This window comes from Lepisma saccharinum, chromosome 13, assembly GCF_977018435.1.
Source record: "Lepisma saccharinum chromosome 13, izLepSacc3.1, whole genome shotgun sequence".
In the NCBI taxonomy this organism is placed as follows: domain Eukaryota; kingdom Metazoa; phylum Arthropoda; class Insecta; order Zygentoma; family Lepismatidae; genus Lepisma; species Lepisma saccharinum.
This window is the reverse complement of record NC_139241.1, coordinates 82,026,593-82,098,681: the sequence shown is the minus strand read 5'-3', so window position 1 is coordinate 82,098,681 and position 72,089 is coordinate 82,026,593. Positions and strand designations below refer to the sequence as shown.

At 37.9% G+C, this 72,089-nt stretch overlaps 4 protein-coding genes and 1 long non-coding RNA gene across 8 annotated transcripts in view; 1 reads left to right on the top strand and 4 right to left on the bottom strand.

Moving 5' to 3' along the window:
* The first annotated feature begins 5,292 nt into the window (after positions 1-5,292).
* LOC145996834 (uncharacterized) lies at positions 5,293-6,573 on the top strand. Its single transcript, XM_083133366.1, has one exon. It carries the CDS (start codon positions 5,293-5,295, stop codon positions 6,571-6,573), a length of 1,281 nt encoding a protein of 426 aa, XP_082989492.1.
* A 19,159-nt stretch (positions 6,574-25,732) lies between these two features.
* On the bottom strand, positions 25,733-34,045 carry LOC145997086 (uncharacterized). The gene is made up of 6 exons (XR_014442866.1): positions 33,940-34,045; positions 30,977-31,093; positions 30,197-30,215; positions 29,824-29,856; positions 28,994-29,034; positions 25,733-25,884 (listed from the first exon to the last, which is right to left on the bottom strand). It is a non-coding gene; the product is annotated as an uncharacterized LOC145997086 (long non-coding RNA).
* A 3,257-nt stretch (positions 34,046-37,302) lies between these two features.
* On the bottom strand, positions 37,303-55,800 carry LOC145997085 (2-acylglycerol O-acyltransferase 2-like). The gene is made up of 6 exons (XM_083133704.1): positions 55,646-55,800; positions 49,015-49,245; positions 47,592-47,857; positions 42,456-42,630; positions 40,015-40,214; positions 37,303-37,607 (listed from the first exon to the last, which is right to left on the bottom strand). The coding sequence occupies exons 2-6, from the start codon at positions 49,233-49,235 to the stop codon at positions 37,456-37,458; spliced, it is 1,014 nt and encodes a 337-aa protein (XP_082989830.1). The 5' UTR covers positions 49,236-49,245; positions 55,646-55,800; the 3' UTR covers positions 37,303-37,455.
* Positions 55,801-57,034: 1,234 nt separating this feature from the next.
* On the bottom strand, positions 57,035-70,764 carry LOC145997466 (uncharacterized). 4 transcript variants are annotated; one of them, XM_083134542.1, is made up of 10 exons: positions 70,631-70,764; positions 69,779-69,845; positions 67,266-67,379; positions 66,422-66,523; positions 62,869-62,952; positions 61,778-61,867; positions 60,250-61,245; positions 59,335-59,484; positions 57,950-58,433; positions 57,049-57,224 (listed from the first exon to the last, which is right to left on the bottom strand). In XM_083134542.1, the coding sequence occupies exons 1-9, from the start codon at positions 70,673-70,675 to the stop codon at positions 57,964-57,966; spliced, it is 2,118 nt and encodes a 705-aa protein (XP_082990668.1). In that variant the 5' UTR covers positions 70,676-70,764; the 3' UTR covers positions 57,049-57,224; positions 57,950-57,963. The 4 variants fall into 4 exon arrangements, with proteins under 4 accessions (XP_082990671.1, XP_082990672.1, XP_082990668.1 ...); XM_083134543.1 differs by having other exon boundaries at positions 59,341-59,484; XM_083134545.1 differs by lacking the exon at positions 57,950-58,433 and having other exon boundaries at positions 57,035-57,224.
* A 1,203-nt stretch (positions 70,765-71,967) lies between these two features.
* Positions 71,968-72,089, bottom strand: part of LOC145997465 (uncharacterized) — a 6,310-nt gene continuing 6,188 nt past the window's right edge. Inside the window, exon 3 of the mRNA XM_083134541.1 lies at positions 71,968-72,089. This exon is cut by the window's right edge and continues 2,490 nt beyond it. The gene's annotated coding sequence lies outside the window, so the exon portion shown is untranslated.

Sequence of the window (72,089 nt, the reverse complement as noted above, 5' to 3'; positions counted from 1 at the left end):
TATGTGTAAGAGGGGATGTGAACTTTAGCAACCTGTCTTTGATTATTTTCTCACAGACAAAAGAGAGATTGGTCTGCAAGATTTTGTGGAATTTTTGTCTCCATATTTATAGATCGGTATGTGGCACCAGTGTGCAAATTAACAGGTGGGATTCCCCCCCACAAAAAATTTTATCCCCGGCAAAATAAATTTCTTTTTATCCCTGCCATTGATGTTTTTATCCTTCTCACAGAGAATGGGATTGAAAGCACACTGTATACAATTCCTTAACTGCAACAAACACATCATTTGTGTCCATTAATAGTCTAGTCATCAAAGATTTCCCTATCAAAAAGCGTGCAGCCTTGTGGATTAAGGAGGACCACAAGTATTGAATTTGTAAGATCCTATCACATTGTATGGAAAAGTATTCGCAACATAATGTATACCTATGTGCAGTTAGTACGTACCGTGTACTCGTGCGATACAACTTAGTCCCGTTGCGTTGCAGTAATTGTATGGACCTGAAACATGAAGGAATGAAAGGTTAATCTAGTTGTTACGCACCTAAAAATTTATTTACATGCAGAGTTAATTGCACATAATTATTATGCTAGATATGATTTTTGAAAAATAACAATTTTCAAAATCCCATGTATTAGTTATGGATAAAAAAAAATAGAATTTTCGACTTTTCCATCTGCAAATCAAATCTATCATCTGTCCTCCTTCTGTTCCTGTGTTTTTCTGTGCCATCCGAAGTTTGATATTCCCAAAGAACAAGTAAAATGGTACTCCCATAATGCTAAGTTTTCTCCTCCTCCTACAACCATCCAGCGCACGGACCTCTCTTTCCCCAGTTCACTGACCAAAAAGGTCAGTTGGGGAGGAGCAGTTTAGGGTCCTCGCGTCTGGCTGGTCACAAATTGTTCCTCCTGCCCCTTAAGTAGTGAACACACCTAAGCCCCTTAAGTAGTGAACTCACCTAAGTTGTAGAATATAGGCGGGGAACACTGACACTCCTTCATAGCCTCTTGGTATTCGCACTGCACCCTGCAGGCCACTGGGGTGTAGACTGGGCTCACGTCCAATTTAACTTCATCTCGGAAAATGCACTGCCTCTGTCCTATAGACAGCCTTCTAACTTCCGGTGTGCTCACGGTTGCAACTACGCTAAAATATGAGTAGCGCAGTTTAATCCCTTCCAGCACACAAGGCTTTTGCTTATTATGAGGAAATTCGAAAGTTGAGTGTATAAACACCTACAAATAAACAACATCTTTATTTAGTTACTTATCTAAGAATGCGACAGGTGTAAACACATTTACAGTATTCAATATAGAAATAGTACAGTGAGATGCACAAGTGTTGTTCAGCAAATTGTCGATTACCATTCTCATTAATTTTTCTCTTACATCCCGTGTGTTTTTAAACTTATTTGTTTTTATGTATGCTAGTGATTTGTGATTCGATTTGCTTCATTTTACTTCACTTTCTGTGCCACTTTTGGCTCACAAATATCCATGCCCAGGCCAAGATTCGAACCCGGGACACCTGGTGTCGTAGCGTGATTTGCTAACCACTCCACCACAGGGGCCGTATGTACGCTAGTGCAGAGGTTTTCAGAAGCTTGGTTGACGCTTTGTTTTAATTATTTAAAATCTCAATGGGCATAATGAATAGAATGGACAAAAAGTTGTTCCGGCTAGAGAATGACTTGAAACCCAGATTTTCCGCCTCCATTTCAAGGGTGTGTAGTGCTGCCTCCTAGAGTCGTTTTCACGTTCAGAAGATACAACGGCGCTTATGGAGAAACCGCACAGTGTTGCCAATACAGCGCTAGCTCATGTCGCCGGGAAATGATGACCTTCCTTCACAATGAAGGTGTTACATATTTTGTATATATAATGATAATTATATGTAATTATTAATATTAATATTATACTGTGAACGTTACAGTTACCCTTTTTACTATGATCCATTGCGATCACTACACACACGAATGTAATGCACGAATATGATACTTCAGAAATCACTTAAAAAGTAACACCATTAAGCCTTGTTTCCATGATTATGAAAAACTAAATATGCTGACCAAGGCAGTAATTTATATTTGCTAGAAGGTTGAAACGTTACGTTTTAGTTTATGTTTTTAATAAAATAAATTACTGCCTTGGTCAGCATATTTAATTTTTCTTAAAAAAGTAAAAATCACTGAGCGATCACACAAATGAAAACACTTTTTCGAGAGAGGGAAAAAGTCTAAACATACGAGGGGTAGTCATAAAGTTTTAATTATCACCTCGAATAAATCAAGCTGCGAACATGAAACTTCGTGATGGTGTTAGTCCTTCTTTACATATTCACCCTTCAATGCGACGCATTTTTCCCAATGATGGATAACTTGGCGGAGACCTTGGTTGTAGAAGTCTGCATTTTGGCTGTTATGGAAACGTTCCACCTCGAAAATCACCTCGTCGTCATTCTGGAAATGCCTGCCACGCGATGGTTTCTTCATCCGAGGAGAAGGAAGAAGTCACTGGGTGCCATATCAGGTGAATACGAGGGTTGAGGCAAAATTTGATAGCCCAAAGAAGCAGCATGTGTGACTGTGTCATGTGCAGAATGAGCTGGGGCGTTTTCGTGGAGCAAAAAGACCGTTTGGACAGATTCCCGCGACGTTTCTTCTTGACAGCCTCCTGCAACCTTGTCAGGAGATTTCGATAGTATGCTCCTGTGATGGTTTGCCCCTTACGAGCATAATCTGTTAGCACTACACCATGGCAGTCCCAAAAAATACTCATCATCACCTTGCCCGATGATGGTTGGGTCTTCGCCTTTTTCGGCGGTGGTGAATCCACATGTTTCCATTGCTTGCTTTGCTCCTTTGTCTCGGGGTCATAGTGATACACCCAGCACTCGTCCATGGTGATTAGGCAGCTAAAGAAGTCATCTGGATTGGCCTGACACAGTTGCAACATTTCTGCTGCTGCCTCGGTTCGGCGGGCTTTTTGAATGGGTCAAAGCAGTTGCAGGAAACAAATTACCGCACGATACTCCACTTTATCAATGGGCTGCGCCATTTTGTTTTGGCTCCTCTAGAGCCGTGCTACGGTACTGTGGCGCGGAGATTTCAATGTGCACCAGGACTGCAGACATGTACTTGCAAACATACAAAAAATTAATTACATAACTTTATTTTTTTCGAGGTGATAATTAAAACTTTATGACTACCCCTCGTACCAAAGCAGATCTCTCACTCAAGTAAGGGGAACCTGGCACATGGGTTAGATTAAGTTGCAACCCAAACAAACAAATGAGTTATGGCCCACGTGAACTGATAAGACGTGAATGACTCAAGCAAGGCATGTCATATTTCTATCTTGAAGCCCCATATTTTGTCACGTGTTGGAAAGCCTTTCAAAGGTTAATATGGTGTCTATGAATTTATGTGTACGTTGGAAACTGAAAGGTGATCTTCATTTCAGTATTATAGTCGACAGTAATGTAAACAAAAACAACGTGTATTGTTGCTCACAACAGCAGCATTGGAAATAATTGTAAATTATTAAATTTAAGTAATTTCAATTCTATTATAACAAACTGCATAAAGTTCATATTTTTACTGAATGGAAATAAAATGACAACTCGAAAACTTGGTGGTGATTAGCCGGAATGCTGCGGTGAGCCAGCTCAAGATGGCCAGACAACGTCTCCTTACTTCGCGCGCGGTTCGGGTTAAAAAGAAACTCCAAATGCATGGAAGTAATATTTCTGGGAACCTTTGAGTGGTTATAAAAAATAATTTCATTATTTTCTCCACAACTTTGTCGCTGGAAGTTTTTACTTGGAATTACAGAACAAGAAATGGCCAGCGACGACATTTTCTACTGCACGAATATAAAAAATCTCCACATACTTTATTTGAATATTTTTTAATGCAAATATGCTTTAAAGTATTGATAAATTCTGAGTACCACCATCACCTATGACAATTAAAAAACAGTGTCAATTTTTTTAATAATGAATGCTTCAATTTTACGGCATGTTTCAACGTTAGGAATGAAAACAATGTAAAAATTTCGTTTTCACAGAAAATTTTCGTTTTTAATTCATTTAAAATTATGTAAGCAAGTTACCAGTTTTTTGTGTTCACCATCGTATTCTCTACAAAATTTCCTGCAAAACTGCAGGTACCGATTTTACTTAAGCTAAATTTGTAAATCCAGAAATTTCGCAACAGCGCGCTCGTATTTCCCATAAGAAAAGCATTGCCCATAAGAGCCCATTGTGTCTTCTGAACGTGAAAACGACTCTAGAGGAAGAAGAAGCAAGCTACTGTTGCTAGAGAAGGGTCTGCGCAAACAGAACCTGGAGTGGAGAATGTAGTTTCGTTATAATTTAAAGTGTTACATTGTTTTGTGAGTTCCTTAATAAATGAAGTTGATCTTGTTAATATATGTGTTTTCCATAACACAACATTATGGTGCGATCGTTATAAAAGAACCTTTCACTTCAACAAACTGTTGGAACAATCATAAACATGTCGGTTTGACGCAATTTGGCATAACACGGTAAGCATAAACCATCCAAGCCTTAAAAAAAAAAAGTGTGATGTAAAAATATATATATTGTAGAGATATGGAGATTACGAATACGAGAAAACCTTGTCAAGAGAATATTTATGCTTGTTTATTTCCTGAAATTGTCCGACCAGCGAACGATCCCAAGAATGCGCAAACTTTGTAACTTCCGTGAAGCAATGACTGAAAGGAAAATGCGTGGATATATATATATATATATATATATATATATATATATATATATATATATATATATATATATATATATAAAGATTTCTTATAACATGGAAACAAGTTATAAACATGAAACGTACAAGTGCTTTGTCACGTTCATAGATATATTGTGATCCGAAGCAGATCAAGTATAATTATATGAAAACTCACTTTTCATAGTTATTAGGTTCCACGTTTTGGATTTACAATCATAAATATGTACACAAACATGATATTTAATGCTTTCGACGAAGATTCAGAGAACATTGCATTGATGATTATCCCTTTCAGGAAGTGAGTGACTTTCTTGATCAGCATTCTCGTGCATTATCAGCTTCAAATCTCAGTGCTCAGAGAATGAAGCAGTCGACTTACGATAACTCCTAGTTTAAGGGTGTGTATCATGCAGTATCGGATGATACCTGTGAAAAATGTGAACTGCATCATACGCTACACAAGTGTTGTAAAGACTTCAAAAGCCTTTCGGTGATGGACAGAATGAGATTTGTTATGAAAAATGGGTTTGTGTTATAATTGCATTCAAAGTCATCATAGGGCATCGGTATGTGACTCAGGGTCGCGCCACGATTGCAATAAAAAACATCATACGTTGTTACACTATTATAAGCAGAATGACTCTAGTGAAACAACAACTTCCCCCCAAGAAGTTTCTTCTCATGTGGCTGGAGAAGGACACAAGGAACTAAGGCCAGTGTTGTTATCCACTGCAGTTGTGTATGTGCAGGGAAGAGATTGTGTTTATCAACCAGTTCTTGCGCTCCTGGACTGTGCCTTAGAGACTTCCTTTGTGACCTCATGCTGTGTGCAAACATTAGGTTTACCTCCGCATAAGGCAGACATCACTGTGAATGGGATTACAGCAACGGGTGTAGGTGTAGGCAGTGCAGTGGTGAATCTACAATTCCAACCCAGTAGCAGAAGGAAAACATTCATCACAAGGGCAATTGTACTTCCTAAAATAACAGGAAACATTCCCAGGGAGCCTTTATCAGACTTCAGGAAGTGGACACATATTCAAGGACTGAAGTTGGCAGATCCAAAGTTTTATGTGATGGAACCGGTGAACATTTTACTTGGAGCAGATTTGTTTCCTTTTCTTATGCAAAGTGGCAAACGTGTTGGGCCAAAGGGAACACCAACTGCACTACGTACTGTTCTTGTGTGGATTCTGTGCGGCAGTGTGGACTTTCCCAAGATAAGGGCAGTAGCATCATTTCATGCATCTTGTAGTCTTGATAGTGCACTTCGCCAGTTCTGGGAGGTAGAGGAAGTCCCAAGGCAAATGCATCTGACATTAGAGGAGAAACAATGTGGAAAACACATTTCAGTGACTCATGTTCGAGAAAACAATACGTTCAGTGTGAGCCTTCCATTGAAGGAAGACAGCCCTCCCTTAGGATACTCTCGTGAAACAGCGGTGGCGAGATTACAGCAAATGGAACGGAAGTTTGCAAGGTCTCCTGTTTTCCATCAGAAGTACTCAGAATTCATGCATGAATATTTAGACTTGGGACATATGGAGATTGTTCCTGCAAGTGAAGTGAAAAAGGAACCATGTGACAGTTTCTATTTACCACATCATGCTGTGATCAATCCAAGTTCCACCATTACAGCTCTTCGTGTAGTTTTTGATGTCAGTTCAGCGACTTCAACAGGGATTAGTCTCAAAGATAAGCTTCTAGTTGGGCTAAAATTGCAAAGTGATATCTTTCCATTGTTACTCAGGTTCAGGAAGCATCAAATTTTTTTGTGTGCAGACATTTCCAAAATGTATTGACAAATACTGATCCATCCATCACATACAGACTTCCAGCGAATAGTGTGGCGAGACATTCCTAAAGAATTGATAAAGGACTATAGGCTACACACGGTGACGTATGGGACTTCCAGTGCACCTTATCTTGCAACAAATTGTCTTCAAATTATTAATTAATTAATTAGGTCCTGACTTTTGGCCACACCCTGTACATTAAACAATATATAATCCTGTAAACAGGAACAAAGCTGACTTCTATGTTCTAGAGATATAGAGTATTGTTTTGCAAAAATATGGGTCTAGGGCTGGAATAGATGATTATTATTATATGTTGTTATCATAATTCCTACCATTGGCGCTGTAAACTGGACGATCAAATGTGAGAAGCAAGATGAATAAACAAATAAAAGAAAAATCTATTCTCTCAAGGTGTCTGGGGTTCGATCCTCTTTTGAGGTACATTGCATAGTTATTTGGACTCGGAATAATAATATATCCAGAAGCCTGGCAGTTGGGAGGGGCAATCCCCCCCCTCGCCATGACTACACGATTCGCTGTGACTACACGAAGAAAACAACAGTAATCTATGTTGGTAACAAAGCACCTAGAACCTGTAGCAGGGGGGGTATATATTCTAGGCTAGCAACGCTATCTACGAAGTTCGAAGCTGAGATATTACAATCTAGTAAACAAAACCCATTAGTAAATGTGCATACTATTGTTTATTTCAATAAGAAGTGGGTCAAAAAAAGATTATAATATTTATTATTATTGTTTTGTTATTCATGAATTTAAGTTTTATCTCAAAATTTGTTCGAGTAAGAGTGCCTCTTATTTTCATGTGAGATTGCCCACAATTTGAACTCACAATACGCCACTGACCTGTAGTTAATTGATATATATTTTCCGCGTATATCGTTGTCCTTAAGAGCCCATATTTCTGCTGCATATTCTACTTTCTGGTGGCATACAAAATCTCTTCCTGAGAACAGAAATCAACTATAGAGTGGGCAGTTAGTAAGGCACAAAACAAACAATCATTTCTTATTGCATACAAAAAAGCAAATGCAATTTATACTATTTGATAAGATAATAGTCCGCATGGACATTCCACTTAGCAGTATACTTCGCAGTTAAAGTTATTGTAACGTTTCTCACCTCTGTTTCGTTTTCCGAGTAAACCTTATCAGAGTAAAGCAACACTTTGAATTCCGTCTCGTTGTTCCGTAAGGAATTGTTTTGCACAAATTGATTTGCAAATTCATAGCCTTTACTGAAATAGAAGAATAACAAATGTGAATGTATTAATCAATGACACATTTCAATCATATGCAATCATATTAGAATACTTTTCAAGTTTGGTAAAGAAAGGAAATATTGTTTACGAAATTTTCAGTTGACCTGGCCTGATTTTCACTGCCCAAACGTACTTGAATACGTAAATTGTTGACGTCACGCTGAATAAGTTCCGGTTTGTAGCGATGATAGGTTAATGGACACGACACGAGGAAATATAAAGTTTTGCTATCACCACGTACTAAATGAACGTAGATTAATGGATCAATTCAACTTCTTACTCTTAAGGGTACATGAAGCAAAAATATGTATTAAATGCCCTACAGTTTTGGTTAAACTTTAGAACAATCACACACACACACACACACACACACACACACACATACATATATATATATATATATATATATATATATATATATATATCGACAGGCCCGTAGCGAGCGGTAGGTTAAGGGGGCTGAAGCCTAGAGCGCAATTCAAAGGTTTCTTTTTAAAAGAAAACAAAAAATAAAGAGACAAAGACAACAAAGGATACGCAGAGGTACCTATATTCTGGTAACACATTACCGGAATTTTCTGTTTCTCAAAGTAGTAGTAATAGTACATTTTTAAGGATTTTCTTTAGACACTAAGCCATTACTGATTTTTTCTTAAATATACTAAACTTTGTAAAAATCAGAAATGCAAAAATACGAATCTTTCCTATATTATTTTTCTGTTTCCTAAGATGTAGACATCACAAACCATTTCCCAAGAAGGAAATATGAATGTCGGGGGAGGGTGGGGGGGGGGGTAGAGGGGAGCACTAAACCACAATCCTGCCTAGGGCGCCAAAATATCTAGCTACTGGGCAGCAGTGGCGACCCGTGGAATTTTTGGAGTGTAGGAAGTTATGGTAAACAGACCGAGGAAAGTTTTCGAAAATGCGTTCAATTACACAGTGCATGTATCGCCTGTACCTTGGATTAGCCATTGGATTTGTAATGTTAGCTGCAGGCCCTCCCTGCCTGTCATGTGTGGATTAAGAACAGCTTTGCCAATACCAACCGCCTGATAAGGAAAGGGGCTGTTTCAACTCATAAATTACGGTAAATGTGATAAAATTATGCTAGGGTTTATTATTATTATTATACAATATTTATTAATTTACTATTATGATTTTCTGATGACTGTAGTAGTTTTAAGTTCAATTTTATTTTGCTATTTTGGAGTTGTGAACTGCGATATTGATTATTTTTTATAGTTAAGCAACGTTAGCAATTTCGACCATTCAAAAAAAAATAATTTAAAAAAATGGGTTTAGCATAGTGCTTGAAAAAAGTTGAAGAAAATTCCATGACTGGTAATGGCGTCCGTTTATTTTATTTGTGACCTCCAACTCTTTCTACCGATTTCCTTTTATGAAATGCTCCTCCCTTGTTAAACCGGGGAGGATAAAGAAAGGATGAAAACAAGAGGATGTACGAGGGCCTGTAAAAGCTTGTCCCTTGGTCGGTATACTTCATTTTGTTTGAAACAAGTCCGCTAGCAAAGTACAAACAAGATCTGGAGATTTTCTTAAAAATGAATGTTTCCTCAAAATATCTTCATTAGAATTCAATTTCTCTGTTTCCCAAGGGCGCCCGTTTTTGAGATGATGCTGGATTTTGCATTATGCCAAACACAGAGTGCTAGGTTTAGAACCATTATGCTCGAGTTGGAATGACTGTTGAGGAACTCACGGGCCCTTTCTCGCGGACCGTATAACTGGGCAACTCCACGCGTACCCCCGCCCTCCATTGTAATTACTACCCCTCACCCATCTTCCTGTAGGATGAGGAGAAAGGTTCCTCAGCGGCAGGCAAAGACGGTCGTCTTTGGGCAACAGATCTGGAACGAGCGGGTGATAGCTAGCTAGCACATTGTCTCTTGACAGTCGAGTAGCGAACCTTGATTGCGCTCAAAAATTTATAACGCTCGTTAAACTCCTAAAAAGTAGAAAACTGGAAATAAGCATAAATGAAACTGTAGGAAATTTCTCACTTCCTACATGGAGGAATCGCCACTGCGGTGCAGTAATTTCGAAATTTATTTCAGGGAACGTCGGATCAATTCTATTTTCCCCACGAACGCACGGTTACAATTCCAAATTCTTCCATTAGACTATTTTGCTATTGAAAACTTTAAAATATCAAAGTACCTCTTGCTCATGAGAATGGCGGAGTTGTCTGCACTACAAGGTCCGTGTGGATTATATAGTGTGTTCCCACCGTACAAAAAATTGCCGATGTATATCCATATACTTGAAAACTTTCGTACCTGAAATTGTAAAAGAAAAATCTGCAGTGGAACATGTATTTCAACATTTAGTTTTTTAAGTATATCTTTAATTTAGTTTCACAATCTTAAATCTGTGATAACAAACTTGTTATTCTTTAGGTCGATTGTGTAAAACAGTTGATCCTCCTCGAGTAGAAAGTAAAATTGACCTGCAGTCACATTGAACTCTGATTTTGTGTTGCGTACAAGCTGAACTGAGATTAAGTCCCGGCGATCTGAGGTCAAAGTTAACCCACGAATTTTCTTCGATCAGCAAACTTTGAACGTAGTTCAACCGTTGTAACATGGCTGTACTAACAAATATTTGCTTTAAAAATGTGTTGTAAGTGAACGTATGCGGCAAAAAGACAGTTTGCATCGTTTGTTACATTAAAAAAAATAATAATAACATGTATTAAATATTGGAAACGTTTCTCAATGTCTATTGTGGTTATTAATGGTTTATACCAGAAATCTAGTACTTTTTTTATAGTTTTTAATTTAACAGTGTAATTTTTATTTACATTGAATGAAAGATACGTACCCCGTCCTGTCTCGTGTTCCCCTATATGCTAGGGCGAGCAAATTCAACAAATTTACTAGTTTGAACACATATGAACAACACACTCCTGCTATTACTTTTCCGTTCCTCATTTCAAGATCACTGTTTCGCTTGATCTCTTAACTTCCTGGAAATAAAATTCTGACACAATTTCCATCATCTTATTGTGCGAAGTTTTAATAAGAGCCTGAACATTTTGTTTTGCATTCACATACTTCTAGAGGAAAGGAAAGAAAGTTTTCATGTGTACCAACCTTTTCTTGAATTGCACTGAGATTTAGTGTATTCACTGTTGCATCTTCTTCATATTTTATGAAATTTTTAACCGAAGATGAACTCAGATGAACCACTTCTGACACAAATGTCTCATAGTATGTCGTGTTCTTCATGTATAACTCGCCAAACACCCTAGAAGGAGAATAGCACCTATAAATGCGAATGAATTAAATATGCTATCTCATTTAACGCTTGACGTCCAGGCTGTTTTCCTGGTATACACAGAACAAAAATATGTGTCAATTGACATAATTTTGACTCCAAAAAAAATAAAAAATTAAGTGCATGAACTGCACCATAATACATACATAAATGCATGAAAGGATACTTTTATTAGCCACTGTTAATGAACAATTTGTTCCAGAAATTTGAATTTCGGCCGCTACACGGAACAATGATGGCTGAAAACGGTACAACAATTACGCACTTGTTGTTGATATTTTCGAAGGGAAAAAATGTTTTCCAAATGAAAGTAAGACGCCTCTCCAAACGTAACTAATAGGATAAAAAAGAAATAAAACCTTCGGAAACTACAAAACAAGGAGAATCACATGAAAACCTTAATATGTTTTTTTATGTAGTAACTATCTGTATGTAGGGTTGCACAAGTTTGTTGCAGACCTATTGCTAATGTATTTTCAACTTTGAGTTAGTGTCTGTATACCTTAAGAAGAATGAATCTTCGGAGTCTACGTGCAGTCACTTATGAGCCACTGCGAAGGCTTTTCCACCCATCTGCCTGCGAACTGAGGCAATTGTCCAACTTTCTTCTCCATTAGTAAACTTTCTGGTGTGGTAAGCATGCACAGAGATATTGAATTTTCATTTGCCGAGAATTTTCTGTACGTTTTAGGTTGACAGAGGGCAAGAAACCACTCCTCTTCACTGGTGCAAGTGTGTATACGAGGCGCCATCTTTAAAATAACACAAACGACGTTTTGAAGCTCGCTTGATTAGTGTTGCAGCTTTGAGGTCGTTTTGTAAATTTGCGATGTGGAGTCTGCCTGCAATTTCTTTATTGGACTTTCAACATTTTCATTGACTCATGTAATAATAACAATATAGTAACAAGTCAAATCTCGTTTTATTCAGTAAAGATCATGTTATAAGCCGATGCTAATAAAAATCTATTTTGTTTCATCAAGAAGAAGATGACTTTGCTCCACCCACTGGCTTTCTCCCCTTGTCTACCGTTATGTGCGGCCATGCTTCGCAGATTTCTGATACACAGTGTACACGCTCCAGAAGAAAGTATGCAGCAACCAAGGTTGATAACGCCAGGAATCGAGGGTTTGAATCCCGGCATAGGCAGGAGTGTTCTTTGTGAGCGTCCCTGCATCAATTTAAACATATAATCACTAATCCTCAAAGTCGCGGTAGCGAAATGTAAAAAAGCGAAGCTAAATCACCAAAATCAAATCAAATCGGTTCGTGATCTCAAAGAACTATACCGCTGTCCCAGCTAGCTGTAGAGCAGGGGCGTGCATATCAGCAGAGTAGGAGGAGGAATATCGAGTGGTGAAAGCGCAGCGCTGCCAACCATACGGTCCAAACCTTAGTCGGTACGCTAAATGCACGGCTTGTCAAAATTTGCTCTTGCAGTTTTATCCCTAATATTTCCCTAAGAAATTCTTAAACCAATCGTACGGACCTGGAGACAAAAATACGGTCTTTTGCCATGTGCGTTCGGTATTATCCTTTTCAAAAGTTTGCAACGCTGCATAGCTAAGGAGGAAATCGGGTAACTCCCGTCACCCATTATACAATCCCGTTTCTCTCACTGTTCATTGGTGGAACCGTCTCGCCTCTCTACTAGCGCAGAGACTTGTTCTCGTTCGCCTGGTCTACAGTTAGCTGGTACGGAGTTTAGAGTGCATATTTGCTCATGCCGACAAACAGTGGCTGTAAAAGCCTGCTGCATTCTCGAACGTTCTATTGCACAATATCCCCAGAGAGCTGCACATCGGCCACAATCGCTTACTAGGCCCGCCTGGCTGGTCGGGCGAGCGAGTAAAAATATAGACCTGGGTTTTGACCCGTCAAGCATCGAAAGCCCACGGGTAACTGGAACGCATTGAAAGACGAAGCTTGCTTATCTTCAGCGAACGCTCATTCCGGGTTTGCACCGTCTCCAGATACATGAGTCACGCAATCACAGTTGCCAACTTTTAGATTCTAAAATTATCAAGGAGCACTTAAAATGTACATCACTTTTATCAATTTGAATTTGCAGACATTTATTCCTTGCTAGAAAACATTTGTATCGCTCACACCCGGTGGCGGCGTTTGGGTTCCAAAACTAGGGCGCCAAGGTGCAAAAGTAAGGGGGCAAGGATAGTTTAATTTCCCTTGGTACATGAGGTTAGCGTGGTGTAAAACTGGAAAAAAGTGGGGGGGCAACTGCATCCTCTCGGCCCCGCCCCTAATCGCCGCCACTGCTGACACCTGTAAATGAGTACAAACCAAGTTTAGCAAAAAGTGTCATCTTAAATATTTTGGAACTTTGTGTGACTAGTGGTTGTTCTACATTATACTTTTTTGGAGGGTGCTCCCCTATGGCGCAGTGGTAGTGTCGTCGCCATGTAATCAAGGGGTACCGGGTTCGATACCCGGTGGAAGCATATGGGGGTCCAGATCCCACTTAAAACTATAGGGCCAGTCATGATTAGCCTTATTGTGCAAAAATTGACCAAATAAATCAATCAATCAATCAAACAGATTTTCTCTCTGGTGTAATTTTGCCAAATCAATATCCGAATTAGTTTCTCAAGATTCCCCCCCCCCCGAACACTAAGGCACGATGGTCCAAATGGAACATGGAATCAGAATTTGCATTATAAAATGGTTTTGAATATTGTCATATCTTTCAACAAATCGTCGTTCGCTCATGTTGTTGCTAGTTATCTAGTTCTCAGACCGCATTGATAGTAATACGATGCAAAATATAATTGTTAGCTTGTATTTTCATACGGGTGAAAATAGCAGGCAATGCTATTGACACATTTCAACAAACAAACAACGTAAAAATGAAACCGAGAGAAGATTTACGATTTCAAGTCAGAAAAGTGACATAAAATTAACAAGACACACAAACCTATTTCAAAACCTTCGAAACAAATTTGCAAAATATGTGGTAGTTGGTTTGACACAATAATGACACTAATTTGAGAAGTTAAAAAATCTTAGGTGCAGTGGCTTAGCAACATATCACGAGGTCCTGGGCGAGATTTGAATGCAAGGCCCCATCGTTCTTTAAGTTTGAAATATCAATGTAAATCGATACACAGTTATCAAGGAAACGTCAGCAAATTATCATATTTATATAATAGCCTATAATACTAATTAATTTCTGACGAGAATTATATTTAATAGTAGGCGACAGAGAAATTTACACTTGGCAGAGCTACAGTAACATGCTGCTGGAATTTTTATTAACAAAAGTAGTAGTAATAGTACGTTTTTCAAGATGTCCTTTAGGCAGTAAGAACACTGAAATATCCTTAAATGTGCTAAACTTTTTTTTTTAAAAAAAAAAAATCAGAAATACAAAGTAAGAATCATGAAATAGAAACTATATATTATTTAATGAGTCGTTATTTGTTTCCTCATTTCAAAGTTTGTAAGATGTAAATGTCACAAACCATGGCTTAAGTAGAAAATATCGAAAGACGCACATAAAATATCGGTGCTACATAGAGCGGGGGGAAAGGGGTGCGCTAAACCTCAATCCTGTCTAGGGGTCCAAAGTATCTACCTACAATCTGTTCCAACATCAACAAATCTTAAAACGACAGTTATTTGCACCATAAGTGTGAAATCTTTGGTGTAATCAATTGATACAGCTAATTTGACTTTTTTTAATTAGCAGTTTTGACTTTGTTGAACATTAATTGTACCAGTTAACTTTGAATTTTAGGACTTAGATGATAATAATAATTGTGAATGTCATTTTGTTGCTACGTCTTAATGTTTTTGTAATATTATAGGTATATTTGAGGCAGTGGCGTAACAAAATCGTAAATACGCGTCCGCAAGAAATAAATTTGGGTCCCTCAAGTACAGTCAGATTCTTCCAGGAAATTTATGTAATTACTTAGAATGGCTGGTTGTGGCTACACTTACATTAATATCTATACAAATCGATGCTCTAACTCTGAATTTTCACATATTACAACATAACTTTCCTTGACATTTATGTATTCAAAAGAAGAAAATACAAATACTTACTTATCCTTCCCCTCAAACAGAAGGCGGTATAGGATACAGAGAACACTGGAAGCTAGTGTAGAGCTATCAAGGAGAAGAAACTTTGCCAAAGCACTTGATTTCAGATTTAAGCACATTCCTGAAACGTAGAACTTGATCACGAAATTCGGAAGATAAATCATGTTCGTGCCCGTTACAGAGGGCAATAGCTGCATCTGAAGTTGTAGGAACGAAGGAAGTACTGCTAATATTATCCACACCCTTCTTCAGTTTAAAACACCGGAAGCATTTAAATGCCCCATGCTTTGCTCCGTGGCAGTTTGAGGTGCTTTACCATTAACATATTAAAATCAGGTAGGCTATGCAAGGTCACGAGACAGAACAAAAACCTAGATAAAGCGATACTTATTCAATAAAATAATAAATGGATAAAAATGTCCAAGCAATATTTGCGTTATGTTTCACATGAGAAATTATAATTATTTTGAGTTTTTCCTAAACCCCTTAGGCTTAGAGCTCCCACCCGCCTCTGATTTGACGTATTCATTGAAATTATAACGTAAAAATAGAATATGAAACCAGATAAAAAGGTCTTAATTTTATTGCCCACAAAATTAGCCTTTTCTATCTTTCTCACTTCCATTTATTACGTTCTTCGTATCAACCTCATGGGACGCGAGGCCCCTACATGCGCGAAGCCCTGGGTTGGGTGGTCACCCACGTCACCCATCCCTTGCTACGCCAATGGTTATACAACCTCAAGGCACCTGCGCTTAGCAGAAATTCAAATATTTCCATGCGTAGAGAAATATATTGGCCGTTGGCAACACTGGCAGGAGTGCTCGCGTCTACTTGCAAGAACTACATCGAGTCTCACGTGTCTTCTTAAGACCCGGATAATAGAAAAACCATTCACGATAGCCCCAAAAACCATTCACGTTAGCCCCACGAACCATTTCCGGCAAGGTTAGGTTAGGTTAGGTAAGCATAGTTAAAAAAATAAAAATAAAAAAAAATTCTGGTAAAAAAATATATTGGCCGTTGGCAACACTGGCAGGAGTGCTCGCGTCTACTTGCAAGAACTACATCGAGTCTCACGTGTCTTCTTAAGACCCGGATAATAGAAAAACCTGGCAGGCATCGATGCCTGTGCACAACTGTGACGTGAAGCTCGCTTGCGCGATGTCGAACACCTGGGCTTGACGTGGGTGTTGCATATTCTTGTAGGCGCGCCTCCTCGAAAACGGTTTTTTTCCGTGTCTTGTGCAGGTCTCTGAATGTCCTTTTTCCGTGTCTTGTGCAGGTCTCTGAATGTCCTTTTTTCGTGTCTTGTGCAGGTCTCTGAATGTTCCAAACACGACTCCACACCCCTCCACGGATATCAAAACATTGATGTGAAGTTTTGAATAACACGTGCACAAATACCGTATATCCCTTGGATGTCCAGCACTCGAGATCCACCGGATATCCAGGACGGGATATCTCGTGGATCTGCAATGGATATCCAGAACTGGATATTTATAATATCCATGAATCTGGACATTGTGGATATCCCTTGGAGATTTATGCTGTATGGAAAGTCTGATTCTCACGACGACACAGGAAACTAACGATGGACGATATTAGGAAACAAATACAGGAAGTGCTATTTTGTCCAAAATAATCCATAAATGCATGTAGTGAACAAAAATAATTCACTCAATTTCTTTTATGAACACATACAATGTAATTAATATTACTACTTCCTTGTTTCATATTATCATATTTTTGCTTACCTCGTACAGTACTCCATCATCATTTCAGTGGAGAGAGCATTTCTTGGGCAGGTCACTATACTTGGCAATGAAGTATTCCATTCATTGAAATTTCTTTCGATTTTAATAATTACTGGATTCTCATGAAATTTTTGCCATGATTCAATAAGAAGGAAAATCATCAACAAAAATGCAGGAAGAAATAATGTAGCACCCAACACCCTGTAAGGACAATAGGTTTAATGAGCAATTTTTTCAACTGAATTTGTAAAAAAATCTCCATATGTAAGATTTTTATCATCATTGTAGACGTAACTGTAAATGTTACGACAATACATTATAAGTTTATTAAATAGCATAAAAGTTTGGCAGAGCACAAAATTGAATTCATATATAATATATTTTATAGTATATTTTTGGTACTTTAGTATTATACGCACAACCTGATTTCAGATCGTTAGGTTAGGTTAGGTTGCTAATTGTATGATTTATATATTGTAAACTTTCAAATAAAGTGTTCCTATTATGTCCATAAGTGTTTCTTTTGCTTTCCAAGAAAACAGATGGTCTGAAATGAGGTAGTCCGTATAATACTAAAGTACCATATTTTTGAACGTGAGACAATGTAATGTATATGGCCAGGAAGTTGATGAAGAAAAAAATTCTGGCACCTGAAGACAATGCTAAACCTGATAGTGCTGAGTTTATCTTCAGTTAGAACCAGAAAATATTGTTGTTATCTTGCATTATTTTTGTCATTGTCCGGATTTTTTGGTTTGTTAGGTCATTTTCAGTACTTTTTGTTGTTTTTCGTGCATTTCTTATCATTATTGAGGTTTCTTCTTGCTGGTTTCTTGTTGTTTCATGCATTTGCTAGCATAACTTTCATATTTAAATATCCTAAGAAGTACACAATTCATCGAAACATATGGTCAATGAAAAATTAAACTACTTTGAGGTTCCCTTCCGTGGTTTTAGTCACAACATGGAATTATAATCTGATGCACGCGTATAAACAATTATATTTCCAGATGCTGACCGACTACTGAATCGTGCAAGGTCAACTCTGAAAATTGAATTACTTATACAGAAAAACATCGAGCTGGGGTGGCTCACCTTGAGCGAGGCGAACGAAGGTCGCAGCAAGAGATACAAAACCAAGGAATCTAAACTCCGTACCAGCTAACTGTAGACCAGGCGAGCGAGAACAAGTCTCTGCGCAAGTAGTGAAGCGAGAGGGCTCCACCAATGAACAGTGAGAGAATCGGGATTGTGTAATGGGTGACGGGAGTTACCCGATTTCCTGTGCAGCGTTGCGAACGTTTGAAAAGGATAATACCGGACGCACATGGCAGTGTATTTTTGTCTCTAGGTCCGTACGATTGGTTTAAGAATGTCTTAGGGAAATATTAGGTATAAAACTGCAAGAGCAAATTTTGACAAGCAGTGCATTTAGCGTACGGACTAAGGTCTGGAACGTACGTCCGTACATGACGGTCAGGACCGTACGGTTGGCAACGCTGTGCTTTCACCACTCGATATTCCTCCTCCTCCTCTGCCGATATGCACGCCCCTGCTTTACAGTTAGCTGGGACAGGGTATAGAGGGCAAGGGATCTTTTGATGCCGATCGCCTGAAGAAGTAACACTGCAAGGAGAGGGCCTATTTGTACAGAGCGGGGTAAGTCATCCCTTATCCATAACCTGCCATTCTCAGTCTCAGTCAGAAGTGTTGGGAAACAATCATGTCTTTTACTCAAATACTAGTTTAGTTACCTCGCATTTGGCCTTTTAGGGCCATCGCAGCCAGCGAATGTTATTATATGGGTGAATGAGATTCTTCCCCATTGGTTCGATCCCAAGTTCCACAGGGTGAAACGCTACGTGGTGGTAGATGCGGGATTTAGCGCGTTGCTTTTCTTGTAACGCCTAATGGAACGCTACGTGGTTGGAGATGCGGAATTTTCATTTATTTCAACACGAAATAAATGAAAATTGAAAGGATAGGCAACGATACATGGTGAGATGCTTAGCGCCGGATATTCATCCATTTTTTTCGAAAATGGAATAAAAATGAATTCAGCCATTAAGTAGTGACATGTCAGAATTGTTTTCCCCGCGAAATGTTTCTTTCTTCATGTTATTTGGGGAGCCTTTATTACGCAAGTGCGTCACTACTGTTAATGACGTTCAATGTCGATACTCGGCTCTAATTCAGATTAAGAAAAACTACATTAGCATTTTTCCTATGGCTTCTGTAGTTTGAACCAGCACACAAACAGTTTTATAGAAATATTGCACTCATCTGTTGTAATGTATAAAATATCAAGTTTTAATTTTAAGAGCGAAAATTAGTATTATTAATATTTTGAAATAATTTCATTCTAAAGACAATTTTTTAAAACAATTTTGTGTCATAAATTCCGAAGCTCAATGCATCGTTCTACAAACCTTTTTAGGAACCACCTTCTGTTTGCAGTGATTTCAAGAAGTCCGTTGGAGGAAGCCTCCCAAATCACTTCCTTGAAGAGCCTCTTCATAGCATACACACTTCACTCTATATATGAGAACGTGCGAAATATGGGGAACCTAAAACAATGAATGGGTATATTAAAATGCTAGATAAACCTTGAAAACCTAAGGCACTGTAATACAACGAACATAAACTAAAAGCAACATCTTTCGTAGTGTAAAATAATTATGAGTAAGGACACTAGATGTTGGTAATGGGTGGGAAGGAGGTTTCTTCTCGCACCCTAGAGTGGGCAGACAATGCCCATTTCTCACTGTAATGGTTACACGATGTCCCGGGGATCTCGGATAATTTGAGTTTTTGGTTTTAAGTTCATTTTATGCACAGTAAGGCTAATCGGGACTGGACCTACAGTTTAAAGTTGAAGTAAGACTTGAAGCTTTCCTGGCGACGAATGATGAATAGAATCTCTCGTATTATCGACCAGGTGAGTTGCGGAAAATGTCGGAAGTTTAAAGTTGGATCTGAACCAGTATGTGCCTCCACCGGGTATGGAACCCGGGACTCCTTTATTACAAGGCGACGGTGCAACCACTGCGCCAAAGGGGATGCACTGTTTTATTAGACTATGCACGGATAGCACTGAAGTAGCTGGTGAATTAATATATGAGTTTTCTTTTAACTCCTTGCCACCATTCTACCCACAGCGGCTTCTGCTAGTAGAATATATTATGCACAAATCAGTGTTTTCAAACCTAAGCTTCTAGGTACAATTGAAATATTTACACGTGCGTCCTTCTGTGTAATTTACGTCATGCGCAGATATATTTGTATTTTTGGTACCAGTTAGATAAGTCGGAGACACATTCAACTCGTTTTTTTTTTTTTTCAAATAAAAATAATTTCTATTTACCTCATATGCATAGAAGAACAATTTTCAACCTGGGGATCACTTTTTTCCCCATGAAAAACACGTTATTTTTAACATTATAATTCTTTATTTGTCGTTGCTAATTCGGCGGCCAAATCTTGACTCACGTTGTCTGTCGTCAGCTAATGTGCAGTGTTTCCTAACCTATGAACCTATAAATGCCGCACAAGCTATTCACAAAACGTTTTGAATCGAAAATTGTTCCACAAACCATTCACGGAAGGTTAGGTTAGGTTCAGTTAGGTTAGGAAACTTTAGAAAAATAAATTTCAACAACAAAAAAATTAACATCTTGTCAAACTACCCCGTGACTGCTACACTGACAGGGGGTTACATAACCGAACGCACGGAACATTTGATTCACGTAGTCGACGGCAATGGTGGCACGAGCTATCGTGCAACGGAGATGCTTGAATGACGAAAAATACCTTACTTACAGGCCAAATAAGTTGCACGATTCGAAAAAAACAATTTCCCCGGCTTCAGAAAGTCCACAAGAACGCAATTCCGTAAGTACTTTTTCGTCTTTTCTCCTGTAAATTTGAAGAAATCTGTCTCCGGCTTATCTAATCGTTACCGTATTTTTTTATACTGTAGTCTGGAGGACATTTTGAGTTCACTTCGTAAATGAAGTGCAAATAAATCTTGTTATTATATTCACTGGAACTTTTCTGATACAGCGTAATGGGCTACAATACAAACTCTTCACGATTTAAGAAATGGTCCTTCAGATTTCTATCTTACAAAACCAAGCTTCAAAAAACAGCTGAAGAATCCACAGTACCGTTTTATTGATATTAGTTGCTTTGTTATATTTGTTGGATGTTGTTTTTCATTGTATCATGATATGAAATAAAAGTATTGGTCAGATGCATCAGTTCGTAGCGTTTGTGTTTGGTATGGCAACACCACGGTGTTAGGAGTTTGTTTATCGTTTAATGTTCATCAATTGGAGTGGCATTGTTGTGCTTGTGAATACGCATTGAATTTTGCAGTTTTGAAGAAAGACTGCGTTATTTATGGGCTAAAGAACAATAAGTGTCCAGTGGGGAAATGAAAACAACATTTCCGACATATTCTTCTGTCAGAGTTTAACATAGGGAAAAAGGCAGGGGAAACGTTTGTCCCTCGTACGGGGAAAGCAGGACATGAAAATGGTTTTGTCATTGCAAACAGGACATTTTTGACTTAAGTGTTTCTCCACGTTCAGGAAGACAATCGGGCTTTAATGAAGACAGTTTAAACGCTTTAATCCACGACGATCCACATCAGTCGACTCGAGAATTAGCAAAAGTGATTTACTGTGACCATTCTACCATCGTGCGGCATTTGCATTCCATGAGTAAGGTTCTAGATACCGCACGCTTTAAATGAAAACAGCCAAAGCAGCGAGTAGGCCAGGAAGACAGCATCAAGTGCTGCGACACGATAATGCACACCCACACTCCGATAACATGACAAAAGCTGCTTTCCATTCCAGGAGCTTGTTGGACAGTTATTCCACATCCTTCTTACTCCCCCCCCCCCCCGATCTTGCATTGTTCTCAATATAACAAATGTTCAAGGAAGCTCCTTTGGTGACGAAAATGCTCTTCAAACTTGTCTTGACGACGCTTTTAATCAGCTGATTTCTTTAGGCGTTGAATTGAAAAACTGCCCCAGCGTTGGTAGACAGTCATAGACAATGAAGGAAAATATATTACTGATTAATTTATGTCTTTTGTTCATCTCAAATGAGTGTCAAATAAAAATACTTTTGTCACGGTGAAAAAAAAACGATAGGAACTTATGCATCAACCGAATAGTTTGCATTTGTGATTTTTAAAATAAATGAAACCAATTGATCAAACAGAAATTTCAACTCAACAATACACGAATAGAAGAATGGAAATCATACCTGTGACTTAATATGAAATTTGTATTCTTACACTTTCTTTAAATCCAATTCTGCACTCTGCAACGATTTCCTGTTCCTTGTGTTTATTGTAACCAAAGTTATGACTGTCTGCAGTGTTGCTGTAAGTGTGGACAAGCATTTCACAATGTCATAATATTATGAATGCTTACCTTTGTAATTTATTGATGGTGCTCACTTTTAACACTCTGTACTCCTTGTCCATAGCTTTTATGTTAATGAGTCAGATCTAAACAGACGCTTTTAGCCATGTCCAATCTTTTGTGATTATGACTTTACCTTCAAAATGCTACTCGCAATTGCGCAATGTGAAGATATATTTGTAGCAATTATTACTCAAGAACGTGCTCTAAATTGTCTTCGTGAGACTTTCATCTTTCGCAACCAGACAATCCAGTAATGAATGTAAGAAAACTTAATATGCTCTCTTAACGTTTTTTTTTTCGATGGTTTAGTGGTAACACCGACGCATGATAATCAATGTGTCTCTTGCCGGACCCTGTGGACGAGTGGTTAGCACATCGCGCTGCGACGCCAAGGGTCCCGGGTTCGAATACCGCTCGGGCTTCGTTTTTTGTGAATGTACATTCATCATTTCATCACTCATCCCCATCTTCGCAAATTAGCCAAGAGGCACAAAACGCAAAGTAAAATAAACTAAATCAATCAATCAATCAAGGTGTCTCTTCTTCCGTCCCCATTGTGCTGTGTTTTCGGATACCTCTTTAAAATGTAGTCCAGTCCCGATTGGAAAAATAAAAAGTAAACATGGCTTCTTGCATGATGCGAACGGTGCAAATATTTTTAGAATAATGCAGCGTCGAATTCAACCACTCTTGTAGCCAGGTTTTGTTTCTATGTGCTATGGTTGGGGGTGAAAACAGACCTTCGAGGGGCCACTTGCTATATATATATATATATATATATATATATATATATATATATATATATATATATATATATATATATATATATATATATATATATATATATATATATATATACTGATATTGTAGATGTGTCTTTATGACAGTGGCGTGTCCAGGATTTTCGAAAGGGAGGCGGCTGTAACGCATACTTTTTCATTAGTCAGTCCTCATTTTGGCATCTATTCTTCCCTTTGGCGTTATTTTCTAGTTATGCTAAGTCAAAGGAGGGGAAACTTTTTATGGGTTTCATGTGAACGTGATGTCATTAAAAATTAAACATCTTGCATTCGGACTTCGGATTAACAATTTGTACAGTGGGATGCATAACTATTACAAATCGTCCATCCACATATTCTTTCTCTCTGTTTTAGTCAATGAGAGGTCCAAGAATTGGAACAAGACGCAATACAAGCAGCTGACAATACTTGTGCGTCCCACTGTACCCAGTGATTTGATATGGCATACAATTACCCAAACCTTACTTACTTACTTACTGGTCGGCGCTACAGTCCATGTAGGTCCTTGGCCTTCCTGACTACCTCTCTCCATTCATCTCGATCCTCTGCTTTTCTTCTCCATCCTTTAACTCCTAATCTTCTTAGGTCCTCTTCCAGGTCCTCTATCCATCTTTTCATGGGCCTAGCTCTTCTCCTTCTCCCTTCCGGTTTTCCATTGAATATTTTCCTGACAACCCGTGGCTCTTCCATCCTCTGAACATGCCCAGCCCATCGTATTCTACTCTGTTTGATCTTCACTACAATATCTGGCTGATTAAACAATTCCCGTACTTCCATATTTGTTCTCATTCTCCATCCCCCTTTATCTCTTACCGCTCCAAATATCCTTCTCAGTATTTTCCTTTCCCACCTTAACAACCAATCTTCCTCTCTTACCGACATCACCCAACTTTCTGAACCATACATTACTATGGGTCTTAATATTGTTGTATATATATTTTAATTTTTGTGTTCCTACTAACGTTCTTAGATTTAAACATATTTTGCAAAGAAAAATAGCATCGATTTCCACTTGTTATCCTATCCTGTATTTCTGTAGCTGTCTTGTTATCTGCTGTTATTGTTGAGCCCAAATATTTAAAGGCGTCCACTCTTTCATATTCTTTTCCATTTATTCTTATGTAAGGTTCTCTTCTGCCTCTTTCTGGATCTCCCATCTTCATATATTTGGTTTTATTTGTGTTCACTTCCAGTCCTAGTTCTTGAGCTTTCTCTTCTAACACTTGAAAACTCACTTCCATAGCTTACTTATTCCTTGCTATTAAAGCTACATCATCTGCATATGTGCATATGTGTTAGTCTATTTCATATTGTTCCTCCAGGGTTGATTGGCAGTTGTCGGATTACTTTTTTCCAATGCTAATTAAATAGTATTGTAGGAAGTAAATCTCCCTGTCTCAGTCCTTTCTCTACTTTAAACATGTTTGTCATTTCCTGTTCAACTCTGACTTTACGTTCCGTTGTTTTCATTGTCATTTTTGTCAGTGTTATCAATTTCCTTGGGATTCCAAACTCTTCCATTATACTGTAGATCTTATTTCTTTCCAGGCTATCGTATGCTTGTTTAAAGTCAATCGACATATATCAATCGACTTGACGCAGTAAAAATATCTGGTCTATCATGGAGCGATTTTTTCTAAATCCTTGGTAATCTCCCATTATTCTTTCCATCCAATCTTCCAATCGTGTTGCTAATTTTTTTCCAAATACTTTATAAGTTCCATCCAGTAGTGTTATCCCGCGGTAGTTTTCACACTTAGCTTTATCCCCTTTCTTATGTATCGGGCATATTATTCTTATTGTCCAATCCCTGGGAATTTCTTCTTTTATCCCAACTTGTTCTATCAATTCATATATGGCCTTCTTCACTCCCTCTCCACCATATTTCAGCAGCTCTGATTCTATGCCATCCTCTCCTGGCGCTTTATTATTCTTTAGACACTTTATTGCATTTTTACTTCTTCTAAAGTTTTTATTATCCCTTCCTCCTCTTCCTCACTTATTTCTTCCTCTTCATACTCTTCATACTCATTGGTTCCGGTAAGTAATTCACAGAAATACTCCTGCCATCTTTCCATCATTTTTCCTTTGTCTCCAATGAGGTTTCCTTCTTTGTATTTGTAAAAAACTGCTCTGGGTTGGTATCCTTTCTTCTCTTATTCGCTCATAAAACTTTCGTATCTCACTTCTGTCTTTCATTTCAGCTAACTCTTCTATTCTCTTTCTCTCAAACTGTCTTTTCTTGGCTCTACATATCTTATATACTTCTCTCCTCTTTTCTCTATATACTTCCACTACCCAAACCTAACGGCACAATTATTCCCCAATTCCAGTAAATGTGCACTTTTTTTTAAAATTAAAGTCTGAGTTAAAAACTTTTTAAAAATATACATACGATCTACAACAATTCGTTAAGGCTAACAAAAAACAAGTGTAGTTCTTCTGATTAGAGAATTAATTTATTATTACAAATTATAATTTCTGAATTTATATTTTTCACTTTGTTCACTAAAACGTTTATTAAAAGATTGCTTTTTGCCTTTTGTCATTGGAATCCTAAACGTTTATACTTAAATAAACATGAAGAATTTTGATGAGATTAATTTATTCATTCCAAATCTACATTCACACATAATTATTAGTTGCTGTTCCCACATACACGTTACTTTAGACCTGTAAATAGAGATAATAATCACTGTTACTTGAAATACAACAAATTAGGGTAAATATGAAATTCCTCTAGGGCTCATCCTTTTCATTGCACAGAAAATTCATGTGCAGTTCCTTGTATGGTACAAATTCATCTATACATCTACTGTACATTGTACCTTTTTGTATCTAGAACTATAGATCGACCACAAGGAAAAAACCTTGGGACGAAAAGTCCCCGCGCAGCTATCCCTTCTTCCATCCACCTCGAGCCATAAGGAAACATTGTCCACTTTCCCCCTCCCCTACTCGCGGGGGTACGGTGCACAGGAGCCGCGGGTCTGCGCAAGTTGTTTTGCTTGTGGTTCCACTATAGGCATCTCTTTTGATGGGTCCTGACCTACTGAAACCACATCCTTACAACTCCAGTGTAGTTGTATATAGCATTCTTTCATCTTCCTCATTCACTTAATAAAAATATACATGAAGTTCTCCTATTTGAATGTGAAGATAATAATTTATCTAAACCTATAGACAAGAAAGGAGAGGGGTACACAGTGTGATGTAATGTGGGTAGACAGAGATCATGCGGAAAATGAAGTAAAATAACAGATATGAAAGAAATTGTGAGTTATGTAAGAGATAAACTATAAATGATAGAGGAATGAAGGGAATAGTAATAAAAAAATCAGTTGAGAGAGAGTTTTGAAGAATGGCAGAAATTGAGAAAGGGAAACTAAAATACAATACTAGTAGACAGAAAGAGTAAAATGGTAATAAAGGATAGAGAAACAGAAAGAAAAGAGAAAAAAATGAAAAACAAATTGCATTTTTGTGAAACTAACTCAATATCTACATTCAAAAGTACCCAACCTCAATGTATCCTTCCACAACGTCGCTCGCCAATCAAAGCAGTTTCAATATTCTACAACAATATCTACGTTCAAACACTCACCATTAGCAACTTACGTCATAGTTTCACATGTAGCCTAATTAATATTAAATTTTTCCTTTTCTAATTATGTCTCCTTATCTGGTCAAATTTTTGTTGTAATTTAACCACATTACGTTATATCTTGCCTAAATTAGTAAAACCAATAAGTTGCTGACCAAGGCAGTTTATTAAGATATAAAAACACTTAACATGTAACCCTGTAACAGGGTCTTCCTCAGACGAAGAACTAAACTAAGATTTTTAGTTTAGTTCTTCGTCTGAGGAAGACCCTGATACAGGGTCGAAACGTTACGTGTTAAGTGTATTTATCTTAATAAACTACCTTGGTCAGCAACTTATTGGTTTTAATATGGAAACAAGGCTTAATTATATTACTAAATTAGTAGTATTATTAAAAAGATTAGTTGGACATTCCACGAAATGCAGCCTATATGCTTCACAGATAAATAAAGTCAAAATTTGCTACATTTTTAAAGCGTCATATACGTAACGCACTTTTGTAAATGCTTTTCATGCATTCAACCTATGTCACCATACTCAATTTTTTTTCATTTGTTAACAGACACCACAAAGTACAGTGGGATCCATAAGTATTAACGTGCAAATTGTCCATGGCTATTTTCATTAATTTTTCTCTTACATCCTATGTGTTTTTAAGTGATGGATTTTTATGTATGCTGGTGCAGAAGTTGTCAACAGCTTGTTTTGAGTTTTCTTTTAATTCTTGAAGCTCTTATTGGGTCAAGTACAGTTAACGAACATGGTGATGGACAATTTGCACGTTACTAATCATGGATCCCACTGTACACCGGTTCAATCGACATAGTGTAAGAGCGCTAATCGAGAAATGTAGGGAGACGATATCGGTAAAGAACTATGAGTGTAGTGGTAGACCATCAGTACTCGAAGAAAAACTGCAAGACGTATCAGCTGCTATGCAACGTAGTCCCAAAAAGTCCGTGCGAAAATTGACCCAACAGAAAAACATCGATGTTGCAACTGCACACAAGGCAGTTCGTAAGAAGCTCAGTCTCATCCCATATAAATTGAAAGCGGTTCAATAGTTATTGGCCACAGACTGTGGAAAGCGAATTCAATACTGTGAATGGTTTCAACAGTTTGTTGCGGACAATTACGAAGTTATTTTGGACTATGTTTTCTATAACGATGAGGCATGGTTCCATTTAACAGGGTATGTGCCTGCATAGAACTCACTTTTATGGTCTGCCAACAACCCACATGCCGTACATGAAATTCCTCTACATGACCAGAAGATTGAGGTGTGGATTGCAATATCCAGGAGGAGAATAGTCGGCCCAATATAACTCTCAGAAACAATAAATTCAGCTCGTTATTGTGAAATCATTCACCACTTAATGAAAGAGCTAACCGAGGACGAAATTAATAATGCTTGGATTCAACACATGCCGCACATACAGCCAGGCAGTCCATGAAGTTCCTGCAAGAGGTTTTCGGAGATCGAATCAATTCTAAGGGCTTGTGGCCACCTCGTTCTCCGGACTTAAGCCAACCGGGTTTTTACTTCTGGTGTTATGCAAAAAGTAATGTTTATCGAGGAAACCCTCGCAGCCTCCAGGAACTTCAAACTGCTATTCGTGATTTCACCAAGAACATTCCACATGAACAACTTGTGAAAGTCCTCGAGAACAAGAAGAAACGTGTGCAGATATGTCTGGATGTTCGTGGGAACCCTTTCCAACAACTACTGTAAGGTAAGTCGATGTTACGTATTGTACAGTGGGATCCATTAGTATTACCATGCAAATTGTTCATCACCATGTTCGTGCACTTTATTTGACCCAATAAGAGCTTCAAGAATTAAAAGAAAACTCAAAACAAGCAGTCGACAACTTCTCCACAAGCATACATAAATGTCCATCGCTTAGAAACACACAGGATGTAAGAGAAAAACTAATGAAAATAGTCATGGACAATTTGCACGGTAATACTCATGGATCCCACTGTACAAGTGCATGACAGATGTATAGTTACTTTTCGAACGCACTGTATAAATAAATAAATAAATGTCAGGTGTCTAGTTACTTTTCGAACGCACTTTATAAGTAAATATATGACAGGTGTATAGTTACTTTTCGAACCGAATGATTAGTTACATCCACCATTCAGAAATATTAAGTTAGTGATCACGTGACTTACCACAATCTTCAAAAGGGTCACCACTCTTGTCATCACGATACCTGTTAGAAATAATTTTGATTTATATCTAAAATTATCTTAAATTTAAATGAAATTATATCCAAGAAATATATATTTTCTTCCAATATAAATATATTGATAGTCAACAGACAGACCATGCATCTTTGTTGTTCAAACTCAATGCATCTAAATAGTTCAAGTAAATTTTTATTTAAAAGTAATGAATTTTCTTACGTCTTTGTAATTGTACATGTTGCAAGTAATTTTTGGTTTAAGCTAACAACAACAAGGAATGTTTATCACTGCGCGCTACGACGGCAGGGGTCCCGGGTTCCAATCCCGTCCTGGGCAGGATGTTATTTGTGAGTGTCCCTTCATCAACTTCTTCACATCATTATTCATCTTCACGACTAGCTAAAAGTGGCAGAAAGCGAAGTAAAATAAAACAAAATCAATAAATCAATAGGACTAATCGTAAGGGCCCGTTACTTGTCCATCATTTTTTATTTTTTATTTTAATGTTGCCGCCCAATCGATTGATGGCGCTAGTGACTTTCACATCACTTTCTCACAGCCTCTGATAAACATCCTTACCTAGAGATCATTCTTCTTCGGGTGTTTAAGATCTGCATATTGCAACACTGTCGTTTCACATTCTAGTGATAGGTTAACCTCGCCCATCGCTACGTCATCGCTCATAACAAATAGAATGTCAGCTTTCAGATAGGGCGGGGTTGATGTAGTTCATGCAAACTCCTAAACTAAGACTTTCAATGTAGCCTCACTACAAGTAATAAATTATTATTAATAATAATAATAATAATGCTTACGGAAAATGCAATTGAAACAACTCCAGCCAGAGCCTAAAATATGCCGAAAATAAAGGAATTAACATAAATATCGAACTCACACAGAGAGAAGCGCTTGTTTGCAATAACAAAAAACGGTTCCTTGTAACCAAATATTTGTTGAAATATGTGACAAACAATTATTCACCAGAACCAAATTCGTTTAGTAGTCGTAATTATTTGCTTAGAGTTACAAAAAAAGTCAAGATTACCATAATTTAATGACTGCTACCAAATGGTTTCCACAAGTTTACTAAAAAGCTTAACCACACTTGTTTTGGAGATTAAAAAAAATAAAAATATATAATGCAGTTAAGTTTTATCTCCAAAATTTAGATTTTTAAAATGCACTTACATGGTTGAGGACAGAATTCCTGTCATAGAAAGTGAAGAAATTGATATTAGAGGCACTCTGTTTTACAGTATACAAATAGTATAAAGCAACAAAATACAATATAACGAATTCAAAATAAGATAAAAAGGGATTTAAAATATAGGAACGTACTTATATTTTTGATTTATCTTTGGGGAGGCCGTTTTACTCGATTATGTTTTAATATTTCATATAATTAGTGAACTGAAATGCACAGTTATTACATTTGGTTTCTAACATTTACACGCCTTGTTCAAGGAAAAACTATTCCAAATCCCATTATCAAACGTGACGTCATCTTCCATCATTAAATAATCTGATCGACCAACTTGTGTGTACTTATCTTGATTATGCGCGTAGATCTGACAACATGACACTCCGTTTCCATGACAGCGGTGGAGCCATTTGCTTTATATTTTACTCATAAAATGTATATTGTGTGACGAACTTGTTCTACCCTCACCCCCCTCCTGTCATTCGTGATTACACCTGCATGAGCTTTGTGTTGATGAAATGATACTGTGCATATTTACAATTTAAGATAACATATTTTGCAAATTCTGAATAATTAATGTTATCATAAGTATGTTAATAACGCATCATTTACATCAAATAATAGTAAAACCATCTCCTGTGTGGCAAAACTAAAAAAAAGAAAAAAATGCACCAGTCTCGTTATGTATAATAACTATCAGAATGTTTGAGGTTAAGTAAATTAAAAATTAAGAAATAGTTAATGCACAATCAGTGTTTCCAACGTACCTGAATTACTAACAACATAATGTCAATAAATAGTGAACTGACGTCATGGAAAATGACAATTTCTGAACCGGATAGCGTGGCTACTTGTGATTGGAATTCTGCTGGCGGAGAATTAACCTGTAAATAACAAGTTGTTGTGACGTTTGCAAGGGAGATGGTGCTTTTCTAATGAATTGCTTGAAACCTTCATTTGTCTACACGATGTATGTGAATGGATATGTGCATACATAGAACTGCCGTCGAATGATCAAACAGCATCTGAATTTTAATGAACATATAAACGAAATCATAAAAAAAATATTGATTAGTGTTGGGTAACTTGATCAGAAATTGGAGATCAACATCCTTATATTTGTTTTTACAACACTTACTCGTCCATATTTAAAGTATGCTTGCCAAGTCTGGTTCCAACTCTCCACAAAACGAAATTTATTCACAATAGAAAGTGACAGATCATATTTTTAAAGATTTTTATATTACCGTTTTAAAACCTTTCATGTTTTTTTTATGATAATGACAACTTGTGCAACACTTTAACATTTAAAAATCTAGAAGAACAAATATTATAAATAAGTTTTAATGTTATAGAGAAGACCTCTACTGATTGACATGACAACAAAACAAATTATCTTGTATAGCATATGAAGTTTAAAAAACACAATGTCTGAAACCAAACATGTATCAGTACAAGCTCTAGTAGAAATTTCTCGTCTCTGATAAGTTAAGTTGCTACAATATTATAATCGTACTATGTTTACTTAAAAACTTATATGTACATTAGTCGATGTATTTAGTTCATTAAAGCTGGCTATCTTTTTAGTTCTGTGTGTGTTTCTGAAAGCATTGTAAATATTAATTCATGCTAAATTCATTTGTGGTCTGGTCTACATTTTACACTATGCAGGGCCAGTCACCCCCTTATAAAATAAAAGGAAGTGTATATTGCAGCAATTAGTCATGGTAGTAATATCATGACAACGTCCGCCATCTTGGATCCAACTTCATTTCTTTAAATGGGAAGGGGGTCATATGGAGTATGGTTTTGGGCTAGAATTTCACCAGGAATTCAGTAGTGAAGTCAGATTTATGAAAACTTTAATGATAAGGAACTTACTGGCATATTAAAGTAATAATTACATATCATTTGCAGGTTCTGAACCATGCCATTGACCAAGGCCGAACGAATCCAGATCATGAAGCTGTTCCGGGGGGAGGAGGGGGGGGGGCGAAGGGCCCGTGTTGTAGCTCGTGATTTCAACGAATGGAACCCTCAACGGAACCCAGTGTCGCACGTTACAGTCCCAATTGCTGACCAGGTTCGAAGAGCGGTACAGTCCAAGACAAGCCACGATCTGGTAGGCCCAGAACTGCCACTGACGAAGGAACAGCTACGGCAGTGCTACCATCGTTTGCCAAGTCTCCGCAGCGCAGCACACGTCGAATGTTTGTGCTATGTGGTGTCAGCCAGAGTTCCATTTGCAGGGTGTTAAAGATTGTTAAGTTGCGCCCGTACAAGCTGCAGCTGCAGCACCATCTCTCTGAGGTCGACCCAGATAGGAGCAGTTTTATGAATGGGCTGTGGAGCAAATTCGTCAGGATCCACACTTTGTACTGCATATTCTGCATCCTGATGAAGCAAATTTTTATGTGAATGGGAAGGTGAATAAACAGAACATGCGGTATTGGTCCACCGATAACCCGTTGTGGATAGATCCGAACAATATGGTTGGCGCTGGGAAGGTTATGGTGTGGGTTGTGATCTAGGGAACACGTATCATTGGCCCATTCTTCATTCATGACAATTTAAATGCAGAGGGCTACTTGCAGTTGTTACAAGAACACATTTTCCTGTCAGTTTTGACGGAGGATGGCAGCTTCCTCTCATATTTTCAGCAGGATGGGGTCACCATCTGGACCTCCAGTTCCCAGGTCTATGGATTGGTCGACGTGGACCAGTGGAATGGCCTACCCGATCAACAGATTTGCCCCCACTCGATTTTTACCTGTGGGGTCATGTGAAGTCCATTGTGTATGCCGAAAAGATTGGAGATGTGGGTCACTTGGAGCAACGGATACTGGATTCCTGTGCACAAATCACACCTGAGATATTGCTCCGTGTCCACAGAGCATAGGAGAATCATCTCAGCATGAGCATAACACAAGAAGGACAGCATATTGAACACATTGTGTAACTTTCATTCTGTAACTTTCATATGCCCATAACTTCCTTATCATTAAAGTTTTCGTAAATCTGACTTCACCACTGAATTCTTGGTGAAATTCTAGCCAAAAACCAAACCCCACATGTCCCCTTCCCATTTAAAGAAATGAAGTTGGATCCAAGATGGCGGTCACCAAGATGGCGGACGTTGTCATGACATGGACCAAAAAGTTTCCCCTTAGGCCTAACATATTACTATCATGACCAATTGCTGCAATCTACGCTCCCTTCCATTTTATAAGGGGTGGTCAGGGCCTGTTGACTCACGCTGTATAATTAATTATATGCTATTTCCTTTTGTCGTTAGTGGTGTATAAAGGGTATACTGTTCATAACAACTAAACAAAATATACCAGAAGAACATAAGCCATGGGGTACTATTAAAATAAGCCCACTACTTATTCCCCATGTTCTTATTGTTATAATTCCTATTAAAGCAAGTCCTATATGTACTGCAGAGGAATATGCAACCAACGCTTTTAAATCAACTTGTCGAATACATACAAGACTAATTGCCCAAATGCTAAAATAAACATATTTCTATTTCTAAATCATTACTGGGGGAAGGAGATGTTATTATAAATACGTACTGTTTAAGAATGATGTCATTGTTAAGAATTTCATATATTCATATTATTTCTTGTCACGGAAATAATTATGATTTTATGAATATGTAGGAAAATTGTGAAGGAGATACTTAATAGGTTTTTAATACCTATTGCACTTAATTAATTCAGCCTACCTGTACGATTGGGAACACTATTATAAAAAGGAACAAAAAGTTCATTTTCCGCCTCAAAAAGATTTCATTGGATGAAACACCAAACGCACATCTACGGCTCTATCATTTTTTCTTCTAGTAATGGTGGTCAATTAGTTGTTTGCTTTCATGCTGCGCTATTGGTAAACTCTTTTTAAACATGCTTAAATGGTAGCGTAACTATTTAATCATACGCTTGGCTTTTAACACTTGGCAACAGCGCTATTTAACAATATTCTGTGTAGATAATCAAGATTGAATTAATGATCAAATGTCCATGGTACAGATTAATATCTGAAAAGATAAACCGCGACCTATTGTTAGTGCTATTCAAATTTCATCTCCCGTAGCTTTTCAAATATATGCCTGTCTACAGTATTTATAGCATTTCTCATACTTACTACACTAAGGCTAATATCTTGTCGGAAAATCAGTGTGAATAACTGTCAATGTGCATAAATTATTCCATGAAGTTAAAAGAGATTGAATAACAGATTTAAACCTTTGCTAAATATGGGCTTGAATGATTGTAAAAAAAATATTCGTGAGTGTATACTTTATAAGCCACACATTTGGAGAACTATACATATCAAAAACCTGGATGAAGTTTGGCTATTGTTACGCGAGGGTGTTCCAAATATGTTTACTAAATCCAGTAACTATAAAATATATCCCGATTAGGGAAATAAACTTTATTCTACATTTAATGTTGATATGTGGATCATTACGTGTGAATTCTAAAAGGAGGGAAAATAACACTTTCACATCTTGACGTCAACGATTTCATTGGTTTACGACTGAGAATTATGTTTTCCAACCTAACACAGACGTAAAGCAGGTAGGTTAGTAATTAATTGATTTAGTTTATTTTACTTCGCGTTTTGTGCCTGTTGGCTAATTTGCGAAGATGGGGATGAGTGATGAAATGATGAAATTGATGAATGGACATTCACAAACAACCAAGCCCGACCGGGATTCGAACCCGGGACCCTTGGCGTCGCAGCGCGATGTGCTAACCACTCGGCCACAGGGTCGGGCAGGTAGGTTAGTAAGAACATCATTTTATTTAACTCAAATTATTTGAATAACTTAGAGAGGTGTAAGATTTAACGTTTTGAGAAGGCACCGAAAAGTCAACCTTACTTCCACGTAGAATACCCCGGTAACTGCAGTCATGCAGGGCAACGAGGCTCTGGCGTCTGGGCCTACGGCCAGTGTAATCCTCTGTAGCAGTGGCGAAGCGCATTGTCTCTGGAAGGGTAGGCACAGGATGGAGCAGGGATTGGGGGGAGGGGAAGATGTGATTTTTTTTAACAGTAGTATGTTAAAATATAGCCCCTAGAAAATAAAAGAAAGCCAAGTAAAATAAACTAAATCTATCAATCAATTATTTCTTTTTAACTCTTTTATGCATATAATTCTTCTTCAACACGCGACATTTTTAAAAATTACGATATGATTAGAAAATGATGAAATTCTAAATGAGAACACGGACACCTTTCTGTGTAACATAACGACCAGAAAATTTCAGTAACATGGATTTTCTCTATACGTTTGCATTGTACTTAGCCCCATTTCAAAAGTAGCGTGTTTTTAGTTATGTCACTAATCATGAAAGGAAATTTCGCCTCAATATCCCTTTCCTCAAAGAAATAAAATACTTTCCCTCTCTGAATCGAGATTGGTGTGGGGCACATCCAGCAGCTAACACTTCGCGAAAAGCGGTTCCTCAAAAGAGCTGAAAGCACCAAACTGGTAACCAACTTGCATGCATTATTTGTAGTTAGAATTCTAATAATGCCTACTTTGATAGGTTAGGAGGCCAGGCTTAGAGGTGTTAGGAACACATTTTCGCTACATGTTAGCAGCTAGGTGTGCTCCGCTCCCGGCACAGCTCTGAATCTTCCATTGAAACGCTGCTTCTCAACAAGCTCTGTACGTCCACTGCCTGCTTCGTCACGCGCTCGTACACGATCGACACTCTTCGGAAGTCAGGGAGAGAGGGTGAGAGAGAGAAAAGAGGCCGGCCTCTCAGGTTACATTACAGGCGAACGCGCCCCTGAAATTATGCTTTCCCGCACGAATCATATAAGTTGTTATGGGACCAGCTGAGGCACTCTCGGTCGGGCCTCGCTGAATGCGCAGATACGGTTCCAGACAAGGTTGCAAACTTGCGGTAATTATCGGAAGACCTAGAATTTCTGTTTTCTTTTATTAAGCGTCGTTTAATGAAATTTATAAGTAATAAAATAATCCGTAATAGACAAATATATTAGGGTAGGCCCGGGCCTCATAGGACGCTTCGCCACTGCTCTGTAGGGCTGTGTGTTGTCCTGTGTTGTTGTCCATATATGAGCCTTTTTTCTAGTCCTGAGACATATACTTATTTAAGCTACATTATAGGGCTGGACTCCGTATGTGTGACGGGCGCAAATAGCCTAACTGCTGAAGCACCCACAATTCTAATTTCAATCAATTCAATCAATCATCAACTCAGAGATAAGTACGGTGCGACAAGAAATTAAATTGAAGAAAAATGATTTCGACTTTTCACAGAAATTTTACATCTCGCTGAGTTTACAACAATACAGTGCTAGAAACGGTGCTCGAAATGAGTAGGGTGCTTCAGGTAAGAAATTTTGAATCCCCAGCTAGAAAAATTTGCCTAAGTACACGTCCTACATGCTTCACTCTCTCCATGTAGGACTACAGAAGCAGCCCCTCCCTCAAAAAAACACAATATCCCGAGACAGAGTGTATGTTCCAGGAGTCTGTGGAGCAATGCAGCGCAAAGCATTGCGCGCTGCTGAAAACGGCTGGTATCTGCAACCCACATTTCCCCCTCCTTGCACTCACTTCCTCTCTCACGCGTTCATTGGTCGAGCCCTCTCGAGTCGCTACTTACGCAGAGGACTTGTTTTCGTTCGCTTGCCCCACAGATTCCCGGACAGTGTGTACATCTCTGGAAATCCGGTCGGTCGGTGAACCGGAGAGAGTTGCCAGCCCCCTGTGTTTAGGTGCGTTCAGAAAATCGTACCACTTCCCTTACGAAACCGAATCAATCTTTAAAGTACTTTCATTTCTACGACATATCTTTCGCTCGAATGAAGTGTTTGAAATGGATCATTATCCAATATTACCAACATAATCCACAAAAGTTAATAAAATAATATTTTCCGAGAAGTATTTCGTTGGATGATTATTCAATAAAAACATCCCAAACATTTCACTGTAAAGAATTGTACTCCACTGCAAAACGCATAAAAATTTTCGAAAAAAAAAATAGGACGGAGAAATTATTAATTTGACAATCAGAAGAAATGACAAGTCTTAAAATTCCTTCTCGCAATTATATTTTCCAGATATACTTTGAGCTAGTGTAAATAACCTTTTCATTTTCAAAATCGTGTCTTCGTTGGAAAACAATATACGTACAACACAGAGAGCTTTTTTATGAACGTACGTTGCCTATTATTCTTTGTAACAGAATAAGTCGTATCAAACTATAGTAAGTTCTGTACGTGAATCCAAATACTTTTCCTTGTGTTTCTCAAAAAGTTCAACTAAACGTTTCATGAATTCCTGGTGAAGAACTTCGACCATGTCGTCTGTTATCACAGATGTTTTCTCAACGTGTATCGGTTCTCCAACTGAAAATATAAATGGAAAGTAATTCAAAATATGTTAAGGTCACATTTTAAAATAGTTAAACCTGTTTAGTGTTATAACATTTAAACAGCTTCAAAACAGAGTAACATTCAGTGTTTTTTCCATATTCCCACAGCACCACTTAACATTCCCCCAATTTTCCGCAGCACTCCTTACATTTCTTCACAAAGGCCAACAAACAGTGTACATGAAAGAATGTGTTTTCTGTGACAAAGAAACACGGGAAACATTTGTAATGTTCTGAACAAGACATCGTAGTTGTATGTTATTTAGTGGGAATGGTGAGTAAATTTGTTTTTTTAAAAAATGTCCACTGTTTATGTTTAGAGTATCACAGACAACTAGTATTAGACGGACAAGTAGACTAACCTTAATTAAATCAAGAAGACTTAGGTGGGCAGGCCATGTGGCACGAATGGGAGAGGAAAGAAGAATTTACAGGATTCTTGTTGGGAGACCTGTAGGAAGACCAAGACGAAGATGGACCTAAAGGAAATCGGTAAGGATTTTAAAGATTGGATTGATCTTGCCCAGGATAGGGACAGATGGAAGGGCTTGTGTTGCTGCAGCCATAAACCTTCGGGTTTAAGAAGGCCAGAGAGTTAAGTTATTTAGTAGACTAACCTGTATATGTCATCCTGGAAGCGGAATTTACAAAAGGATAGATTTATCAAGTATCACAATACCATAGCAACAGTATAACGGAAGTATGAAGAAATCTAGAATAATACTGATCCGGGTGTAAGTTTGTACAGTTTTGTGAGAACACGAAGAATAATTCTTTATTAAGGTTAAAAGGAGAGTTTAGTTTACCACAACTAGCGATTCTTCAGAGTCTTTTGCTCACAACACAAGGAGCGAAGGGTAAATTCAATGGCAGACTCGAAGGTACTTGAGCTTAGAACTAATACGAAATTACGTGAGGATGCAATGGGGATGTGCAATAAAAAGAATAATCAAATCGCATCACATCAAGAGATACTGTACCGGAAGAAGCATGTTATTATAAATGTTGTTACCTTGTCAATATCAGATTCAGACCAAATAAACTTAAGACCATTTATGAACAAGGTGCGTAAAAGTTAATAAAATAAAATAAATATGCATTTCAGTGTATTAAATGTAAGAAATATAAAAAAATAAAGTAAAATTATTGTGGTGGGTGTAGTGTCTAGTCTCTCTCAGGTTATAATTATTTATTATTATTATAAGTTGGAAATAAAAAAAATATACACACTAGCGTATGCAGGATTTTTTGGAGCGGGATGAATTGTAAATATGCACATTAATTCATTGGTTTGTTTTACTTCCTTCTTCTGCCACTTTAGGCTAATCGTGAAGATGAGGATCAGTGAAGTTATGATGAAATTTATGAACGGACACTCACAAACATCACCTATGCCTAGGCCCATATGGAATATTATTAATAACAAACCATTAAATTTAAAAGAACAAGCTGTGCTAACCACTTCGCCACAGAGGCCGGCTAAGGGTGCATCAAAGGTGCATATTACGTAGCTGCGTTCTAGGAGAGCAGAATACACACTAAAATAATTCGTAATTTCCTTTTTTAACCTTCATTTTAAAGTCGTTCACAATTACTACTTTGATAATTCCTGGGTGTTTCCTTTGAAAATTTTGGTGTTCTCAAAATTTCATAGTGTGACTGTAGCCTCATCAGCTTCTCCTTGCGTACGCTAGTGTGTGTGTGATTCAATTTTAAGATCTGACCCACCAAATATATTGTTGTAATCTCGTCTTACCTGGGATCTGAGGTCACAGGGATGCTTCAATAATACATTTTAGGTAGAGCTTAAATATACTTGTGGGTTGAACCTGCTCCGACTAAGAGGGAAGGTTGAATTTAAAGGTTATTTACGCTTGTTCATACCTGGTAGGTGAATGATGATCTTGTCCAGATGCTTCTTGCAGACCGAATTGTGACTAATGTCAAGGTTCGATACTGTGACCCTTGACTCACTGTTCCGAGCAATCCCGCGCGAATAGCTGCATGCTTATGCAGCCGTAAACTTCGTACACCGTCGTCGTAGTTTAGTTAGTTCTAACGTGTACTATTAATATGAGAGTAATCAGCGACTAATGGGAGACTAATGAGCGCGAGCTCTGGGCGAGCTTCCTTTTATAATCTTTGGCTTCGAAAGGTTATTACACATTTCGAACACGCTGGATCATTTTAGATCCACGCATTTGCCTCTCAGTCAATGCTTCACGGAAGTTACGAAGTTTGCGCATTCTTGAGATTGCTCGCTGGTCGGACAATTCCAGTGAATAAACAAGCATAAAATATTCTCTTGACGAGGTTTTCTCGTATTGTTAATCACCATATCTCTACAATATCTAACGACGTCCATGTAATGAACAACTTACCAACTGTTGTGACAGGTCTTCTTCGAGGAACAAACCCAAACGAGTATTGTAGGAGGCCTCTTCCCAACATAAGGATGGGAACGAACCCTAGAGTCTTCCTTGCCGTGTCTTGCAATTTCCTGACAAACGAACCCTCAGGATTTGCAGGTTGGTCGAACAAGTCCGTTTCGCCGAAGGAGAACACTGGCACGAGGGAAGCTCTGAAATAAATGATAATTTTGATGCATTGTACAAAAAATCACATGGTGATTAGTAACAGATAATGGATGATTCAATAAGTTGGACTATTTTAAGGTATACAAAATAGAACCGTACTCTTTCGTTTCATTAAATCAGTCAGTTATTACTTTTATACTTTCTGTTATATTTATATACCGGGTTAGTCAAAAAGAAAGAGCAGATTTCAAAATGTTATTTCCAACAAACCATACACGGCAGAAACATAATCCGCACATCACTAGATAGACGAAGGTTCCAAGTTTGAAATTTGCTAATGACAAGGCGGCTATTCGTTAAATCTACGGTGGAATTCACGTTGCACTCGCACAATGGATTCACACTTGGCAAATTTTAGCACACAAGACGTCGTCATTTATACGCAACAAGAAAAAGAAACGTCATTGTTACTCGTAGTGCACGAACGAAACCAATTGTCGATTAATAAAACTTTGAACCTTAATCTATCCAATGATGTGCTGATTATGTTTCTGTTGTGTATGGTTTCTTGGAAATAACATTTTGAAATCTGCTCCTTCTGTTTGACTAACCCTGTATGTATGTAGGACACCATGCATCCATAACCTTGACCATTTGTGGAGGTGATGTGATCAGCACAACAATCCGGCCTCTTTTCATCTATTTATGACATGTTTTTTGGTTATGTTCGTACCTTAGTACCATTTCTGAGTTGCAGTGAACATTATGGTTTTCCATTTATGTAATAACTTTCACAAATTAACAAAACTGATATTTTTAGTATCACTCAGCAACATTTGAGTAATGTGTTTGAAAACATGAATTTTTTAAATTATTGAAAACAGAAGAATCTTGATCAGCAACTGGATGTTGCTGCGTATGTGTGTGTGTGTGTGTGTGTGTATATATAGAATGCTCACTTAATTGCGACCACCCCTTCAAACAACAAAGAACGGCCCAGCAGCTGCTCTGATCGATCACATGACCATCCCGACTGGAAGTATCGTGGTGAATGTGTAGAATGTGCGTGGTAGTCGAACAGCACACGTTAAAATGGGAGGTGGTCAGGATTTAACGTCGCTCCAAAAGGGCAGGAATGTGGATGCCCGAGCATCAGGTGCGTCAATAACCCAGACAGCGACCTACACTGGTCGGATACGCTCGTTCCAGTGCAGTGAAGATGTACAGAGAGTGGCAAGAAAATGGGGCAACGACCACCAAGAGGCAGAATTGCAAGGGTAACACCGTAGGGGAAGCGTCGAGTCAAACGGCTCGTGACAGCTGAACGCACCATCAACATCCGTGATTTAAGGGATCAATATAACAGCGGATGCACAACACACATATCCCACGCAACTGTGCGCCGCACACTGGCACGCATGAAGTTCCACAGCAGAAGACCCACTCGTTACCCAGTCCTCACGAAGCGTCACCGCAGACTTCGTTTCGCTTGGACCCACGAGCACGCTGATTGGACAGTGGACGATTGGAAAAGGATGTGTTGGTCCGATGAATCACGGTTTTTGTTACACCACTCTGACGGGCGTGTGTGGCTCCAACAGCACGAGGCTATGGACCCTTCCTGCATGGTGAGTGCTGAACATGCGGTTGGGGACGGCTGTATGGTGTGGGATTGCTTATGCTGGCATGGACTGGGACCATTGGTGTGAATGGACCGCCGTGTGACATCCGCTGCGTATCGGGATGTGCTAGGGGACCACTTACACCCCACAATGCAACACTTCTACCCAGATGGGGACGGCATTTCCAGGACGACAATGCACGGTGCCACCGAGGCGGGACTGTACTTGCTTAGCTGGAGGAACATTCCACAGAGATGCAGCATATGACCCCGATCTTAATCCCATACAGCATCTGTGGGATGTTGTGCAACGAGCTCTTCGAACCATGCATCCTGTACCGACGTCAGTTGGCTCGTTATGGAATGCCATCAGGAATATATGATGTCAAATCTCCGTGGAGACATATCAGCATCTCGTGGAATCCATGCCACGTCGTGCCCAGGCCGTTCGCCAAGCCAAAGGTGGACCAACAAATTATTGGGTAGTTGGTAGCAATTCAGAGAGCACCCAGTGTATATAATTATAATAGCTATAATCCGTATTTCCAGACATAAAACTGCTCAAGGTAGGAAAATTTAAAAAAAAATTAATTTGTACCATTACATTGCTACATGCTATATATATATATATATAATGATGTGTGTGAGATAAGTAAGGACTGACCCGCTTTTAAGGGCTGCCTTGACGAAGCCCTTCCGCTTCTTGAGCACTATTATGTAGCACCCTGGGTGGGCGTACTGTGCTTCCAAAGCTCCTCCCACTAGCAAGGTCACCGCGTTGCCACCACCAGGCTTAGTCAGGATGTACTGCAGGCTCTCCTTGGACGAAGAACACATCCCTAGAGGAAATGGTAAAACAATGACATTTAGTCAGAGGGTAGTTAGATGAATGTATTGGGTGAGGTGATCTGAATATATACGTAGTATATATTAGTTATATATAACTTAATACAGTGTGTCCCAAACTAGTGTTTACACTCTTTGAACATTAATGATGGGAACACTAATAACAGCAAGTATGAACGTTTCTTGCGTGTCACATACCTTAAAGTTATGGATGTTCATTGGCAGTAATACTTTGTCTGCAATGCAAAAGAACAGATCGACAAGTCAACAAACAGCAGATATGGTTTTCACAGGAATGGAAGCGCAGGTAGTGTCATGTTTCATGCCATCCTGTGACCATTGCTTTGTGGGGTACACACCGTTCTTCATTTTCCCAGAGGTAGAAATCTAACGGTGTTAAATTGGGAGATCTATGTGTCTTTTTTGACACTTGCTACATTGCTCAACAGAAAAAAAACAAAACCTTACATCTGCCACTTTGGGCACACGTGACAGGTACCTCTCTACGAGCGTGACTTTCCTGTCATCAGCAAGTTAGGACTCTCCTATAGCAACACCACCTTATGGTATTCAAGTATTCAGGATGCTCTTATACGACGGTCTCTTCGCCAACTGGGCATTTTGTGGACATAATTAGAAAGGAATATAAATTATATTTTGCTATGCTGCAAATAGTAAAGAAGAATGTGATTTCAGAAGATTACTAAAAATTAAAGAATAGTTATGATATATTTACTTATGAATTATGAAAAGCCAAAAAGGCAAAAGTCAAAATTATCGCCTTAGCAACCCTCAGACAGTTGAAGACTACATAGTAACCAAATCAACAAACTCCTGCTATAAAAGCGAGGCAATTTGACAGAAATATTGAGACATACAGGGTATTAGCCCGTGTGTACTCCGCTCCCACAGTCCCGCCAACCAAGACTTAGCTGTCTGAGGATCACTTTCGAAACCTGGAAGGGAGAGAGGTCTTAACCTAAACCCAACCAGGACCTTTCGTTTTATAATCACCAGCAGAGTCAGCAATAAGGCGACCCAGGGTCTTAACCAAGGTACCTAATTTTCACCGCTAACAAGATTAGACTATAATCTGTTCGGGGATAGAACTAGGGTTTTTAAAGATCCAGGAACATATAAATTTTGATGGGTTCTATTGAGTTCCGCTGTGGGACCGGAACCTTTTTTCTCGCACAATTTAAATTCGGTCCAAGTTGCGTATTGTTTCATTGATAAAAGGTTCCTTGACCGTATTTTAATTGTTCCTAAGAAATGGTTCCTGAACCGTATTTAAATTGATGCGGGGAAAAAATGTTCCTGGACCGAATTTAAATTCTTCCTGAAAAAATTTCCTGGACCGAATTTAAATTCGTTCTTGAAAAAAATGTTCCTGGACCGAATTTAAATTCATCCGCAAAAAATGTTCCTGGACCGAATTTAAATTCATTCTTGAAAAAATGTTCCTGGACCGTATTTAAATTGACCCGGAAAAAAGGTTCCTGAACCCAATTGAAATGTTTTAAATATGAAACGGTTGAATTTATTTACAATTCCTGGACCAGGATTGACCCATTAAAAGGTGCCCTCTAAAAATGTCCGCTCGTACGTTTTACATTGATATGTCACACTGCGGTTGTAGAAAGCGTAACACAGGGAATAAATAATAACACTGTTGTTCTCTCGTGGGCCAGGTTCAAAAACTCCCTTCTAGAACAGTTACTGTACATAACGCAATGGACTATATTAGTGTGGCGTCACATTGAGTTCAAACAAACCCGTCACATGTTACTCCGGCATCCGATCCAGGAACCGCAGCCAATAGGAGCCGTCGATGAGGTAACGTGAGGTTGCTGTGTTCCCAGCAGATATCACAACAAGGACGGGTATATTGCTACAACCAAGTGAAGGAACACGCGCGAGAATGGGGCTAAATGGAGAGGGGTAACGTAACTGCAGCGTTTGCGTTTCGCCCATTTCTACCGTGTACCTTAGATTCTCGATGCAGCCAGCACCTGGATTAGTCTTTCATGCTCGCAAGTGGATAATTGTTTATCGTCAGGTCCGTATTCGATCCAAGTTGCGTATTGTTCGACCCTATTTAAACTGATTCGGAAAAAAGGTTAATGGACCGTATTAAAATTGAACCTGGAATAAAGATTTCCGGACCGAATTTACATTGGTCCGGAAAAAAGGTTCCCGGACCGTATTTAAATTCATTCATTAAAAATGTTCCTGGACCGAATTGAAATACTTTGCAGATAAAAAGGTTCTTTACGGTCCAGAATCCATTTACGCTTGCTGATTTCCTCTCCTGGACCGGAATTGAATTTATTTAAAATCCCTGGACCTTTAACAACCCTGATAGAACGGATTGATTCCGACCTGTATCTCTGGCAACGGACTTAGCCTGAAGAAAGAGTCTAATATAAAAGGACCTGTGGTGTCCAAAGGAGGCGGACGCGGGTACGTGACACAGAAATGCCTACCGCCTGGTGGGCTATGATGGAACTAAAAACAACAGAATGCATATGTACGCTTACATACACACTCAATGTAGATATTGCAACTTCAAATGCAGAAGGTCCAATCATCTTTAATAGTTTGTCTGTTATTAACATTCAAAGGGTGCAAAAGCACTATTTTGGGACACACTATGGCTTAAAATTTATATAGTTTTATACATTTCAATAATATTCTTTACACAATATATTAACCACATAGATATACAGTTTGTAGTAAAATCACAGGTCTGTTGTAGGTTCGATTCCCACACCCGGCATAAATATATTTGTTTATCTGAAGACGAGAGAAGAGGTGTTTTCTCGAAATGTGGTATTAAATTTGGTATAGTTAAAAGCACTAGACAGTACAGTGGAAATCAAATCAAAATCCTGCTTTAAACGTAAATTAGATGATCTCCTTTACACATATTAAGAAATTCATTTTACACACAATCAACAAACCTAAGATAAAGTACCACGGAATTTACGAGGGTATTCCAGAAAAAAAAAATAAACTGTTTGGTTTGGAACACAAACGTCAAATGATGTGTGCAAAAAAATTATGGTACAAAAACTACATACCTTACTCTACTTTTCCACATATTCGCCATACCCATCAAGCTCTTATCATAGAGTGATACCAGTTTGTTGATACCAACATTTTACTCGGTTTCTGCCAGTATATTCAACCATGTAGTGACAGCATCTTTGAGTTTTTTAAACATGGCGAAGTACTTTCTGAAAATTTCTCGATTGCGACAGGCGCTGAGACATGAGACTAGACAGTACAGTGGAAATCAAATCAAAATTCTGGTTTAAACGCAAATTAGATTATCTCCTCCACACATATTAAGAAATTCATTTTACACACAATCAACCAAACCTAAGATAAAGTACCACGGAATTTACGTGGGTATTCCAGAAAAAAAAAAAACGGTTTGGTTTGGAACACAAACGTCAAATGGTGTGTGCAAAAAAATTATGGTACAAAGACTACATACCTTACTTTTTTTTTTCCACATATTCGCCATACCCATTCAAGCACTTATCATAGAGTGATACCAGTTTGTTAATACCAACATTTTACTCGGTTGCTGCCAGTATATTCAACCATGTAGTGACAGCATCTTTGATTATAACACCATTAAGCCTTGTTTCCATGATTATGAAAAACTAAATATGCTGACCAAGGCAGTAATTTATTTTATTAAAAACATAAACTAAAACGTAACGTTTCAACCTTCTAGCAAGGTCTTCATCAGACTCTGTATCAAGTACAAAAGTCTTGCTAGAAGGTTGAAACGTTACGTTTTAGTTTATGCTTTTAATAAAATAAATTACTGCCTTGGTCAGCATATTTAGTTTTTCAGCATCTTTGAGTTTTTTAAACATGGCGAAGTACTTTCTGAAATTTTCTCGATTGCGACAGGCGCTGAGACATGAGACTAGACAGTACAGTGGAAATCAAATCAAAATCCTGCTTTAAACGTAAATTAGATGATCTCCTTTACACATATTAAGAAATTCATTTTACACACAATCAACCTAACCTAAGATAAAGTACCACGGAAGTTACGAGGGTAATCCAGAAAAAAAAAATAAACTGTTTGGTTTGGAACACAAACGTCAAATGATGTGTGCAAAAAAATTATGGTACAAAAACTACATACCTTACTCTACTTTTCCACATATTCGCCATACCCATTCAAGCACTTATCATAGAGTGATACCAATTTGTTGATACCAACATTTTACTCGGTTCCTGCCAGTATATTTAACCATGTAGTGACAGCATCTTTGAGTATTTTTAAACATGGTGAAGTGCTTTCCGAAAATTTCTCGATTGCGATAGGCGATGAGACATGAGTCGCTTATTCAACACCCGAAACCAAGCGCCAGTCACTGGAGTGGTATCATACTGGATCACCTTCCAAGCCAAAAAAAAAGTCCAAACGAACACTCCACATGCGAAAGGTTCTGGCAACTGTCTTTTGGGACAGGAAAGGCGTCTTATTCATTGATTTTCTGCCACGGGGAGCAACAACAAATGGTGAGGCCTACTGTCAAACTCTTCAAAGTATCTGTCGTGCCATACAAAACAAACGAGGTGGTTGAATACATTGGCGGGAACCGAGTATAGTGATGGTATCAACAAACTGGTGTCATTCTGTAATAAGTGCTTGAATGGATATGGCGAATATGTGGAAAAGTAGAGTAAGGTTATGTAGTTTCTGTACCATAATTTTTTGCACACATCATTTGTCGTTGGTGTTTTACACCAAAACGTTTCTTTTTTTCTGGACGACCCTCGTATATTTACCATTAACTGAATAACAAAAAATCAATCAATTGCTGACGAATTTTCCTACTTCCATTGAAGAACTCATGTTTTACTTCCTTTGCCCCATATACATTTAATTATGACGCTGGTAGGGTGTATAAAAAACACGTACCCATGCTGAGAGCCAGTTCCCTTAGGCCAGGGATGAAGAAGTTGGTGTGCAAAGTGATCATGTGGGTTGTTATCCCAGGGAACGTCTCCTTGTAATTGAGGGCATTCGTGGTGAAACTCCCGAAGGCTCCAGAGCAAACGATTCCGTGGGGGAAGCAGCACAGCAAGTAGTTCCTGCTGGGATCGAGTTCCACCGTCTTCACAAGCTGCAGGGGGAAGTAGTCCCGATAGTACTTCCACCATTTAAGATCTCTCATTCCCTCGCTCCTGCAAGTAGCGGTCGATACTATTATGAGAAATCACATGCAATTTTACATGCATAATTTTGTATTTAATGAATAGATATCTATATATAGCTTGGAACAGTGGCGGCGATTTGGTTCCAAAACCGGGGGGGCAGGGTGCCAAAACTGGGGGAGGGGGCAAAGACAGTATATTTCCCTTTGTAGATAGGGTTTAGCATAGTGTGGGGGCAAACGTGGCGAAAAGTGGGGGGGGCGGGCAACTGCCCCCCTTTCCACCCCTAATCGCCGCCACTGGCTTGCAAGTATGTTTTTCAACAAGCTGACAGAAAATTAGATTTTAGGGTTGCTAACCTTTGTCTAGAAATAGTAACTAATTGAATATTTTAACTTTTGGAAAATACACAATCAATATTTATTTGTAAAGTAAAAATAACATGAGCATCAACGTAATTTTAAAGAATGATTAGAATTTCTGGTGCGGTTTAAATAGTACTATAGGTACGTATTTATAGTTATATTACCGGCAGTGTTTGACACTATTGCATGAAAAATCATTCTAAAAATATTGGAGTGAAAGTTTTTTGGAAATGATACGTTTCGTGACAATATACGATTGGCTGTTGGCTGTGTGATAGTCAATCAGTATGTGCTCTCTTATTTTGAAAGTCATTTTTATGGGTAAATTCTTGTAACTCACAATTTGATAAGAATACGAAACACACACACACAAGGCGACGTCAGTGGCAGAGTGTTTAGCACAGCGCGCTAAGATGCCAGTGGTCCTGTGTTCGAATCCAGGCCTTGACATGGGTGTTCTTTGTGGGTGTCCCTTCATCAATTTCATCATGTCATCGCACGTTCTCATATTCGAGATTAGCCAAAAGTGGAAGAAAAGCGAAGCAAAATAAACCATGTCAATCAATCATTGAATCGTATATTCAACATCTTTTCTCTATTTCACAAAATGTACACGTCGAAGCTTTAAGATGAAGCTATTCTGACATGAAGGTATGAAGATGATCGACATTTCACTATTATGTATACATGTAAGGCTACACGTATATATTGCGTGTGTAAATCTCGCGTTTGCATCGCAGCATCAACAATGTAACAGTTAAGATGCGGCAATGAGACAATGTGGGTGGGATGTATGCTTATATTCTCACGGCAAATACTTACATCCTACCACCAGTTACACATATGTTCCTGTCGTAGGCAACCCACGTGGCGTAGAAGATGGGGATGAAGAAGTATCTGGTGAAGAGAAGGCAGACCATGACGAACGTGCAGAAGAAGCCCAATCCGATGAAGGCGACGATTGCGAAGTACACAGAGAGCACCTGAAGCCTCCTGTCCAGGGGGATGTCAATCGGCGCCCAATGGATGCCTAGGAATTTCATTTTGAAATCTCTGAAATGAGAGGGCATTAGTTCATATTTGCTCATGCAACCACTACGACGCAGAAAAGCTCACGCACAATTGATTTATACCTCGCAACTTTGGATGCCGCTGGGTTATCCTTCCGCGAATAAACTTCTATGCATTATGGTCCCATGAAAATGTAAAATGACACATGAAGTTGATATTCCAAACATGCTTTATGAAGTTTGTCATTCATAGCTTGAATGCTCTCGGAACAGGGTGCGAAATTATTGGAGGCTGGGTAGGTGGTGAAAGATTTTAATTTACACACACACACTCACACCCCCCCCCCCCACACACACACACAATTAAATATATAATTGTTATATGTTATACATATTTATTATTACATGTAAATATAAATCACAAAATATTTAATATGTATAAATTTGAATGAATCTATTTCTTACTTTTATGTACATCAGATATTTATAAAGCAGCAAAGTAATTCCGTTACCAACTGGTCAAAAATTTCAATAAATTACAAAATAAATGAAATAGCTTTATTACGTAATTCAATTTGATTTCATACTTTTTCCTACCTTGCATTCTCGTTTTACTTTTGTGTTGGCGATTAGTCAAAAGTGGCAGAAAATAGACGTAAAATCGTATCACGCCAGGGGCGTGATTCGAATCCGGCACCCCTGGCTCGATAGATTCATCACTTCACCAAAGGGGTCCGACTGAAGCGCTGGAAGTACTAGCTTGATACAAGCATATTACACCGGCGACCTTCAGCGGATCTTCAAACTCCGCTGACAAAGGAATCAACAGGAAATCATATGAAATAAAATAAAGTCAGCTTTATGCAAAAACAGGGTGGCCACTCTAGGACCATGATAAAATTCAAGTATAATTCCCTGTTTTCAAGGTGAACTTTCCAAAAATTCAAGGGTACAAGCAGACGTTTTCTCTACGTCAACGTATTACGAATCTCATCATTAATACATATGCACACACAAATATACCGTGCGTTCATTTCGATCTTCAGCCGAGAGATCGGGAGAAGCGTGGCGGAGATGCCGACATTTGCGGCCTGTAATGCCCACCTATTTTTATGGACATATGCAGACATTTATATAAATATTGCAAAACGAGCACTAACCTGTGTTATAAGAGTTGTTCAAACTGATGTCCACCTACATTCACACATTCCTCGCATCGTTTGATGAAATTTTGATACACACGCAAAAGTTTTTCTTCCGTAATTCTTCCAGTTCTGCCCTTATATTGTCTTTTAGTTCGTCGATGCTATGAGGGTTATATCGGTAGACTCTATGTTTGAAGGTTACCCACAAATAAAAGTCACAAACATTAAGATCTGGAGAACGTGAAGGCCATAAACCTCTAGAAATTATTCTGTCATCAAACACCTCCCTTATAGCGTCCAAAGAATCAGCGCCGGTATGGGCTGTGGCCGAATCTTGTTGAAAATACCCATATTGTCTCTCATTATCTGATAACAACTGAAATTTAGAAGTGATAGCGAGGTTATAGCAGCTGCCGAACAGTTTTTTGCAGACCAGGAGAAATCTTTTTTTTTTTTTTTTTTGGAGGGGTTAGAGAAGTTGGAGCAACAAAGTGCCAAGTGTGTAGACTTTCGGGGAGAATACGTTGAATAGCCTGAAACTTTCGTGCCTGTAGCTAAAGTCCTTCTGGGTCGGGCCGAGAACTTATCAGCCCCCCTCGTAAGGTGAACCTTGCGGCTGGCATTCCAATCGTCTCACTGACACAACGCACATACACACTGCAATAACACAAACAAGTAACGGCAAGTAACCAAGAATAACACTCTGGCTCACAGTACGAAATTAACACGCTCTTGGTTTACATCTGCTCGCCACTATATTCAAAGCTCTGTCTTCATCTAGTCGCGAAGGAACAAAAAACTCGAGCTCGGAGATTTCGGAAGCTCACGAAAACCATTGACTTTTAACGGTTTCGTCTGCAGCGCAATCTTGATACAGTGTTGCACATTCGAAACCTCCAAACGATCCCCATCGACACAAAACTCTTTCAAGGATATAAACTTAAGCAGGACGTTACTGGTCAAAACTATGATTAAAATGTTTTATTATCTGTGGCTCTTAACATCGTTTCTAAAGCGTATTTATTTGTGTGATGAATTACAGAAGAACTTTTGCTTGTTATAAAACAGGTTAGTGCTCGTTTTGCAATATTTATATAACTGTCTGCATATGTCCATAAAAATAAGCGGGCATTACAGGCCGCAAATGTCGGCATCTCCGTGAGCGCCGCCCGCCACGCTTCTCCCGATCTCTCGGCTGAAGATCGAAATGAACGCACAGTATTAACAATATAAAGGGTCTGATTCCTATGTATCCAAAAACTCTAAATCAATTAAATGAAAAGGTACATATATTTAAAATATTTAATTTAATGTACGGAGTTTACATTTGCAATTCCACATATTCCGACTCGAAAAACATCGTCAAACACACGTGACGGATGTTACGGGATATACTAATCTACGAAAATTTGTTAATTGTGCAAGACCTTCAAACTCAAATGTTTCTATTCAACTTTAGGATATCTTATCTTGCGATAATACTTCGTCTGTGAGATAGGCTGTTCTGCAAAAGACACTAAAAAAGTAAACGGATTGAGAGAATTCTCTTTTATTTTCCCCGCAGCTTTATTTCCCTTCCTCGGTAAAAATAAAACCTATACTGTGAAAAACTTGCGTCGGAGCATTTATAAATATGTATAAATTCAATGGGACTTGAATTGATTGTAATTTTGCACGTCTACGGAGAAAAATTCACGTACAATTCACGCGGAATTCCCTGATCCAATAATTGACGCAGAATTCAAGGATTCACGGTGAGTAGCTACCCTGAAAAAGTAAGGTTAACGACAGGATGGAACTGCCTCAACGGCTTTAACGATCGGAAATTTGAATCCCCTTTAAATAGATCGCGATAACAAATCTCAGCCCGAGTTGTAGTCCGAAAGTGATAGAGTAAACAGTGGTTGTCTCCAAGTGATAGATTGATTGATTGATTGATTGAAATGGTGTTTTAAGTCCACTTTATGCACAGTAAGGCTAATCGGGAATGGACCTACAGTTTAAAGTGGGATCCGAACCACTTGTGCCTCCACCGGGTATCGAACCCGGGACCCCATGATTACAAAGCGACGACGGTGATAGATTGAATATCGGTGCTACGCTAGAGTTATAAGCGGGGAGTTGAGCTCCCGAAAGACGTTTCATTTCAGGACCGTGCCTTATCTACCAAATCAGCGGAGACGATCACCTCTACAGGAATCTACAGGTAAACGAACATCCTTTCTATTGTTATCATGACCCCGCCCTGTCCAGTCAATAGAAGTGTTAAATCTTGAATGTTCTTCGTGTTCTCCTTGTTTCACAGGGGTGAGTCCCCTTACATATAGAAGGTACCTCTCGTAGAGGCGAGTTGCTTTTAGGTTGGCACAGCCTAGATTCCGAAAAACCAGTATGGGGTTTTATACGAAATAAAGCAAATAAATTAAGAGTTTTACTCTTATTGTGCATACATTGTTTATAGTATTATATTTGAAATCAAAACTAATTTCTTGTCTTTGTTGTTATTTTGTTTAAAGAAAAAAGTCTCCCAAGGACATTTTTAGTGGGTGGGGGGATTTTTAGGCCATGATGGTTTCTGAGAAAGTTACACAGTGTACATTGTGTGCGGTGGTTGTCACTCATGGCCAAACATAATAACAGTATTGTATTCAGTCCACCAAACTTTAGGAGTGTAAGAGATGACCTTCTGGTAAGGTACACCCAAAAGTCAACCTCACTTCCACGTAGTACACGCCGGTAACTGCTTCTTGCAGGCCAACGAGGCTCTGGCGCCTAGACCTAGAGCCAGGAAAATCATCTGTAAGGCCGTGTTGCCATGTGTTTTTCCTTGTGTGTGCTGAGTGGGCCTCGGGTTTTTATAGGTAAAGACGTTTTATCTTTTGAAACAGTAGAGTTTTTAATTCTTGTTAAGTAATGAATGAATGGATTAGTTTTAAAAATTGAGTGAGGAAGTTTTTAAATAGATATATCTTATTTTCTAGTTGGTGACCTGTTCTCAATTTTGTATTAGTTAAGGGGCTTATACCCCCGTATAGCCTATGTGCTGATATGCCCATAATGTAAAGAAATCAATCCACCACATTTTGTTTCAGCTGCAGTAGCTTTTGAGACAGAGACGGTCAACACAAACAAACGAACAAACAGATGAACACAATCAGAGCTTCAGTTTTGCTTTTACTACACTAAAAACCGATAATCACGTCAAGATTCCTCCACTTATTTCCTCTTGACAGTAACTTAACATGGAAAAACACACCTAGCTTCTGTTACGATATAGCTAGTGCTTTTGATTGTGTTGAAGACAATAGGAAAGGTGTGCATGAATTGTATTTCCTTGTTGTGTGATGCTTGATTGTCGAAAGTACACTCTGTTTAATGATAGTGCATTCCATACCGTAAAGCCATTGTTACCTACTGAATTACTCTCCAACGTTCTCTGCTTTATAAAATTTAACCTATTGAAAATGGCATTGACCTCTATTGTGCTGTACTATCTAATACTGTGTTAAAATGCTCGTGGCAGTTTCTGAATCTACGTTTTCGTTTTGTGTCCACTTTATGTACAGAAAGGCTAATCTGGGCTGGGCACACAGCTTATAGTGGGATCCGAACCGCTATGTGCCTCCACTGGGTATCGAACCCGGATCCCCTTGATTACAAGGCGACGACGTTACCATTACGCCATCGAGGAGACCCACAGCAGTTTTCACACTATTGTACAGTTTGGTAGTTAACTATAATAAGTATGGGGCCTCCTCGATGGTGCAGTGGCTGCGTCGCCGCCTTGAAATCAAGGGGTCCCGGGTTCGATACCGGAGGAGGCACATAGGGTTCGGATCCCACTTTAAACTGTAGGTCCAGTCCCGATTAGCCAACTCAATCAATCAACTATAATAAGTGCAACTTTTTGAAAAATATATATATTGTGCACACTACTGTTATTTATAATTTTTGGCTATTGGGAAATGTTCAAACTCTCAGTGCTGTAGGCCTACTGTCTGTAAGATGTATAGCTAAATATTCTGTCTCCCTTCCACCGGTCTGTCCCCCTGCTTGGGTGTGTGTTTGATTGATTTGGTTTATTCTACTTCTTCTTTCTGATACTATTGGGTAATCGCGAAGAGAGAGAGAGAGGATGGATGATGACAGAGGCGTCTCGTGAACGCATGCGGTGAATGCTGCGCATGTGTCATTTGTGGGAAAAAGGACAACTTGCTCTGCGACGACATTCATGAGCATCTCTACATTCTAATTTCTTCATATATAAGAAGTATTTATTTTATGAGACCTCTGAACTAAGCTTATATTACATTTCTTGGATCTGAAGTGACGCATGCGTCAATTGTGGGAAAATAATTATTACTTTCTTTCACTTCAGATCCAAGAGCTTAGTTGAGCGCTCTCGTGTAAAATAAATACTTCTCCTATATGAAGAAATTAGAATGTAGAAATGCTCATGAATATCGTCTCAGAGCAAGCTGTCCTTTTTCCCACAATTGACGCATGCGCAGCATGCACCGCATGCGTTCACGAGACGCCTCTGGATGGTGATAACATTTTATGGATGAAGGGGCAATAAACACATGGGTCAGAACAGAAGGCTTCACACAGTAATATACTGGCTATAAGTCCAGACGCCAGAGCGTCGTTAGTCTGCAAAATGCAACCCAGGCTGTATTGCGTGGGAGTGAGATTGACATTTTGCGCAGAGGCGGCAATTTCAAATAAATAAATATTTGAGGGGGGAGACTGACAACAATATATTTTTTTAATGTATAACGTATGTACTTCTTGAATTTTGAGGGGACAGAAAGCACTTCACCCTATGAACGTCCGCAGGATTCTTTCCAGGGAGGGGCAAGCAAGGTTTTCCGTGGGGGAAAGGGGGAAACGAGGCAAATTTCCCCCCATAATAGTGTTGTCCCCTCCAAAAACGTTAAAGTTTTTAAATAACTAATTTATATTATTGTGACTGAAATGAAATATGTGTGAAATATTTTATTTTTTGTATTATTTTCATTTTCCAAGGGATGTCCATGCTCCCCCTCCCTAAGTCGGCGCCTATGGTTGGGTGTCTTGAGGGAAGATCACTACTTACCCCTTGTTGTGGGGGCGAGGGTGTATGTGTACTACTTAGGTATACTTTGAAATCAGGAGGAGTCTTTATGCTCATATATATTACTGATGGTCTTAAGCCACCTGTGTGACATTTTCCAATATTGAAATTCATTATCTACAGTTCTAAGATACACAAGAAAGCGATAAAAAAAATGCTGATAAAAAATATATGATTCCTACCTTATTCTCCTTGTAGCATCACTCTGATGAACATGCAGGCAGACAGCTGTTACAGGGAGTGCCACCGAAGGATGCAAGCACTCTCAGACCAAGGACGGTCCTTCATTCACCTCCGCCAGCACTGAGAGCCTGTGTCCACGTGCAGAGACACAAGAACAAGTCATCGCCTTATGGGAAGCATGTTTGCCCGGTTCTTATCTATTCTTGATTACACTTCCAACATTTTTCACAACTCATTCCCACATTAATCACAGCGGTCACACTCCTTGTGTATACTTTATGGACTCAAGTTCAAATACAATTGCACGTTTTACGTTTCCTGTTAAGAAGGCCATTGGCAATTCCATAGAATGGTTGAACCATGCTGAAAATGCAAGAACCGCCGACCTCCGAGGCGGAGTGGTTAGCACAGCGCGCTATGACTTCAGGGAAGGTCGGGTTCGAATCCCGGCCTGGGCAAGGATATTCTTCCTTAGTGTTCCTTCATTCATTTCATCGTCTCATCGTCTTGTTTGCGATTATCCGAAAGTGGCAGGAAAGCGAAGTTAAATAAACCAACCAATCAATCAAAAAGCCAAAACTATGAAGCTGGGAAAAGGTAAGTGGGTTCGGGGATTGAATTAAAGCTCCTGGGGTCTGCTTTCATACACTGTGAATTCCTTTCGAGCTGGATAACAAAGTTTCCTGGTTCGAATCTCGGCCCCAAATGTCAACCTTCCTGTAGTATACCCTGGACTACATTTTGCAGACTAGTGAGGCTCTGACGTCTGAACTCACAGCTAGTACAATCCTCTGTGAGGCGCCATACGTTTGTGATTGCCCCTTCATTCATTCATCCCCAACTTCGCGATTAGCCAAAAGGGGCAGAAATGCGAAGTAATATAAACGAACTGAATCAATCAATCAATCTGATCCCGGCCTTTGCGTTCTTTGTGAGTGTCCTTTCATCAATCATCAGTCATCCTCATCGTTGCGATTAGGCACAAGTGGAAGGATAGCGACGCTAAATAACAAAAATGCAAATATAAATAGATTGTACATTCTCTTCTCTTTGGTGGCTGATCAAAACTTGGTCCTTCCTTCAGAAGGAAGCTACAAGCTACCCGTGTCGCTTGGAACAGACACCTTAACAATTCTTCCAGTCATTGAGTCATAGTTAAGGGGAGGGAAGAATATATCCCACAAGAGATTTATTATTCGCAGAATTCACACCATACAAAGAAGAGGTTTGTTATAAGTTCACTGGACTTACAGTTAAAAGGAGACTCGAACCGCTGTCCATTGCGCCACTAACAGGAATCGATCCGGGATCCCTTGATTACACTAAGCTATCCAGGAGATTCCATTACAAGAAAAGTCTAATTAGAGGCTATAATCAAATCACGAGACAAATCAAGAAGCAGTATGTTTCTCCGCATTACCTTTATTTTATAACCTTTTCAAAAGCTAAGCACCGCTCATATTACCACAGACTATTCGCTTTACAAATTACAATGTGAGATGTAAATCCTTGCGAGACTTTCTTGTTACGGAATACCTTTGCTGCTGGTATCTTGGGACTTCGGACGACAGTCTGTTCCTGAAACAGAATGTTGATTTAAATGCATTTCAGGCATCCAAAACAATCATTTCCCTTAAATACATTCTCGAAATTAAGATTTCATTCCTTATAATTACAGTGCATTCGTTTTGGCTCTGGGCCGAGATTGCGCGTGACATGTCGCAGATGCCGGCATTTTCGTCCCGTAACGTCTCGCTTATTTACGCATATATCTTTAGCATGTAAAGATATATTTATACTGTATAACAAGTACTAACCTGTGTTATAAGAGTTGTTCAAAGTTGTTCACGCGCCATCTCGGCCCAGAGCAAAAACAAACGCACTTTATTATAAATGACTTTAAACTACGAATAATATAATATAAATGCAGGTGCAGGTCTGCATAATCCAATATTTTTTATAATTACAATATATCAAATGTGTAGTAATTTGAAACTGGTACATAAAAGCTCATTGTTTATAGTCATTTTAATTGCGATAAATTATACAGCAGAGAAGTGGTTCCTATACTTACATCAACTTGATATATTTTCTTGCTATTTTATCCACAAAATGTGATATCGATTTCGCAATGTTAAAACGATCAAGTGCAACATATAAGATCATTTTGGAAGACAGGTTATTTCATTTCTTCTATATATGTTGAAGTTTTCAATGCATATCTTCACAGTACAACTGGCACACAAACGATAGTACAATTCATAGAACGATTTCACAATTAACGAAAAATAGGTTCAACTTGCCTTGCAGTATGCAGTTATTCATCTGTCACAAGATCACTTTGTATGCCTCTATTCTCAAGTATATGCTGCTGATCATGGACACTTCTACGCAAAGCTTGAGGTATCTTCTTGCCATTATATATCCACGTTCCTTCATTCTCATCTACTTGGCGCGATATTTTCTTCTCCCTTGTTTTGTATGTGACCTTGTAGCCAGGAAACTTCATTGAACTATCGTAAGATATAATTCTTATTTCATCATTTGCATCATCGCTTCCTTCTTCTTCATAATATTCATCATCTGCTCTCTCTAAATAATCTCGTACTCTTCTTTTTAGGTTGCCCTTCTCTGTATTGGTTGCCCCTTGAATTAGTTCTTCTGTCATGTCCCGTTCATCTTTTATTTTGAGGTTTAAAGTCGAGTTATTTTCTCCACTTACAGCTATTAAAGAAACTGACTTTGTTCCAAACGTAATTTTCTCCTCTTTATCTTTACAACCTTTTCCTAGAAAAAATCACGTCAATGTACAAACTGTCCCTTATTAATTAGTATATTACGCTTGAAAATTTAATGTCTAGCTCTTTACTATAGACCTTTTTACAACGAAATAATTATGTGAGAAAACCACATGCGTCATAATTGTATCTGGTATAAGCAAGACTTGAAAAATTAAAATAGAAATTATAGGTAGAAAATGTACACTTAAAAATATCATAGATTAATGGATAGACTTGCTATTGACAATTAATCTGAGTTTTCCTTCTTACTAAGCCTATATTTGTTTCCTGGAAGATACATTTCTTGGTTCATGTAAATATGTATCTGTTTCTATCAAACTACTTTTCGTAGCCTTGAATGGATAAGATTGTTTTGGAAAGATCAGTATTTAATTGTAATTTCTCTAAAAAAAACAACCTCGAATACAGTTTCTGAGAAGAGACATGATAACAAAACATTTCATCCATTTGAAAAAAGACAGAACTGTAACAAAGGACCAAGTACATTTCTTATGGAATGCTACAGGTGATAATGAATGAGTACATTAACTCATTTTATTGCAGAACAAAAACTGAAAATAGCTTTTTGCTTGACATTAAGAATCTCATGGTCATGGTTGATTTGTTGGAACAACCTTTAAAAATATGACTTTTTTTTAAAAAAGAATTGCTTTTGATGATTTTGAAAAAATTGGATAAGTTGCTGATTACTTTTTGGCTATCCAATTTAATGAATCAATAATGTAGTTTAAATTCTATTTTAGTTCATTTTACTTAAATAAGAGCTCTAAATAAAAACATACGATCGCAGAATGGAAATAGAATCATACATTTTCTCCAGATATTCAACTATACTATAGTTAAATAAGGCTGCAACCATTTTTATAAAGTATAGAAATAATGCTTACGTTTACCTTCTTGTTTTCCTTTGCAACCTTCTACATCTTTCTCGCTACGTTTAAACTTTCGTCTTGCTTTATTGCCCATCTCATAACTATCGCTTCCATCATCCTCTATTGTTCCCTCGCTTTCCTCATCTTCCTCAGTTTCTGTAAGAGCTGGAAAATGATAATTCTAGATAAATTATTTTCTCCAAGATATGATCGTACCTAACTTATAAAAATATATAATTAGCAATAAATACCTATGTTTGATTGATTGATTGATTGATTTGCTTTATTTTACTTCGCTTTTTGGGCCACTTTTGGCTAATTTGCGAAGATGGGAATTAGTTATGATACGATGAAATTGATGAATGGACACTCACAAATATCCATGCCCAGGCCAGGATTCGAACCCTGGACCCGTATAAATACCTATGTATCAATATAATTGTTGATCAAGAATTAACAAAGAAATCGATTGCTTTATGCTTGCAGTGTATATGTGTGCGCGTGTATGTGTATACACTTGCTATAATGTTTGACGTCCAAGTACAAACACACAACACACACATACATATCCATATGCAACAACAAACACATACGTATCCAGTTCCGATTTTATAAAATGTGTTTTATAAAGACATTGATTTTCATTTTCTTTCTAAATATTATACATTTCCTAAAACTGAAACACCTTCTGATTCCTCGTATGTATCATATTAATAATTAGTAATAAATTGTTATGCATAATATGGGCTTTTTCAATTTGTACCTTTTCTGTAGATGAGTTTTCACGCACAAAATACATAGTTTTCGTGTATACATTCGCAATTGGGAATCAATTCTTGCAACTCTGAATTCGGCTGTGAATAACGCCAATGAAACACACACAATTTAAGAATTCCCCCAAAATGTAATAATAGTAGGGCGAGTACTTACCATTTTCATGTTGTTGTTTTTCACTCTTCGCAGGATTCTTTTCCAGAAGGTGATCTAATGATAACACGACTGAACTATCACCCTGTTTCTTCTCTTCCTTAGTGCCATATTTCTCGCTTTCTGATTTAGCCTTTCCTCGCGAAAGTGTAGATGCAATAGGTCTTCTCCTCATGCTCAATAGTAGAGCCCTTATGGCCTTCTGAACCAGCAAGTCTAGTTCTTCGTGGTTCGTGGCTGTTGGCTTTACATTAGTTGGAGGTGTGGTATTAGATGGTACAGAATCTCGTGCCTTGGTTTTGTTTCCTATCGCTTTATTGCTGCTCTGTGGGTTGGGCTTTCCTTGAGTAAGTTTAGTAGAATCTTTCTTCTTGTTAAATTCTACATAGTCAGTAGCTTTTGTGCCATTGGTGGTCTTCTTCTCATTCACCTTTTTACTTTCTATAATGTTATTAATCGAAGTCTCGTTTTTCGTTGCTGTCTTTGGGTTTTCGTTCGTACTGGAAGAATTTACTTTTCGGCACAATGGAAGATCCTGATGTTTAGTATCCACTGTATTCACACTCTCTGTTGTACCCTGGGGTTCTATCTCAATAGTCACCTTGGCTTCGGTCCCACTAGTCACCTGGGATTCTATCTCACTAGTTATCTGGGGTTCTATCCCACTAGTCACAATATGGTTCTGAAACACTCTTGCAGGAGGAAATGGTGTTGTATTTTCGCCTGATTGTGTGGTTTGAATATTGAGTGGAGGAGTGCTGTTGTCTCCACTTGTAACAGAAACTTCCTTTTTGTGTTCTGTCTCCTCGCTATGTAAGGTTTGGGTGTTGCTATCTAGAGCTTTAATTGGCTTTTCTGTTCCTTCAAGTGAAGCTGTAGAGACCGTAGATTGTTCTGTTACTTGTTCATTTTTCTCATCTGTATTATTGGTGGCTCGCACATCTATTTTGACATCGAGAGGATCAGGTTTATTTGTTGTGTCGTTGACCATTTTCTCATCTGGAATTAGCAAAGGAAGTCTAATTATTGAAAACGTTAAAGAAAAACATGTTGGGGAAAGTGTGACAAAACGGGGAGATTGCAAGTTCTGAGTAAAGTAATTGTAAAAACTAGCAGATGAGTCGCTAACAACATTTTATTATGAGTGGAGAGATCGCTATTGTAGTTGAAGTGGGTTCAGTTTAGTGAAGTAGCTAGGCTGATGTGTTTGGGTGGTGCAAATTTGGCGGTCCGCGCCTCAAACATGCCCCCAAAACAAAAATTTAACCCTTCGTTAATTTTAAAGAAAGGAAGAAAAATCTTGCCATAATACGAGGAGGTGTTAAATGAAAAACCTTAAAAGTCGGACAAAAATTATATGACAGACTATACGAAGTTCAAATTCACATGAGGTATCGACTCAAGGCTGCAACACTGATCAAGTGAGCTTCAAAAAATTCCATAATTTCACTATAATGTAATGCAAGAGTATGGCAAAAGAGCCAGGTGAAAATATATAAATAAAAAAAAATCCGAATTTCAGCTTTCTTACCTTCCATCTTGTTGGAAATAGTGATTGGAGATGATGCTGGTTGCAGGTTTAAATCAGCATGGGACCTTATATTGTGGATATTTCCAATTTCTGTAACAAATAGTTACGTTAAGAGTTAAATAGTTAGTTATGTAAATGAAATAAATTGTTAAATTTTATTTTCGTCAATCAAATTTGTACAGTTATTTTAATGATAACTACTATTATCCACTTGATATTTGACTTTGTCTTCCAATAGGCCCTTCATCTTTTATAAATGATACAAAATAGAAAATGCAAAGAAATAAAGAATTTTCGAAACTCTTTTGTATTTTGATCATACTTCTTAATCTTCGTGATAACTTCAACACTTTTTGCTGATTACCTTAAAGACTAAGACCTATCAAACTTTCTCTCTCTCTCTCTCTCTCTCTCTCTCTCTCTCTCTCTCTCTCTCTCTCTCTCTCTCTCTCTTCGTGGTTTGCCGCTTTATCATCCCATCTTTAGACAATTATATATCCAGGGATGAGCATAATTGGCTGACGGTTTTAAAATAGCGGAAATGAAACGAAAACGTTTCACTAGAGCATCTTATGTAAATGGAATAAGTTCTACATTTCTTTGAGATTAATTCAAGAAACATAAAATTAATCTGTACAGTTGTTGGAGATTTATTCAAACAACACAAACTGACACTAACCAAAAATAATGTCTTTGAAGTGATTCCCTTGTAATGCTACGCAATATTGGAACCTCTTTGTGAAGTTTAACATCACACGCTTCAAGACATCCTTCCCAATACTCTCAACTGCTCGCTCGATAAGACTCCAATACTGTGTAGCATTACAAGGGATCACTTCAAAGACATTATTTTTGGTTAGTGTCAGTTTGTATTGTTTGAATAAATCTCCAACAAGTGTACATATTAATTTTCTGTTTCTTGAATTATTCTCCAAGAAACGTAGAACTTATTCCATTTACATAAGATGCTCTAGTGAAACGTGTTCGTTTTATTTCCGCTATTTTAAAACCGTCAGGTAATTATGCTCATACATTATGTGATGTGTGTATCGTCTTATTTAGAGATAGTACATTACATGAGGACTCCATACCAACATTCTTCTTCCTCTTCCTTCGATGCCTTCTCCTCTTCCCCTTTAGATGATGTGTTCCAGATGGAGTTTCTTCAAATTTTCCTGAAATCAATATTTTATTATAGGGTAAGGTTATACATTTTCGATCACAAAAAATTAAATTCAATATAACTTTAAAAAAATAGCAAAATTACAGTTTTTGTGCCAGTGAAATGCTTATCTTGTCCTAAAGACGCTGGCATAACATGACACTTTTAGTTCTGCTACTGTAGACAGCAGAACGAAATTTAGGTTGGATAAAATTTGATTAGAATTGTACCTAGGTAGGTACAAATCTGATCACCGTGCGGTACAATTTGGATCAACATTTAGTGATGAAACAGTATCCTTAATATATACTACAAGTGCAGCTTCTTCTACTGCGTAGACCTACATGAGCAAAATAAAAACAAACTGCATGTTCTGTTAGTTTAATAACTCTGTTTGACTCCTCATCGTTGCATAATTCGAAATATAGGAAACGTATTTATAGCTATGCCTAAATTATTTTTTCTGTTCTCTTAATATTAGGCTACCTTGTAAGTAGTACTCGGATATTATATTAGGGAAATAAGTTTTTAATTTTTTGCAACATTACAATATTTTATGTAGCTATATTATTTTAAACATACTATGGTCTAAAAATATACAAAAGCAGAAAGATTTTAAACAGAAGAAGATCTTTATGTAATGTTTATAGACAGGTCTATTTTTAAAATGAAAAAATCACAAGGATTTATTGACGTGTGTTCCTTGATTTGCTGTTAGTATCATGAAAGGAAGTCCAACGTCAATCCTGGAAGGGGCAGGAACACCCGCTGTTTCTTGACGTGCCATCGTTACTTTGTTTTGGACGGTGGCAAATGGTTGGTTGGTTGATTTGGTGTTTTAAGTCCACTTTATGCACAGTAAGGCTAATCGGGACTAGACCTACAGTTTAAAGTGGGATCCAAACCACTTGTGCCTCCACCGAGTATCGAACCCGGGACCCCTTGATTACAAGGCGACGACGGAGGGTAGCAAATGGAACATGATAAAGTTGCGATGCTCCGCGTATAGATAAGTGTCCCTCTAGAATACTCTGCACGGCATTTTCGAGAACTCTGGACGAATACTGTTGATATACCTTCTTCGGTGTACGTTTGCGATGCATCTGTAACAATAAATTGAACAACGCATTTACTTACTTTGTGAAGTAATGTGTTGCACGCATTACGGATGGAAGTCAAACTGTGTACCTCGCTGATCGAAATTGTACCATTTCCGCCGATCGAATATGTACCACTTCGTGCATAGAAACAAATATTTCTGTAGTTCCCTTATCTCTCACCATATGACTACACATGTAACATGCTACAGCCACCACTTGCTTGTACCCGTTTGATCTGAATTTCGCTGTCCTACGTTCAAGCATAAACACGGGGCACGCAAAATGACAGGCAGACGTTGATATACAAAGCACCTATTCTATCTACAAGGTACTCACCTTACCATACAAAATTACGTCTGGTTCTCCGGGTTTTCCGTAGAATTTCTCTATGTTTTTGCATAACACACCTGACACCCCACGTAACAACTCTCAGTCCTCAAATCAGCGTTCCCATTAACAGGAAGCAAAATATTCGACTTTTTATAACGGGTGATTGAAATAAGTACCTATATCGAAAATGTACCACCCTACACTACCTTCAATGTGTTACCAATGTACAGTCACCGGCAATAAAGATGGAACACCTAGATCCTGAAATACTGGCTTCTCTGCATTGTGTTATGTGTCTTACCTAACTGTAGGGACAATGAGCCTATTTCTATATCAACTTTTCAATAGGAACTTCTGCTAACGCCGGAGAGTTAAGCAACACACACGGCATATTGCAGAGAAGCCAGTATTTCAGGATCTAGGTGTCCCATTTTTATTGCCGTTGACTGTACATAGAAGAAATGTTATAGCTATTTGAAAGTAGATTTTTGTAAAATCGATATACATAATAGTATCTCACACTTATTATATTCCAAAGTTATAACAATACACTACCATTATTTACAGAAAAGTTCTTAAACTTGTATAAATATAGAAAAAATATATGTAGAAGATATTATTAGGTTCATGTACTATGGTCTCCATGACAGCGAGGACTTACATTCATGAAAGATGATGGGAATCACGTAAGTAAACAGATCATTTTATTTTATTGATATATACAGGGCACAAATTGAAGCTTCATTGACTTATTGATTGATTGATTGATTTGTTGTTTTAAGTCCACTTTATGCGCAGTAAGGCTAATTGGGACTGAACCTACAGTTTAAAGTGGGATCCGAACCACTATGTGCCTCCAGCGGGTATCGAACCCGGGACCCCTTGATTACAAGGTGACGACGCTACCACTGCGCATCGGGGAGGCCCGAAGCTTCATTGACAAACGATCATTTATGCAAACACACTTATATATATATATATATATATATATATATATATATATATATATATATATATATACACACACGTATATATTTATATATGTATGTATGTACGAGGTCAGACAATAAAGTAATGAGAAAGATTTTATATTGTGAAAAGGAAACAAAATAATTGAATATGGCTTGTTTATTACTAAAAGTACATCCCTCCTGCATCAATACAGCAATTGGCACGGTTGGCCAACGATCGATACGACATCTGCAAGTCTTCATGTGGTATGACTTGAAGATTGGACGTCACAACATGTTGACTGGTCCTGTGCTCATCAAAAGTGCGTAATTTCAGCAGCAGCTTCACTTTCGGGAACGGGGAATAATCACAGGGGGATAAATCTTGGGAGTAAAGACGATGATTCAACACATTCACTTGTTTTTGGACTAGGAATGTATAGACAACCACTGCTCTGTGGGACCGTGCATTATCGTGGAGCAGGAACCAACTGCCTGGTTCAGAATACTGAGGTCTGATACGGTCAGTTCTCTTCCATAATCAATCCGAGCACTATGATAGTAACAACCAATTACACTTTCACCCTCTGGAACAATTTCATGATGAATAATGTCTTTGCTATCATTAAAAAAAAAACACAACATTGTCTTCACCCTTGGCTTTTCGAGCTGCATTTTCTTGCCTCTTGGTAAATTTAGTGACTTCCATTCAGCGATTTGTTAGTTCGTACAAGGACCGTAGTAAAATGCTCCGTTTTGTCCTCCACAACAATAGAATTCAAGAAATGTTTATTCCAGCAAGCAGTTTTCAGAATGTCCTTCATGAAACTTGATGTTCACTCGCTGCTCCATAGCTATTACGTGACTACACCCTTGCACCTCCTTCACGACATGGCGGCATAATTGCCAGCATGCCTATCGCAAGTTCATGAGGTGTTGCCAGGTTGTGGATTATGGACCACACTACATCAGGAACGCGTTACTTCAGAGATAGAATGCACATGTGGGACAATATAAAATCATTCTCATTGCTCAATTGTCGGTCCTCGTATGTATGTATATATATATGTATGTATATAATTAAAAAATCAATTATGCTCACCTGTTTCGAAGTGTGTTATCTTCGGTCTCATAATACGAACCTTTATAAATTCTTTTCCTTCATCCTTGACCTCATTTTTACTATCGTCCTTTTCTCTTCCCTCTTACAGAGAATAAGAAATATTATGAAGTAGGGTGACAGATAACATTAAGAAACATTAAATTATGGAAATAAGAAATAAAATTAAAACTTCCGTTATCTGAAGGGCCAAGGGGAAAAAAAACAGGTAAGTCAACTTTCGTAAAACTCCAGAAAATGAAGTTTTAATTGCGAAACGTTACTGAACATGTAAATAAAAAGGTGCAAAAACCATGTGCATTGATACATGGAAGTGTCAAGTGTATAAAACGGAAGAAACCATATTGTATAGTCCAATACAGCATCAATAGCTCAGAAAATGACACCACTAGAAAATCAACTTACCTGCTTTTCCCCCCTGACCCTTCATCTGTTAATATAAATTAAGTCATGTGTTCTTACAACTAAAACGAAATATTCACCATTTTAAATTAAAACAACAAGTACCACTTTCAAATTGTTAATGCAACCACAAAGACATTGAAATGCTAGCGTAGTTTCGTTTTGTCGCATACTTTGTTCTACAAAAAAGTTAAAATGAAGCGTTATATGTCTATATGTGTATGGACATATGTATGTCCTAAGTAAGTATATAATATGATCATCATCGTCCTGGGTATATTATCCCAACATTTACCAGTAACGCATAGTTATTATACTTTGAATGACTAATATTATATTTTAATTATTGTTATGTAACTTACTGCAGCATATAAAATATTAAATAAACAATAAAATTGTGTAAGAATTGTTCTTTATGTACTACCTTCAGAGAATGCAGGTTTTACAAGATGCACTGCTGTGGATTGCTTTTTATGTATGTTATCTACATCTTCACGAATTTCATGCAACGTCTCAGCATTTCCAACTTCTGAAAGACCTGTGAAAAGTTAGAAATGTGACATTAAACAGACAGATCAATCAAATGGGGTTATTGTACAATATAGAAAAGAAACATAATCTCAAAATATATGGTGTTTAGCTTCATTCACTGCAGGGGCGGCTCCAGGGGAGAGCGAGGGGGCGCTTGCACACCCCTTAGTTTTCTTCCGCACCCCCTATTCAAAACCTATATTCTACCGAAAAGATTACCTCTTACAGTGTCATATTATGGCATGTCGTTGTCATAAATTGAGGGCCGAATGTTAGGTACTGAATTGAGACTGCTGTTATTATTTACAACAGGCAAGCATTAATCCTACTCTCAAAGAGATGTGCCATTTATTTTCCTCTACTGTCGGCATTCTATAAAGATCAGCGGCTGTTGTCTTTATTTCTTCAGAATTGTTGTTAAGAATTATTTCTTCTTGTATTTCAAGTAGTCTGTTTGTGTTTTTCGATACATGTATGTAGGTCAGTGTCAGTTGTATGTTTTGCTTTACACTGCTGATACACGGTTTAATTGTCCGCCTACTTGTTCTTCCTCTTTTCTTCAATTCGCATTCGAACAAAAATGTCAGTTGCTTTCAAGTATCATCATTCATCAGGTATTTAACGCGAGTTGTACCATGACGATAATTTCCTCGCTAATTCGTTCTATTTGTTATACATAGTAAATGTACCATTTCAGACTTTTTCAAAGACTGTTACGAAGGAGCCAAAAATTCGCGAAGAAATGTTATAGTTCGTTGTTGGGGATACCACGCATCTGGGCAGACGGAAGATTATGTAAAACGAACGCATATGAAAAGAGGGGTAACAAAGCAACGGGACATTTTTGCAGTCCAAAAAGAGTGAATTGATAATTACATGAAAGTGACTACATAATTTCATATTTTGCCGGCCTCCCATGGCGGAGTGGTTAGCACATTGCACGCTACGACGCCAGGGGTCCCGGGTTCGAATCCCGACCTGGGCATGGATGTTTGTGAGTGTTCATTCATCAATTTCATGATATCATCACTCATTCCCATCTTCGCAAATTAGCCAAAAGTGTCACAAGAAGCGAAGTAAAATAAATGAAGTAAAGCAATTTCATATTTATTGTGTTATTTTCTTTTTCAAATTGCAGAACTTTAGGTTGCGTAGTAGCGATTTCTTTCTTTTACCCAACGCACAAAAACTAAACACTCAGCAATTGTTGTCTGTCACCTATACAACGTTCTTGACATATGATTAATAACTGAATTTTGTACCTCAATTGGTTGTGCCTTGTAATACCCGGCGGATGCACATAATGGTTCGGATCTCATTTTAAACTGTAAGGCCAGGCTCTATTAGCCTATATCTGCATAAAGTGAACTTAAGACAGTGGATGTCAATCAAAAAATGTACATTTCAGTCACAGTCATTTATGTTAATTATTATAAAGGCCTTGCAGGAACATGATAACTTCAAACTGAAAGATTTTTTTAGAGAGAGTAAGCAACACTATTAGACCCCTGTCCATGAAAAAATGCCTTGACTCTACATGGAAAAATCCTCCAGTCGTCCATATATGTCATTGGCCTCCCTTGAACAAGCTGTTCTTTCCAAATTTCCAAACGTCGTTGTTGTGCTAAAATCAGCCAAAAATGAAGGAAGTCACTGCTATTCTTCAGTTTCATTAATTAGCATACTATCATAGATGCCTACTAAAAGTTGATTGATATTTGATTTAGGGACTAAAACATGCATGCATATTTCATGTTGTCTGTATTTTCAACGTCGCACCCCCCTCAGCTCCCCTAGACGATTAAACCTAGCGCCGCCGCTGATTCACTGTGAAAATTATATGAATATTATATGCACAAACATACAAATTCTTTGAGGAATTTAGGGTGCAAGAAAAAATGTGCCTTGCATTGATTGTATATGCATTTTTGTGTATCTTTTAAAATATAGCAACAGTATTATTAATATTAATTTTCTACTCTCTTCTAGCGTATTGAACATATGTCTCATAGAGAACTGGAGCATGTGTTATTCCGTAGACGACATGTTTTTAGTACAGTTTGCTTCTTTGCAAAATAATACAAAAACATTTCGTAATCTCTCAGTTAATTATTTATTTAATGCAAACATGCAAAGATTCAACTTGTATGTAAAGTCAGCGGAAAATTGACATTGTTGTGTAAACTGCTATAATTCTGCTTTTATCAGACAAGTCAGAGAATGGTAGAAATAAATAAAAATAGAAAAAACATAGAAAAATCGATGGAAAATTAGTTTCTTGGGGTAAGTTGTTGCATGTTTTTCAGTAAGTCACTGACATGACAATTTCCATGTGACTGTTCAATTTAAAATTATTTATTAAAAAGTAATTACAATCTAATATCCAAATACGCTAATGGTGTTTACCTGTTGTTACTGAAGATTGATTCTTTTCATTACTCGCAGGAGCCGAGTCTACTTCTATAGAGGAGACCTTTATTTGAAAAGAAATAGTTCAATCAAATGTGAATGTTAAATACTAGCAAATTACAACTATTTCATAAACATTTTTAACAGAATAACTCTGTCTATATTTAGGTAATTTTGCATAAAATTAATTGCAACGATAAACCATCTATGATCAAACGATAGAAAATTTAATGAAGGGTAGGAGCACAAAATATTTTTCTAAAAAATGAATGAGATCAGGGGTAGAGTTGCTTAGCACCAAATGGGGTTAGGGAAGAGGCAGAAACTCTGATAAAGGGTAGTAAGCGGTCAAAGTAAACGAAATTTTCCAGAAAGTAAGCACTGCCAAATATTTTCAAAATTGAACCAAATCGGTGATACTGCTTTCTGATTTTTAAAATATGGAATTTGGATTTTGCTCAGAATTAATTCTTGAACACGACATATGATTTCGTAACATTTTATTTTTTAAAATGAGATCTCCTGGACCTCTCTATCTGCTACACAGCCCTTAAAAATACGTTAAAAAAATATGACTTTTTACTCACGCCTACTAAAACAACAATTTTTCAAAAACTGTGGAAAGGGAATTTGTTTTGGCTCAAACAAAAACAGGCTGTGAAAATTTCGTCAAAATCCAAAACTATTACGGTCAGCAGCTATGGTGTGCGATTTGACATGGAATGCCCACTTACATTAATGCATTTATTTTACAAAATTATAATTTAAAAGCTCCGTAATTTACTGTCTTATTTAGCAATTAATATAATTATGATGAAATCCAATATTTTTATTCTTTAAAAAACTTACCAAGAGAGCGAGAAGACAAGCTGCAATAAATTGAAAGGAAACCATTCTACAATGAGTTCAATAATATTTCTCTTTAAAATTGTTTTTTAGAAGCATGTTGTGTTTCTAGAGATATCAGAGCGCTCAGAGAAATGTTTGAATAATTGTAGCTGTGTGTGGAAGGAGACCTGAAAACAATATTGTAATACATTTTCTCTTTTGTACTTGTTGAATCCTGAAATCATATCAACACATTAACATCGACGTTGATAAGAATTCTTCAGCGTGTGCGTTGTAATTTTATCCCGCATTGTACTCTGGTATGCTTGTCACATTGTTTCAAAACTTTAGCTTCCAAATTCTATGCAATTAATGAAGCTACTACACAGTGGCGGCGATTAGGGGGCGGGCAGTTGCCTCCACCTTTTTGACACTTTTTCTCCCGTATTATGCCAAACCTTATCTACCAAGGAAAAGTAAACTGTCTTTGTCCCCCTAGTTTTGACACCTTGACCCCCCAATTTTGAAACCCGATCGCCGCCACTGCTACTAGAGCATACTATTGCAATCCATATGATAAATATTCCGTTCCTGATGTTAGTTTTGATACGAAAAACAATAACAACCCAGAAACAAATGAATATAAGCAATTTGAAGCTGAATTTATTATACGAAAGCACATAGGCTACATGCTTCGTTAACATTAATCAGGCACTTAATGTTTTTCCCTTCTTTCTATTTTGCTCATTAAACGTCGCCTTTCCATCTCTTGGGAAAATCACAACGGTGAGGATAATTGAACAAACACAATGATACACCATGCTTTAACCAGGGTTTGAACCTGTGGCTTCGATTGTGTTACAAGTCCACCACGGAGGCTGAGATCTATTGCATTTCTCAGAATTCCATACCATTTTATTTTCCAAAATATTATATATACAGGTACACATACACGCGTTGTAGTTTTGCTCATGCGAATAGAGCTGTTTCCTATCTAAACCCCAAATAATTGATAATTAATCCTTTAGTTGAAGAAAATTCTGCAAAGCTCCACGTGTAGGCTATATAGCGTGCATGTGAATACATACGCACATATCATTTAGAATTTTGTGCATTGTAAGATCTCCTCCTTTGGTAGTTAATATGACTTTACCATACATGTAATTTTGTGAACTGAAAGAAAGTGAAATAGAAACTTAGTCACATGCAAATTATTCACTGGTCGTCGGCTTATTTGAAATTTATAGTTATCAATCGAAACTGATTAATACCCATGAATCATAAAATCTATTATGCAAATATTTTATCAGTTACACAGCACATTAATTTGTGTTTAGATCTTCAATGAAATAAATATGTACAGAAGTTATGTTTTATTGTAACGTACTTCAATAGCTACAATATTTCTTTACAAATACATCGGGAAAAGTTTAGAATTTAAGAATTATGAAACGTTTGTAATAAGCTTGACAAATTGTTA

Coding starts and splice junctions, on each gene's coding strand:
- LOC145996834 (XM_083133366.1), top strand. CDS start 5,293: ATGGGTTTGTGTTATAATTGCATTCAAAGTCATCATAGGGCATCGGTA.
- LOC145997085 (XM_083133704.1), bottom strand. CDS start 49,235: ATGAAATTCCTAGGCATCCATTGGGCGCCGATTGACATCCCCCTGGAC. Junction 40,215..42,455: donor AAGGCAGCCCTTAAAAGCGG/GTCAGTCCTTAC, acceptor CATTTATTTCAG/AGCTTCCCTCGTGCCAGTGT. Junction 37,608..40,014: donor AAGACCTGTCACAACAGTTG/GTAAGTTGTTCA, acceptor TTATATTTTCAG/TTGGAGAACCGATACACGTT.
- LOC145997466 (XM_083134542.1), bottom strand. CDS start 70,675: ATGGTTTCCTTTCAATTTATTGCAGCTTGTCTTCTCGCTCTCTTG. Junction 69,846..70,630: donor CTTGTCTTCTCGCTCTCTTG/GTAAGTTTTTTA, acceptor TTTCAAATAAAG/GTCTCCTCTATAGAAGTAGA. Junction 62,953..66,421: donor GATAACACACTTCGAAACAG/GTGAGCATAATT, acceptor TATTGATTTCAG/GAAAATTTGAAGAAACTCCA.